The 72,089-nt window shown below is 48.3% G+C and overlaps 2 protein-coding genes and 4 non-coding genes across 6 annotated transcripts; all 6 read right to left on the reverse strand.

Annotated features, from left to right (window-relative positions):
• Window positions 1-18,187: 18,187 nt before the first annotated feature.
• On the reverse strand, window positions 18,188-19,966 carry LOC144141008 (uncharacterized). Its single transcript, XM_077672492.1, has one exon. The coding sequence runs from the start codon at window positions 19,294-19,296 to the stop codon at window positions 18,325-18,327; it is 972 nt and encodes a 323-aa protein (XP_077528618.1). The 5' UTR covers window positions 19,297-19,966; the 3' UTR covers window positions 18,188-18,324.
• Window positions 19,967-20,679: 713 nt separating this feature from the next.
• Window positions 20,680-22,229, reverse strand: LOC144141006 (uncharacterized). Its single transcript, XM_077672486.1, has 2 exons — window positions 20,750-22,229; window positions 20,680-20,690 (listed from the first exon to the last, which is right to left on the reverse strand). Exons 1-2 carry the CDS (start codon window positions 22,227-22,229, stop codon window positions 20,680-20,682), a joined length of 1,491 nt encoding a protein of 496 aa, XP_077528612.1.
• A 4,511-nt stretch (window positions 22,230-26,740) lies between these two features.
• Trnak-uuu (transfer RNA lysine (anticodon UUU)) lies at window positions 26,741-26,812 on the reverse strand. The gene has a single exon. It is a non-coding gene; the product is annotated as a tRNA-Lys (tRNA).
• Window positions 26,813-43,934: 17,122 nt separating this feature from the next.
• Window positions 43,935-44,006, reverse strand: Trnak-uuu (transfer RNA lysine (anticodon UUU)). Its single transcript has one exon. It is a non-coding gene; the product is annotated as a tRNA-Lys (tRNA).
• An 8,018-nt stretch (window positions 44,007-52,024) lies between these two features.
• Trnak-uuu (transfer RNA lysine (anticodon UUU)) lies at window positions 52,025-52,096 on the reverse strand. The gene has a single exon. It is a non-coding gene; the product is annotated as a tRNA-Lys (tRNA).
• Window positions 52,097-56,786: 4,690 nt separating this feature from the next.
• On the reverse strand, window positions 56,787-56,858 carry Trnak-uuu (transfer RNA lysine (anticodon UUU)). Its single transcript has one exon. It is a non-coding gene; the product is annotated as a tRNA-Lys (tRNA).
• Window positions 56,859-72,089: the final 15,231 nt, after the last annotated feature.

A 72,089-nucleotide genomic window follows, 5' to 3' on the forward strand; every position in this document is an offset into this window, starting at 1 on the left:
ACTCTCACTCTCACTCTCACACTCACACTCACACTCTTACTCTTACTCTCACTCACACTCTCACTCTCACTCCACTCTCACTCACGCTCTCACTCTCACTGTGACTCTCGCACTCTCACTCTTACTCTTACTCTCACTCTCACTCTCACTCACAGGCACACTCATACTCTCACTCTCATTCACACTCTCACTCCACTCACACACACTCTCACTCTCACTCAAACTCAACTCACACTCGCACTCTCACTCACACTCTCACTCTCACTCTCACTCACGCTCTCACTCTCACTCTCACTCTCACACTCACGCTCACACTCTCACTCACAATCACACTCACACTCACTCTCACTCACACTCACACTCAACTCACACTCACACTCTCACTCTCACTCTCACTCACACTCACACTCTCACTCACTCACACTCACACTCTCACTCTCACTCTACGTCACACTCACACTCTCACTCACATTCAAACTCTCACTCTCACTCTCACTCACACTCTCACTCCCACTCACAGTCTGCATGATCGGTTGGGAGGGAGAGGGTGTTTGATTTTTTTATAGTTTCTTGTTGTATTTTCATGGCCATAAGCACTTGCTGTATACCTAATTTTCGCGGCTGGGCGCGTGAGTGATAATTGACCGGTGAGGTCATAAAAAAAGGTTGTCTTAACTTTTCCTCCTGATGGATCCCCTAAGAGTGTTGGAAGGGTGATGGGAAAGCACACGGCGGCGCTGGCGTGCTGGTTGTTCGCCTGCTACTGTTAACGGCTTGGTATACTAGGCTTCACAAAGGAAGAGGTGAGAGCCGGGGGGAAATGGGGGCGGGGGCTGTCCTTTCTGTTGTTTCAAATGAATTAGCTGAATTGACTGGGCAGTGCCCCTTAAGACAGAATAATGACCACATTAGATTGGGTGAAAAGTGAAACTGATGAGGCTAAGGCGTGTAAGGTATCAAATGAAAGGTCCGGATTAACGGAATCAAGCGAGGTAAATAAAAAAATGCTTCCTGATTGTAGTCATGAGGCTGTCATAATCACTCATAGATTGGGTGAAAATTCAAAAAGACGCTTCGAGGGCATATGGGGAATCAAATTCAAGGTCTCGATGTGGGGAATCATTCGGGACGAAAATGAGTTATGAATATATCATGACGTAGTTATGTATAGTCATAGATTCGGTTAAAATTCAAGTTCATGACGCTAGGGCGTGTGGCATATCAAATTAAAGCTCTCCATTAGGGTAAACACGTGCTTCCTGATTATTATCATGACATAGTGAAAATGGGTCATAAATTAGGTTAAAATTCACAATGATACCACTGGGTGTCTGGGGCAAAAAATTGAAGGTTCCGATAAGGGAAATCAGGTGGGACAAAAATGTGGTAGGGCTACATCATGAGATAGTCATGGTTAGTCATTGATTGGTTTAATTTTAAATTGATTCTGCTAGGATGTGATGAGTATGAAATTAATGGTCTTCATGAGCGGAATCACGTGGGAGAAATACAAAAATGCTTTCTGGTTATAAACATTAGATTGTCATGGCGACTCTTATATTGGGGTAAAATTCGGAGTGGCCCCAATAGGGCGTGTAGGGTATCAAATTTACGGTCTGGACGAGGGGAATCACGTGGTACAAATACAAAAAGGCTTCGTAATTCGAATCATGAGATAGTCATTATGAGTCATAGATTGGGTTAAATTCAAGGTGAGGCCGCTGAAGCATGTGGCGCGTCAAATTGAGGTTCCAGTTAGGGGAATCACGTCGGACACCTAAATAATGCGTCCTGGTTACAGTCATAGGAGTCATGGTTATTTTCACTAGTATGAATTCCATATGACTCTGCTAGGGTGTGTGGGGTATCAAATTAAAGATCTCGTCGAGGGGGATCACGTGGGACAAATATAAAAATGCTTTCTGGTTATAATTATGAGGATATAGCAAAATGTATATAGCAAAATGTACAAACTCACACTCACTCACTCACACTCACAAACCTTACTCACACTCACACTCTCGCTTTCACTCACACTCTCACTCTCACTCGCACTCACACTCACACTCTCACTCACACTCCCACTCCCACTCACACTCACACTCACACTCTCACTCACACTCCCACTCCCACTACTACTCACACTCCCACTCACACTCTCACAATCTCACTCACACTCTCACTCACACTCTCACTCTCACTGTCACTCTCACTCAACTCACACTCACACTCTCACTCCCACTCACACTCTCACAATCTCACTCACACTCTCACTCACACGCTCACTCTCACTGTCACTCTCACTCAACTCACACTCACACTCTCACTCTCACCCTCACTCTCACTCACAATCTCACTCTCACTCAAACTCACACTGACACTCTCACTCTCACTTACACTCTCACTCACACTCACACTCACACTCTCACTCACACTCACACTCACACTCAACTCACACTCACACTCACACTCTCACACACACTCACACTCTCACTCTCACTCCACTCGCACTCACACTCACACTATCAATCTCACTCTCACTCTCACTCACACTCCACACTCAAACTCACACTCTCACTCACGCTCACACTCTCACGCTCGCTCACACTCTCACTCTCACTCTCACACTCTCACTCTCACTCTCATTCTCACTCACACTTTCACTCTCAATCTCACTCTCACACTCACACTCTCACTCTCACACTCTCACTCCCACACTCACACTCACTTTCTCAATCTCACTCTCACTCTCACTCACACTCACACTATCACACTCTCACTCTCACTGAACTCACACTCACACTCTCACTATCACTCTCACTCACACTCTCACTCTCACTCTCACACTCTCACTCAGACTCACACTCTCACTCTCACTTTCACTCTCACTCACACTCTCACTTACACTCACACTCTCACTCACCCTCAGTCACACTCACACTCTCACTCACACAATCACTCACACTCTCACTATGACTCACGCTCTCACTCTCACTCTCACACTCTCAGTCTTACTCTCACTCACACTCTCACTCTCACTCACAGGCACTCATAATCTCACTCTCACTCTCACTCACACTCTCACTCTCACTGACGCTCTCACTCTAACTCTCACTCTCACACTCACACTCTCACTCTCAATCTAACTCTCACTCACACTCACACTCATACTCTCTCACTCCACTCACACTCACACTCTAACTCTCACTCACACTCTCACTCTCACTCACACTCACACTCAACTCACACTCACAGTCTCACTCTCACTCTCACCTACGCTCTCACTCTCACTCTCACACTCACACTCTCACTCACAGGCACACTCATACTCTCACTCTCACTCACACTCTCACTCTCACTCCACTCTCACTCATGCTCTCACTCTCACTCTCACACTCTCACTCTCACTCTCACTCACAGGCACACTCATACTATCCCTCTCACTCACACTCTTACTCCACTCACACTCACACTCTCTCTCAAACTCAACTCACACTCGCACTCTCACTCACACTCTCACTCACGCTGTCACTCTCACTCTCACTCTCACTCTCACACTCACACTCACACTCTTACTCTTACTCTCACTCACACTCTCACTCTCACTCCACTCTCACTCACGCTCTCACTCTCACTCTGACTCTCGCACTCTCACTCTTACTCTTACTCTCACTCTCACTCTCACTCACAGGCACACTCATACTCTCACTCTCATTCACACTCTCACTCCACTCACACACACTCTCACTCTCACTCAAACTCAACTCACACTCGCACTCTCACTCACACTCTCACTCACGCTCTCACTCTCACTCTCACTCACGCTCTCACTCTCACTCTCACTCTCACACTCACACTCACACTCTCACTCACAGGCACACTCTCACTCCACTCACGCTCACACTCTCACTCACAATCACACTCACACTCACTCTCACTCACACTCACACTCAACTCACACTCACACTCTCACTCTCACTCTCACTCACACTCACACTCTCACTCACTCACACTCACACTCTCACTCTCACTCTACGTCACACTCACACTCTCACTCACATTCAAACTCTCACTCTCACTCTCACTCACACTCTCACTCCCACTCACAGTCTGCATGATCGGTTGGGAGGGAGAGGGTGTTTGATTTTTTTTTAGTTTCTTGTTGTATTTTCATGGCCATAAGCACTTGCTGTATACCTAATTTTCGCGGCTGGGCGCGTGAGTGATAATTGACCGGTGAGGTCATAAAAAAAGGTTGTCTTAACTTTTCCTCCTGATGGATCCCCTAAGAGTGTTGGAAGGGTGATGGGAAAGCACACGGCGGCGCTGGCGTGCTGGTTGCTCGCCTGCTACTGTTAACGGCTTGATATACTAGGCTTCACAAAGGAAGAGGTGAGAGCCGGGGGGAAATGGGGGCGGGGGCTGTCCTTTGTTTTGTTTCAAATGAATTAGCTGAATTGACTGGGCAGTGCCCCTTAAGACAGAATAATGACCACATTTGATTGGGTGAAAAGTGAAACTGATGAGGCTAAGGCGTGTAAGGTATCAAATGAAAGGTCCGGATTAACGGAATCAAGCGAGGTAAATAAAAAAATGCTTCCTGATTGTAGTCATGAGGCTGTCATAATCACTCATAGATTGGGTGAAAATTCAAAAAGACGCTTCGAGGGCATATGGGGAATCAAATTCAAGGTCTCGATGTGGGGAATCATTCGGGACGAAAATGAGTTATGAATATATCATGAAGTAGTTATGTATAGTCATAGATTCGGTTAAAATTCAAGTTCATGACGCTAGGGCGTGTGGCATATCAAATTAAAGCTCTCCATTAGGGTAAACACGTGCTTCCTGATTATTATCATGACATAGTGAAAATAGGTCATAAATTCGGTTAAAATTCACAATGATACCACTGGGTGTCTGGGGCAAAAAATTGAAGGTTCCAATACGGGAAATCAGGTGGGACAAAAATGTGGTAGGGCTATATCATGAGATTGTCATGGTTAGTCATTGATTGGTTTAATTTCAAATTGATTCCGCTAGGATGTGATGGGTATCAAATTAAAGGTCTTGATGAGCGGAATCACGTGAGAGAAATACAAAAATGCTTCCTGGTCATAAACATTAGATTGTCATGGCGAGTCTTGTATTGGGGTAAAATTCGAAGTGACCCCAATGGGGCGTGTAGGGTATCAAATTTACGGTCTTGACGAGGGGAATCAGGTGGTACAAATAAAAAAGGCTTCGTAGTTCGAATCATGAGATAGTCATTATGAGTCATAGATTGGGTTAAATTCAAGGTGAGGCCGCTGAAGCATGTGGCGCGTCAAATTGAAGGTTCCAGTTAGGGGAATCACGTCGGACACCTAAATAATGCGTCCTGGTTACAGTCATGAGAGTCATGGTTATTTTAACTGGTATGAATTCCATATGACCCTGCTAGGGTGTGTGGGGTATCAAATTAAATGTCTCGTCGAGGGAGATCACGTGGGACAAATATAAAAATTCTTTCTGGTTATAATTATGAGGATATAGCAAAATGTATATAGCAAAATATACACACTCACACTCACACTCACTCACTCACACTCAGAAACCTTACTCACACTCTCGCTCTCACTCACACTCACACTCTCACTCTCACTCACACTCACACTCTCACTCACACTCCCACTCCTACTCACTCTCACACTCACACTCTCACTCACACTCCCACTCCCACTCACACTCACACTCCCACTCACACTCTCACACTCTCACTCACACTCACGCTCTCACTCACACTCTCACTCTCACTGTCACTCTCACTCAACTCACACTCACACTCTCACTCTCACCCTCACTCTCACTCTCACCCTCAGTCACACTCACACTCTCACTCACACTCTCACTCACACTCTCACTATCACTCACGCTCTCACTCTCACACTCTCACTCTTACTCACACTCTCACTCTCACTCACAGGCACACTCATACTCTCACTCTCACTCTCCCTCACACTCTCACTCTCACTGACGCTCTCACTCTCACTCTCACACTCTCACTCTCACTCTTATTCTCACTCCCACTCACACTCATACTCTCTCTCTCACTCCACTTACACTCACACTCTCACTCACACTCTCACTCACACTCACACTCACACTCAACTCACACTCACACTCACACTCTCACTCTCACTCTCACTCACGCTCTCACTCTCACTCTCACACTCACACACTCACCCACAGGCACACCCATACTCTCACGCACACTCTCACTCTCACTCCACCCTCACTCACCCTCTCACTCTCACTCTCACACTCTCACTCTTACTCTTACTCTCATTCACACTCTCACTCTCACTCATAGGCACACTCATACTCTCACTCTCACTCAAACTCAACTCACACTCGCACTCTCACTCACACTCTCAATCACGCTGTCACTCTCACTCTCACTCTCACACCCACACTCACACTCACACTCTCACTCACAGGCACACTCATACTCTCACTCCCCTCTCCCTCACGCTCTCACTCTCACTCTCACACTCTTCCTCTTACTCTCACTCTCACTCTCACTCACACGCACACTCATACTCTCACTTTCACTCACCCTCTCACTCTCACTCCACTCACGCTCACACTCTCACTCACAATCACACTCACTCTCACTCACACTCAACTCACACTCACACTCTCACTCTCACTCTCACTCTCACTCTCACTCACACTCACACTCTCACTCACTCACAATCTCACTCTCACTCTCAGTCACACACTCTCACTCACACTCAAACTCTCACTCTCACTCACACTCTCACTCCCACTCACAGTCACACTCTCACTCTCACTCTCACTCACACTCACACTCTTACTCACACTCTCACTAACACTCTCACTCTCACACTTTCACACTCACACTCTCACACTCACTCTCAATCTCACTCTCACACTCTCACTCTCACTCTCTCACTGTCTCAATCTCTGTGAGGCCATTTGTGTTCTGAATTCATTTTGAGTTCTCAGCCCATTTTGAGTTCTGAGTCCATTTTGAGTTTTGAGTCCATTTTGAGTTTGAGTACATTTTGAGTTTGAGTCCATTTTGAGTTCTGAGTACATTTTTAGTTTGAGTCCATTTTGAGTTTGAGTCCATTTTGAGTTCTGAGTTCAATTTGAGTTTGAGTCCATTTTGAGTTCTGAGTACATTTTGAGTTTGAGTCCATTTTGAGTTTGAGTCCATTTTGAGTTCTGAGTACAATTTGAGTTTGAGTCCATTTTGAGTTCTGAGTACAATTTGAGTTTGAGTCCATTTTGAGTTCTGGGTACATTTTGAGTTTGAGTCCATTTTGAGTTCTGAGTCCGAGTGAGTTATGAGTTTTGCGCTCAATGTGAGTTTGAGTTTGAGTGAGTGCAGATGTGCTGCTCAGCATTGAGTCTGAGTTTGAGTGAGTGGTGATTCGAAAAAAAAAATTGTGAGTGACTTTGAGTGAGCCGCGCCAACTTTGCCGAGGTATGCCTATTTTATCATACACTAAAATATCTTTTACATTCCTGTTTCTCCGGTAGGTAACCCTTGATGCTTCCGGGAAAGTTTTTTTAAGTCGATTGTTACTGGCTAAAATGGGGTAGTACTCCCGCAGTATTTTGTTTACGTTTGGGAGGGCGTTTGAAAATTTAGTTATTAGGGCAGGCGGCCTGGCGCTTTTTTGTCCCTGTTTATTGAGCACGTGATACCTTTTGAGATTAGACGCACGTTGGAACGCCTGACCGAGCGAGCTTTTGGGGTAGTTTCTTTTCATATGAGTGGACTTGAGTTCGTACAGGTGCTCTACGTAGTCACTGTCATCACTGCATACTCTACTAAGCATGGTGGCTTGTCCTACAAAGATGCCTTGCTCGCAGTGCCTCGCGTGATCGCTTTATAATCTAGGTACTGCTGCCTGTCGGTAGGTTTTCTAAAAAGCGTGGTTTTATGTTTACCGCTGTCTAGAATGATGGTAGCATCCAGGAAGTTCACTTCTTTTTCAGAATACTGGCAGGAGAATTTATTAGTCAGATGCGGAGAATTGAGATGAGATATAAACGTTTGTAGAGTCGCACACCGTGTTTCCAAATCATTAGGATGTCGTGTATGTAGCGAAGGTAAACGTGAGCTTTATACGGAAAAGAGCCTAATAGGGTGGCTTCAATTCGCCCCATAAAAATATTGGCATAGGTTGGCGCGAATGGAGTACGCATGCAAAAACTTGCATAAATTTGCAAAAACTTGCAAAAAGTAAGAACAGTCAAATTCAAAATAATTTCGAGTTTAAACTAGTTTTAACAAAGTTTTGTACTCTTCTGGCGTATGTTGGTGCGGGTGCTCTGATAGAGCTATTGAAATAGCTTCGATTCCTTCGACAAAAGGGATGTTTGTATACAATGCGGCAAAGTCAAGAGTAACAAGGAGGGTTTCACTGGGTAGGGGCCCGCCCTTATTTATCTCCTGTTATGCGGAGGAAGTGGGTGGTGTCCTGAGAGCCGGTATGTCGGATAGGTAATGATTCAGAAACAGAGAGAATGCTTCGGTTTGGTTATTGTTATTCTAAACTATGGTTCTGCCAGGAATGTCGGCAGTGAACAATATTTCTGCGTGTACTTTGTGGACTTCTGGGAGGATGTAAAAACGTGAATTATAAGTCTGTGGTCGTGAATAATTATCTGTATCGCAGATCTGTGAGGCTCTGAAGTATTTTTAGGCTGTAATACTGGCTCGGATCGTTATCTTAGGGCTTCTAGTGGCAAGGGTTATTAGCTGCCTATAAGCTTCATCTTTGTATTTTCCCATAGGTAAAACAACTACGCTACCACCTTTGTTGGCTGGCTTCATGACTATGTCCGTTCTTTCTGATAGGCTATTCAGGGTAACATCCCCCGATGGAGGTAGGTTCTTGCGCTTGTTTCATGGCTTAGTTGGTGCCAATATTTCTCTTGATACTGATTTTAAGTATAGATCTAATTGTCGAGATTAATCGATATCTGGAGTCCAAGTGCTAGGATGGTGGAAGATGCGTTCGTTAATATCAGTTTGGTCCTGCTTTTCCGAAAAAAACTCGCTCATCTCATTCTCCGAGAACTTTAAGTGAGATCTTTATGTAACTTGTATTCATTCACACGGGTATTTGTGGGACAGAAAGTTAGACCTCGTTCCAGGATAGTTTTTTTGTCGGCGGTTAGTGTTTTCGAAATGTCAATAACATTACTGGGGCAGGTAGCGAGGGAGCTCGTTTTTTGTATTGGTTTATTGGCTGGAGGAAGAGGTTCTATAAAGCAATCTCTGTATCGAGGGGGAACACTACATGACCTAATACACCATAGTCCGGCTATTGAGATGCTGAATTTCTACAGTGCAGCTGTGTATCACGAGGGAAGCTGGTTACGTTGAAACTTAACCGCTTGCTTATTTCTAAGATCACTTTCCTTACGATTTATAAAAATATTGACATCTAGTTTCTCCTGCTTAGTTAGCGGAAGAGATTCCATCTGGTCGGTAAAGAGGCTGAGTTGGCTAGTAGAGTGGTCTCTAAAAATTTCTAGGAGGGAAAGCGAAGCATTTTTCTGAATACCTTGCCACCTGGAAGCTAGTTCAGGAGGGAGCTCACCAAGAAAACAAATAACTTTTAGGCGGAGCCCTTTGGGGATGTTTTTTGCTTTGCAGGTACGAGGAGTCCGTTTCCAGTGAAATCCGTACTTGGTTTGTTTACCGGCTAGTTTTCGAGGTTTGAAGAAATAGTGCGATTTAGGGGTTGGAGAATCTGGTCTACTCAAATGAAAGGTTTATTTGTTTCAACACAAGGTTGGGGTTACATCAGGCGAAAAGCAGTTTCGTACTGCTTGAGGGTGCCTGACGACCCTTGGACGACAGCATGTTCACAATAAAAAGTACTGCGTAAAATGGTCTATTTACAACCTAAAGTACTTGCTATAAAAAAGTAGCATAAAATTGTATGCTAATACATAAAAATCTGCAGTCAACCAGGAAAAAACATGTCTACAAATTATCTGTTCACAACGCGTCGTCTAAAAAGTATTCCACCAGTTGTTTCCGGGTAACACTTCCAAAATCAACACCTTTTTTTCACACGTATTAAGCAGAAAAGGTCATGAGTATGCGAGTGATTGCAGTACATAGTCAGTGCTTTGGCGTGGTACAAGCCAGTTGTCATTGCATCTAGTGCGTACATCCGTAATATTTTTGGATAACCCAGATACTGAGTGCAAAAATGATTTGAAGCTCTGGTTTGAGAACAAAAACGAATAAAGCAGATGAAACTCGTATGTTCGCGGAAGGGGTATTATCTTATAACCTGTAAACAGCGGCTTTGTCGTGTGCGCAAACGGGACATCGGCAATACTACGCAGTGCTTTCTTTTGCAAAAGGTGAATTGCGTTAAAGTGTTTATCTGTAGTCGTTCTCCAAACAAGTGTGCAGTAATTGACATGCGAAGCGAATAGGGCATGATAAATTTGCAGCTTGGCTTTTGTTGGGAAAAAATGACGACATCTAGCTAGCGCTTCCAATGCAGATGATAAAGATTTCGCTACAGACTGCACAAGGCATGTCCAGGTCATATCATTAGAAAAAGTTACCCCAAGAATGTTGTGTCTGCTGACAATTTCTATAGGGGCAGACGCAAGTGTCAGCTGCCTATTTACATTGCCTGTTTGTTCCTGGCCCTGAACTTTATAGCTTTTGTTTTCTGCGTATTTATTTTTAAACCATTTGAGTTAGACCATCTGGATAGTTTTGACAGACATTTTTCTGCCCTAGTTGCTACGTCACTTGCATGAGGCCCTGAAATAAAGAGGCTTGTGTCATCTGCATAAAGTGTAAAGTCAACACTTGAGTCAAGTAAAACAATGTTGTTGACGTAAACATTAAAAAGAAAGGGACCTAAAACACTCCCCTGTGGTACACCGGGGCATATTTTGCTCTACGATGAAAGAGTTTTCAATTGCAACACACTGCATCCGATTACAAAGGTATGATTGAAACAGAGCATGTGCAACCCCGCGAACGCCATACGCATCCAACTTATGAAGCAATATGTTTCTGTATTCTTTCTGTATTTCCTAACGAGCCCCTCATTTTCCAAACCCTATTATCGTCCGAAAGCTTAGCGAGGGCCTCGGTTCTGGCAGCCTTGATGCCAAGGTAGCATTAGAGGACTTCCCACCTGTTACCCACTTATGACCGGCTGTAGACGTTCGCGTCACGCCCCGGGGGTTGAAAAGAAGGTGCCCTTCTCCCCGTGTAGTCTGAGTGGCGCTGGCTACCACCCTCAAGCGTCAGATACAGTTGTAGTAAATATAAATACCCCAGAAAGTGAAGAAGGACACAGTCGCCCAGATAGCCGGATTGGTAAGGCATTCGAAATCTAATCGAAAGGCGTGGGTTCGGTCCCCACTGTGGGCGCGTGTTTTTCTTTCTTTCTCACGTATTTAATAATAATAATGATAATAATAATATAATAAAAAATGTAACGTCACTAACAGTAAAAAAATATTCCAACCATTCCCCTAGGCCTTCTTTGGCGTTGTAGACGGCCGGCATTTCTTTCTGTATATATATATTTATATATAAATATATTTATATATTTATATTTATATTTATTTATATATATATATATATATATTGTAGGGGTATAGTTGACCCTCCGATGGTAGGCTGAACACCGTTTATTTGCAGGAGCCGAGAAAACCCAAGTGTAGCTACAAGCGTTCAGGCGATTTCCGAACTGACGCACCGATCATCTTCTGTCGTATCTCTTCCGGTCCTACCAGCGTGCCCGCATACTGTCGCGGATAATTTTGCAACGTTCGTGTGGCACTCTTTCTTGATGTGGTGCACACCATGATACCCTGATGGCATTACAGGAGCGTATATATATATATATATATATATATATATATATATATATATATATATATATATATATATATATATATATATATATATATATATATATATATATATATATATATATATATATATATATATATATTGTGGGCACGCGACCTTAGCGCGTTCCCTTTGGTTCGGCTTAGCCACGCCGCTTGCTCCACGCGGGAACTTTCTCGGCGAGACGTCGAGGAGGGGGATATACCTCCTCGCCGAACGAGTGTCTTGTAGCCGGTGAGAGCGCAGAATGCGGGCGGTAGGGGGCGGAGTCGGAGCTCGGGAAGCGAGGCGTCAGGACGCGCCTGGTGATCTCCTTGCTTCGAGGGTCGGGCAAAAAAGGAGGGCGACAATGGCTGCCATCGGCGTCGCAGCGAGGCAAACGCGAGCGCGCTGAGGCGCCCCCGGAGATGACTGTTGTCGCGGTGAGTCGAACCTCTCGATTCCCTTAAATTGCCCGGGCGAGGAACTACATCCTCGCCGTCAACCAGCTAGCCTGCATGCTCTTTGGATGTTTATTATTCAGTAATAAATGTCAATGGGCGAAAACACTTGTCCCTTCCTTTCTTCCGGTGAGCCACTGCCCGCCGCGGCTGGCGCGGCACAGCGCGCAACCGCGGGGTGTGAGATAGCTTGCTAGCTGGGCGAAGCGAGAAGACGAAGATGTATTAGTCTCTCTCGTCGCCAGTTTTTCTATTGCGGGGAAAGTAAAGCAATCTATTTTATCCACTCTATAACCCCACAATATATATATATATATATATATATATATATATATATATATATATATATATATATATACATAAAGAAATGCCGGCAGTCTACAACGTCAAAGGCGGTATAGCCGCCTTTGGCGTTGTAGACTGCCGGCCTTTCTTTCTCTATTTCCTAACGAGCCCCTCATTTCCCAACACACACACACACACACACACACACACACACACACACACACACACACACACACACACATATATATATATATATATATATATATATATATATATATATATATATTTAGCGTGTAGAAATAAGGGGCTCCTTAGGAAATACAGACAGAAAGGCCGTCAGTCTACAATGCCAAAGAGGGCATGGGGAATGATTAGAGTGGTTTCTACCATTAGTGAGGTTACATTATTTTTTTAAAAAATACGTGACAAAGAAAGAAAAGCACGCGCACAGAGTGGGGACCAAAAGGCGTGGGTTCGGTCCCCACTCTGGTCGCGTGTTTGGCTTTCTTTCTTTCTCACGTAATTAATGAAAAAAATATTGTAATGTCAATTATGGTAAAAACTAGTCTAACCATTCCCCTATGCCCTCTCTGGCGTTGTAGACTGCCACCCTTTCTCTCTGTATATATATTCGAATCCAAACCGGCGGGAATTTTTCTCCACTTCTTTTCTGTCTTTCAAAATTCTTTACGTGTTTCAATGACCTACCAGCACCTTCCAAATGCTTTCCGAGGTTTTCGTGACTGCCAACCCTTATTTCGGTCTTAATTCAACGAGCCCCTCATTTCATAATCTGATTCGCTATATGCATAGCGAGCTCCTCTGTTCTGGCAGTCTTTGTGCCATGGGGAGCTTAAGTGGGTCTCACACTGGTCGGCCACTCTCGACATGTCGTAGACACTCGAGTCACGCTCCGGGGGGGGGGGGGTGAAACGAAGGTTTCCTTCACCCCGAGTAGACCGAGTGGCGCTTGCTAGCGCCCCCAAGTGCTGGAATCAGAAATAACATAAGAAGACGTGTTTATTGGCAGGGAATGGTAGCGTACCCTGTGATGGTATTCAGGTAGGCACTGAGACTAGCCGGAACGATGATCACGATGCAGCGAGCTATCAGACATCGTGGCGCGTTCTCTCCGAGGCCGGTGCTACCTCCTCGTCGTCGTCACAGTCCCCATTCACTACATACCCATTATTGCCAATGGCCACAGTATCAGAGCATACCCACACGGGGCATAGTGCGTCCTTCGCAGTGCCTGATAGCATAATCTAAGTGGGCAAATCTTTTGCACTACAATTACGCCCCGCGGGCATAAGAAGCCATCCTGGCGACCTAAGGGCAAGATAAAACCATTGATTCGTGGTAAGCCTTGAACGGTCAACGTGTACAGTTTCGCGACCGCAACAACGAAGGTCCGGGGACAACGTGAGTGGCTCAACTACGTAGTTCACTGGGAATGCGCGCTCGATTACACGGTAAGGGCCATGATATTCGGACACTAACTTCTGAGCAAGACCAGGAACAGCCGAGGGTATCCACAGACACCCAAGTGAACCGGCAGTGAACTCAGGGGGCAGTGTTCCATCGTCTTGACGCTGGTTCTGGCGAGATTGCTCCTAGGAAGTCAGGGCCCGGGCGAGCTGGTGGCACTCTTCGGCGTGTCGAGATGCCTGTTACACGTGGGTACATTCATATGCATCTGGTCTTTACGGCAGGATGGTGTCGAGCGGACATGACGGCTCGCGGCCGTAGAGGAGAAAAAAAGGCGAAAACCTGGTAGTTGCTTGAGTGGCGGTGTTGTACGCATAAGTTACGTACGGAAGAACTTGGTCCCAGTCGGTGTGTTCTGGCAAACATAATTTGTGGTGTGGCAAACATAATTTTCCAAGATATCGCCCAGTGTACGATGAAATCTTTCCGTGAGCCCATTGGTGTGTGGATGGTAAGAAGTAGTGGTGCGGTGGATAACGTTGCACTTTGTGAGCAGGGCGTCAATAACTTCAGTTAGAAACACACGGCCTCGGTCACTGAGCAACTCTCTAGGGCACCGTGACGAAGAATAAACCGGCGTAGGAGAAATCAGGCGACCTCGCGGGTGTTAGCGGCTGGTAGTGCAGCGGTTTCAGCGTATCTTATTAAGTTGTCTACCGCGACGATGGCCCAGCGGTTTCCAGAAGCTGTGTAGGGGAGCGGCCCATACAAATCGATTCCTACGCGGCTAAAAGGTCGTACTGGACACGGCATGGGCTGCAACGGAGCCGGCCGTTTGTTTGGTGGGGACTTACGGCGTTGCCGTGTTTCGCAGGAACGGACGAACTTGGTGACAAAAGTGTAGATTCCACGCCATTAGTACCGCATGCGGAGACGTCCCTATTTCTTCAGTACACCAGCATGACCACACTGTGCATCGGCGTGAAAACATGCCCAAATGTCTGAACGGAGATGGCGGGGAATAACGAGGAGCCACTTCCAGCCGTCTGCGTTATAATTTCAGTGCTACAGAAGCTCGTCACGAATAGCGAAGTGAGTGGCCTGTCGCCGTACAGCTCGAGGGGCGTTTGGCGAAGCGGGGTTTGTCAGACAGTCCAAAAGAGAAGGGATCCAGGGATCCTTGCGCTGCTCGCCAGGCATGTTGTCAAGTGACGGAGAGGACAGAATTCCGTCAGTGGATGACAAAAAGGCACATTTGGCGGTCACAGGAGAGCGTGAGAGCGCATCGGCGTCGGTGTGTTTGCGGCCAGATCAAATGAGCACTCGAATATCGTACTCTCGTAAGCGAAGGGCCCAGCTTCCAAGACGACCAGATGGATCCCCCAAAGAAGATAGCCAGCGTAGGGTGTGGTGGTCGGTGATTACGTCGAAGGGTCTGCCGTACAAGTAGGGACGAATTTTGCTTATGGCCCACACAATAGCCAGACTCTCCGTAACAGAGTAGTTTTCCTCCGCTCTTGTGAGTGTCCGGCTCGCATAAGCAACGACGAATTCGTCGAAGCCAGATTTCGGTTGGGCGAGCACAGCGCCCAGGCCAACACCGTTGGCGTCAGTATGAAGCTCAGTAGCGACCGACGGGTCAAAATGGCGGAAGATCGGTGGACACGTAAGCACAGAACGGAGCTTTTTAAAAGCCGCGTGACAGTCTGAAGACCAATGAGCAATGTCATTGGACCCGTTCAGAAGCTTCGTTAGAGGTGCCATTATCGACGCAAAGCTCCTCTCAGAATCGTCGGAAGTACGAGGAGAGGCCAATAAAGCTTCGGAGCTGCCTGGTGGTGGTGGGGTTAGGAAACTCGGCGACCGCACGAAGTTTGTTAGGATCAGGACTGACGCCATCTTTGTACACAACGTGACCTAAAATTGTTAGTTGGCGGGCAGCAAAGCGGCACTTCTTGAGGTTAAGCTGAAGTCCTGCATCCGTGAGGCATTTCAAGACTTGTCGGAGGCGGGTTATATGCGTGTCGAAATCGGAAAAGACGACAATATCATCAAGGTAACAGGGCAGGTTTTTCACTTAAGGCCGCGCAAAATATTGTCCATCATGTGTTTAAACGTTGCAGGCGCGTTGCAAAGGCCAAAAGGCATGACGGTAAACTAGTACAAGCTATTATGTGTTACAAAGGCCGTTTTCTGACGATCAGCATCCGCCATTGCACCTGCCAGTAGCCAGACCTTAAATGAAACGAAGAAAAGAACTCGGCTCCTTGCAAAGTGTCGAGAGCGTCGAATATTCTGGGGAGAGGGTAGACATCCTTGCGTGTTATTTTGTTGAGTCGGCGATAATCAACTCAGAAGCGAATGAATCCGTCCTACTTTGTAACGAGAACAACTGTTGACGCCCACGGGCTGTTCGAAGGCTGTATGACGCCACGTTCAAGCATGTCGTCCACATGACTGTCAATAACGCCACGTTCTTTGGCTGATACACGATACGGCCGTTGTAATGGCGGGTGAGTTCCTATGTCGATGTGATGAGTAACCGTAGATGAGCGGCCCAAGGAGGATTGCTGGCAGTGGAACGACGAGAGGAAATCTTGAAGCATGGCTAGAAGTCGGTTTCGTTCAGGCGCAGGAAGACTCTCGTCGGTTGAGCGAAGGAAAACCGAGGTATCCGGGGCTGGAGCGAAGGGGTCAAGGAGAGCAAGTGAAGCGTCCGATGAGTTATTGGGAACGTCGGTGACGAGGAGGGTTTCAATCTCTTCTACACGACCCAGGCACAGATCACGGAACAGTGTAGCTGAATAGGAATAAAGTTGCCAATAAACATAGAGCTGAACCCATGCTGCAATTCTAAAACTGCGAACGGAAGCGGGAAGCATTGTCGGAAGGGCTGACCAGCCTGTGGCGTCCGGAACTGAGTCGGACAGAACGGGTACAAGTACGACAGAGCTAGGAGGAACGTCGGTGTCTTCGGCGACAACTAGGCGAAAAGAGGCAGGGGGCTCGTCCGATGAGGCGTCTTGAACTGAAAATACCTCCAGCTGAGCACAGCCGCAATCGATGACGGCTTCGTGGGTCGACAGAAAATCCCAACCGAGAATGACGTCGTGGGAGCACAAAGTGAGCACGATAAACTCAATGATGTAAGTGATGTGTTTAATGGTGACCCGTGCTGTGCACGCAGCAGCAGGCCGGATGTGTTGTGCGCTGGAAGTGCGGAGTGTGAGATCGGACACTGGCGTCGTCACCTTGGGTAATTTGGGGCAGACCGTTTCGCTGATTACTGACACGGCAGCACCGGTATCGACAAGAGCGATTACGGCGAGTCCTTCAACAGTAACATTATTGGCATTATGGGGTAAAAATCGTGGACTTAATATTTTCGACGTGGACCCAGCTCTTGCCTCAGGAACTGCGGCGACTAGTTGCTGACGAAGTGGCGGCTCATACACCACGTAGGATGGCGACTGAAACGACTCATCGTATGAGACGGCTTGGCGGTGACAGAAACGGGCGACGTGGCGGCGACACGACACATGAAGCAGATGGGGCGGTTATCACGCGTTCGCCACACGTTGGGCGCATGAGGTGTTGGTCGGGGCGGCGACATTGACGGAAGCTGCGGGGATCGTGGGGTGCAAAGCGCTGCCTGCTGGCGAGATCGTAACAATGCTGCTGTGTAGGTTAGCGGCGGCGATATGGGAGCAGCCACAGGCCCGGATGGGCCGGCCGAAGGGAGAGCGTCGGCGACTTGTTCCCGTATCGCTTGCTGAAATGTTGAAGACAATGGGAGCGCTGATACCATAGCGGGTGCACACGATAGAAGAGGTAGTTGACGCGCGAATTCTTGGCGAATAAAATCTTGAATGTGGGGCATCAGGAAAGACTCCTCGCTGCCGACGACCAATACCGAAAGGGGCTCTCCCGGCTATGACTCTGAGCACCGCGTGAAAAGCCGCTGCGTGCGGACCTCGTCGAAGCTCTGACACCAGTTGATTACGTTCCCGACAGTCTGTGGATCTTTACTCTCTGTATTGTAAGCGACGAGCGGCTCGTAAAGGATCGAGACAACTACATGATGGCAGGAACAAGATTGAGTGGAGGGTTTATTGGCATGTCGTTATATAGGCAAGAGCGTGATAACAACCAAGAGCACTGCGCGTGTCGCGCTGTCGTGATAAAGTTTAGGCACACAGCGCATGCCCGATACATCCTCTGGGGGGAATACAGAAGCACAACAGTTCACGTTAGTTGATTAAAGTCTTGATCGTAACGAAGCCGGCTTGGTGGCTTGACTGCTCGCCCCGACCTCCTTGGCACCTGCGTTGGTCTTGGAGGGGTTGCCAGCACTGCTTGAGGGGCCCGTAAAGGGTCCGCACCATCGGCGAACGACGGCTGTTGCTGCGACGGTGCAGGCACTGTAACACCACTGGCGCTGCTCGATGAAGGTGCACTAGAGTCGACAGACGTGCTGTCGGGTGAGCCGTAGTCGTCATCGTCACTTGCGCCTGCTGCACACTGTTCGCGAGTCGCAAGGAGGTGCCGTCTGTTACGTCGAAACACACGACCATCTTCCGTTTCCACCTCGTAAGACCTCGGAGAAGTTCTTCTAGTCACAGTTCCTTTCGGTGACCATGTTGCGTTCCTAAGCCTTACTACCGACCCTTTATCTAAGGGCGATAAAGGTGTCCCGCTGCTGGACTGGCGATGCTTCTTGACCGCCGTAGACTGCACGTCGCCGAAGTCTGGTACATCAGATCTGAGACGTCTACCTTGAAGAAGTTCTCCGGGGGATCTGCCGTCCTCAAGCGGCGTAGAACGGTAGGCAAGGAGGCCTAGCCAAAAGTCGTCGCCCGAGTCTTCACTTTTCTTCAGGAGGCGCTTCACTATCTGTACACCTTTCTCTGCCAGACCATTAGACTGTGGGTAGTGCGGACTTGACGTAACATGATTGAAGTCATATTTTCTTGCGAATTCTGCAAATTCGTAGCTCGAAAACTGCGGCCCGTTGTCTGTGCACACCTCGAGAGGCACGCCGTACCTGGCGAACATGGCGCTGAGTGCCGCAATCGATGTGTTTGCAGTGGTGTCTCGTAGTTGCTGGACTTCGGGGAAGTTTGAATGCGCGTCATACGCTACGATGTACGAACTGCCCCCAAACGAAAAAATGTCCACACCAACACGGAACCATGCGCACAATGGGACTGGGCGCATAATTAATGGCTCTTTCGGTTGCTTGTATGAATACTTCCGACACGTAGAGCAACTCTGAACCATCAAGGAGATGTCGTTGCTGAGCCCAGGCCAAAAAACCAGACGCCGTGCTCTCTCTTTGCATTTCTGCAATCCTAGGTGCCCGGCATGAATTCGTCCTAGGATTTCACGTCGCATGCTTTTTGGTATGACCACTTTTGTTCCCTTTAGCAGTATTCCGTTCACGATGGAAAGCTCCGAGGAAAATGGCTTCAGCTCCCCCTGCACGCTTTCACAATTTGACAGGTTGGATATTACCGTGCTCAGGTAGCAGTCACGAGCAGTTTCGTGCACCAGCTTCTGCCGCGTAGCACCCGTGACCAAGTAGCCCAGGATTTGCACAGCGTGCACCTCCACGTCATCTGCGGCACCAGCGCGGTCGTCCAGCGTAGCCGGTGACGTCCTAGACAACATGTCAGCCAGGATGAGGTGTTTTCCTGGTACGTACTGCAATAGGAAATCGTATTTCAAAAGCCTCAAGAAGAACCTCTGAAGGCGGGGTGGCATCTCACAAATCCCTTTCGCAGCAATGGACAGGAGGGGTTTATGGTCAGTTTCAATGATGATTTTGTGACCGTACACGAATTGGTGAAACTTCTCGCAGCCGAAAGAAATGCTAAGGGCCTCTTTTTCAATCTGCGCGTAACGCTGTTCAGTTTGCGTTAGCGCACGGGATGCATAGGCCACTGGTCGCCACTCGCTACCATGGTGATACTGCAACAGGGCTGCGCCCACGCCGTCTTTTGATGCATCGCACGTTATCTTGGACTGCTTCCGGGGATCAAAAATAGCAAGCACGGGCGTGGTGCTTAGAATCTGCAAAATGGTTTTCCACTCTTTGCGGTGGTTGTCAGTCCATTCAAACACCACGCGCTGTTTGATAAGCGCACGCAAAAGCGCAGTCCGCTCAGACAAGCGTGGCACGTACTTGGCAAAGTAATTGAGCACACCGAGCATGTGCTGAACGTCGCATTTGTTTTTGGGCTCCGGCGTTTCAAGCAGGCTTTTTACAAGCTTTGGGTCTGGCGATATGCCTTCACGCCCTATTATATCGGCAAGGAACTGTATTTCCGTAACCCCAAACTTGCACTTTTTTGCGTTGAACGTTAAGCCTGCTTTTCGGCCGCCTTCAAGGTTGCCAACAGTCTCTGATCATGTTCTTCTTTGTTTGCTCCCCACACCAACACGTCATCGATGTACACATGAACACCGGGAAGGCCCTCAAATACTTGACTCATCGCTCTTTGGAAAACTTCGGGCGCGGAGGCGATGCCGAATTGCAATCGGAGGTAACGGTACCTGCCAAATGGAGTAGCAAAAGTGCATATTTTGGATGTCTGTTCGTCAAGTGCAATCTGGTGAAAGCGTGAATTCGCGTCCAAGCAACTAAACACAGTGGCCCCCGCCAATTCACCTTCCATGTCCTCACGTCTCGGAAGCTGGTAGTGCTCTCTTTTGATGTGCTCTTTAATTTTTCTCGGGTCCATGCAAATCCGAATTCTGCCGTCCTTTTTCTTGACAGTGACCAAGGGGCTTACCCAGTCCGTAGGCTCGTTTTCTTTGACGATGATATTCTCGCGCTCCAGTCTATGCAGCTCGTCCTGAAGAGGCTCCCGCAGGGACAGGGGGCCACGCCGTGCTGGTTGCACCACAGGAACAGCTGTTGGTTGCAAGACAATGCTGTACGGTTGCTTCAGGCATCCTAAAACCTGAAAGAGGTGCTTGAAGTTTTTAACCGGCACATACTCTGAAGCACCTATACTGGCCACTGTGCGCTGAAAAAGCCCCAGGGATTCACTCGCATCCAGTCCTAGTATGGCTTGACGACCATTTTTGACGACAAAGAACCGCACTGTGGTGGAAGCATTGCCGATGGTCACTTTCTGCGACATTGCTCCGAAGTGCGCTATGACGCCTCCGTTGTAGGCCCGTAGCACCGAGCTGGTAGCCGTCAGTTGCTCGGCAGCACGCAGTTTCCTGTACACTGAAAATGGGAGAAGGCTGGCCTGTGACCCGGTGTCTACTTTGAGAGACACCTTTTTGCCCGCAACCTCAGCTTCAACCATCCAGTCTTTGCTTCCTCCCTTCCGAGCGCCGACCTCAAGAATGGCGAAGTTATCATCAAAGTCGTCTTTGCTGACATCGGCAATTATAGATGTTCCTGGACAGCACACTGCAAAATGGTGAAGCAAGTGGCACACGTTGCATTTCTTTCCGTATGCCGGGCACTGCCGCGGTCTGTGGTGCCGGTCGCACTTTTTGCAGCGGTACTGAGTGTTGCTATCCCGGGCATTTTTGCCTTTTGGTACATATGCGGGCCCTGCAATAGTATCAATATTGCTGTGCGTAGCGCCCCAGACCTCGTTTCTCTGCGTCACAGATTCGGCTACCTTGCAAAATTCTTCTCCCTTCCCTAACGTTAACTGCTGTTCCCGAAGCATTTTTTCGCGCAACTTCGGGTTATTCGTGCCGAACACTATTTGGTCCCGGATCATAGAATCACGCTGGTCTCCAAAATTGCACTGCCCAGCTTGCTTCTTGAGGTCTCGAACAAATTTTTCAAACGGTTCTCCGTCTGCTTGCCTCCTCGAGCGAAACACATATCGTTCATGCACTTCGTTGCTCAACCTCGGAACAGTAGGACTCGAACTTGCTAACACGGTTGCGTAGTCTTCCTTGCATTCCTGTGCTTCAAACGTGAAGGTGTTGAACACGTCCAAGGCGTCGTCACCCGCCACGCTCAGGAGAAGCGTCGCTTTTGCCGCTTCACTCCGAGGTTGCTCTTTCGTTGTGGTCGCCACGAGAAACAGGTCAAACTTCTGTTTGAAGCGTTTCCATTGCTCGGAGAGGTTTCCGGTCAGTTGCAAGGGTGGCGGAGCCTTCAGTAATTCCATCGTTGTCGTTGCCCCGATCCCACTTCTGGCACCATGTATTGTAAGCGACGAGCGGTTTGTAAAGGATCGAGACAACTACATGATGGCAGGAACAAGAATGAGTGGAGGGTTTATTGGCATGTCGTTATATAGGCAAGAGCGTGATAACAACCAAGAGCACTGCGCGTGTCGCGCTGTCGTGATAAAGTTTAGGCACACAGCGCATGCCCGATAAACTCTCAACATCTGAAAGGCGTCGTCGTCTAGCCCCTTAATGAGATGCTTGATCTTGTCAGCCTCGCTCATAGAAGTGTCTGGCCGCTTGCACAGGCCGATTACGTCTTCTATGTAACTCGTGAATGTTTCGCCATTGTTCTGCGCCCGCTCTCGCAAAAGTTGTTCGGCGAGAAGTTTCCGGTCGGCTTGGCGGCCAAACACTTTCAGAAAATCCGTCTTGAAAGCTGACCAAGACTGCAAGTCGGCTCCATGGTTGAGGTACCACGTCTCAGCGAGTCGCTTGGAGGAGAATGGGACATTGTTCAGCTTCATTTGTCATCCCATCTTTTATGTGCGCTCACCCTTTCATACGATGACAGCTAATCCTCGACGTCCTGGTCGTCATCGCCATAAAACATGGGTGGGAATGCACCGGAACAGACGATCGGGGGTTGCGAGGGAGACGTCATTTCCCAAGGGTATTCAGTGGACAGGACGCGACGGAGACTTCTGCTTCGTAACTCCACGCTGCGGTGAGGACGGGAACCAGCGCACTCCACCAATTGAAGAGGTGTTTATTGGCAGGGAATGGTAGCGTTAGAGGTAACGGTATTCAGGTAGGCACTGAGACTAGCCGGAGCGATGATCATGATGGAGCGAGCTGTCAGACATCGTGGCGCGTTCTCTCCGAGGCCGGTGCTACCTCCTCGGCGTCTTCACAGTCCCCATTCACTACGTACCCATTATTGCCCATGGCCACCGTATCAGAGCATACCGACATAGGGTATAGCGCGTCCTTTGTAGTGCCTGATAGCATACTCTAATTGGGCAAATCTTTGGCGCTACACTTAACATAAACACTCCTGCAAGTATAGGGAAAAATAGCACCGCCGGTAGCGTAGTGGTCATTGCAATAGACGCGTATTCTGGAGATCGTGGAATCGGACCCCACCCGGCGGGAATTTTTCGTCCACTTTCTTTCTGTCTATCCAAGTGCCCTGTCTGTTTTAATGACCTACTAACACTTTCCCTTTGCATTCCAAGGTTGTCTTGACTGGCAACCCTTATTTTGTCCTAATTCAACGAGCACCTCATTTCCCATTCTGATTAGATTATTGATTGATGGATTGTAAGGTTTAACTTCCCGACGCAACGCAGGCGATGAGGCGCGTGGTAGTGGAGGGCTCCAGAATAATTTTGACCACCTGGGGATCTTGAACGTGCATCGAAATCTCGCACACACGGGCGCCCATTCTGATTCTCTATTTATATGGTTAAGAGAAAAGGTGCCTGGCTATAAGGTTAACTGTATGATAGAGAAATCTCATTGAAAAGACGTCACAGAGAAGTGACATCGAAAAGACATTCAAGACCGGCTCCCGGACGGGACGTTAGAATAAACAATGTAATGTTTTTAATGTGTCTTCTCTCGCATATATATATATATATATATATATATATATATATATATATATATATATATATATATATATATATATATATATAGCAGAACAGAAAGATACGGCACGAGGGACTGAGTAAGGACACATATCAAGGTTGCCGTCGTCATTGGCAGTGCTATTCGGCTGTTTCAGAGATATTCAATAGTGCCGAATGACGTGTGTTTGTAATGTTTTTTTAATACGGTGCTCCCGCGGTAGTCGAGGGCTGGCGCTAGTTGACCGGCCTCAGAGAACTTGTAAATATAAACCCCCCCGGTAAAAGTCGAGAGGGGAGCCGCTGCGGGGTAGCGTTATTGGTTAACGCACCGCACGCGTTATGCGGAGATGTGGGTTCGACTCCCGCTCCCGAGAAAACGGCGGATTTTTTCTCGACCTATATTTTCGCCTATTTAGCACTGTATTAAAGAAACATGACAAACACACGTCATTCGGCGCTATTAAATATCTCAGAAACAGCCGAATAGCACTGGCAATGACGACTGCAACCTTGATATATATATATATATATATATATATATATATATATATATATATATATATATATATATATATATATAAACTGGCATGCTGGCGATGGGGCCGAAGGCGTGGTAATCACAAAGTAAGAAACCTCGGGAACAGCAAGAGCGGAGGGTTTGTTTCGACTTCGAGACAAGTCTTCTACAGGAATGATGGCTTCGATCGCTTTCGGAAGAGAGCATATTTATTTTATTTATTCAAAAATACCCCTAAAGGCCCTCACTAGGAGGGTATTACATAGGGGGCAGGATACATTGAGAACGACAAAAAAAAGAATACTAGCAGCACGTTAATACGCAAACAAATAAATACAAGTGGGTGTGAGGAAAAAAAAAAGCAAGAAAGAAGGAAAAACAAACAAAAAATCTTGAAGGAACTCTATGTCGAATATGTCGACTTAGAGTTCCTTCGAATTTCGAATATGTCGAATGTGGAAAGCGGGTTTACGAATGGCCAACGATACCACACACAAACATACGTGAATAACACAAACGCGAAGCGGGAATCTTCCTTATTGGAAGTATGGACAAAAAATGAACAACGAAGAGAGAGACGGCAAGATAGTTGGAGAGAAAAAAAGGAAGAAAGGGAGATGAAAGAGCACTGAACAGGAATTCGAGTGGTGGCGGAAACGCGAAAAGCTCAACAGCGTCCGAAAGTGGGGTTGTAGAACAAAGGAGAGAAGGCAATATATCTTCCGCCGCTAGCCATCACTATGCTAACGCCCAGACGCTCGGAGGGATCGCGTTTCCGTTGATTGAAAGCGAGTGTCCCGCCATATGTTCGGAAAGTGCGAACAAGGCATTTTGGAGCCCGTTTATGGGCCCGTTCCCGGAGCTGAGACAATTAGAGGATGTTTTGTGTGTCGTGCACAAGGAAACGGTCCACCACCATTCCACCGTTCCCTCGCCGGACGGACGCCTTTCGAGAACGGGGCGCTAGGCCGAGTTTTCAGGTCTTTGTTAAGAGCTGCCACTTTGCAGTTCAGCGACAACCCGTGCGTCGTCGGTGTCTCTTCTCCGCTGAGTGGGGGATGGGAGGGAAACAGCCAAACCAGAACGCAAGCTGGTCAACGGGATGGGGGGGGGGGGGGAAACGGAGAAAATAAACCCCGATGGTTCGGTAGCCGGGCTTAGAAGACGACTGTAGGTGCAAGGGAGGGAAAAATAGAATTTGCAAGCAGTCAAAAATGTAACCAGTCCGCGGGGGCGAATAATGTTAAGAGCGGCAAAGATATGTGCGCTCGAGTAATAACGCAGACCCCAAAATTGTATTTCTTATCTTCCGGGTTATGCGCCATATCTAAACGTTTAAATCCTTCAACCAATTTTCGAACACGTGTTTTGGGGAGTTGGTAAACCGAAGTTTTTGCTGAAAGAGCACCGGCACTAAGCAACATTACTTAATTGTAAGATTGTGACGGAGATTTAGAAAAAAGTTTCCCAAGGTATAACACAATATTATAAAAGAGAGAATTAAAAAAAAGGATAGGAGTGAACACGAAGAGCGGAAAAGAAGAGAAGGAATAAAAATGAAAACAAAAACGGAAAGACATCAGCAATGTGGGAAAAAAACACTGAACAAACGCTCACGTGCATGTGATTTCGAGAATCCGGTTCCGTCTACAAACAAAGCGCCACTGACACGGTTATGTAGATGACAATGTTTTAATCGCTGCAAGTGTGCCTGGGTCCTCATTTATACCTTTTGTGATTGTATTGAATCGGTATATGAGGCATGATTCACGTTGTTCTCGTTCGCGGTTTGACCTGAACCCCATCTGTAAGAGCGTGACGCTTAGTTTATCGAAAGAATGATCTGGAAGGCTGAGGTATCTGGAGAGGGGCAGGGTCGGGCGCGTTTTGGCGTGCGCTTTGTGATTATTGAACCGGAGCCTGAGAGAGGTCCCTGTTTGCCCTATACATTGCATTCTTGGCCATTCGTAAACCCGCTTTCCACATTCGACATATCTGCTCTCTTCCGAAGCGACCGAAGGCATCATTCCTGTAGAAGACTTGTCTCGAAGTCGAAACGTTGAAATACACCCTCCGCTGTTGCTGTTACCGAGGTTTCTTACTTTGTATAAATATATGTATATATATAAATATATATATATATATATATATATATATATATATATATATATATATATATATATATATATATATATATAGTAAGGAAATGAGGGGCTCGTTGAGGAAATACAGAAACATAGGTCGGCAGTCTACAACGCCAAAGGAGGCATAGGGGTGTGGTTAGGCTCTATTTTTTAATACGGTTAATGAAGTATAATTTTTTTTAAATATAAGAAAGAAAGAAAGAAAGAAAAACACGCGCCCAGAGTGGGGACCGAACCCACGCCTTTCGATTAAATCTCGGATGCCTTACCAATTCGGCTATCTGGGCGACTGTGTTCACCTTAACTTTCTGGGCTATTTATATTTACTACAAGTGTATCTGACGCTTGAGGGTGGTAGCCAGCGCCACTCTGACTACACGGGGGGAAGGGGACCTTCTTTTCAACCCCCGTGGCGTAACTCAAACGTCTACAGCCTGTCATGAGCGGGTAACTGGCGGGAAGCCCTCCTATGCTACCCTGGCATGAAGGCTGCCACAACCGAGACCCTCGCTAGGCTTTCGCAGAATAATATAGTAAGGAAATGAGGGGCTCGTTGAGGAAATACAGAAACATAGGTCGGCCGTCTACAACGCCAAAGGAGGCATAGGGGTGTGGTTCGGCTCTATTTTTTACAATGGTTAATGAAGTTAAGATTTTTTTTAATAAAAGGTAGAAAGAAAGAAAGAAAAACACGCGCCCAGAGTGGGGACCGAACCCACGCCTTTCGATGAGATCTCGAATGCCTTACCAATTCGGCTATCTGGGCGACTGTGTTCACCTTCACTTTCTGGGCTATTTATATTTACTACAAGTGTATATGACGCTTGAGGGTGGTAGCCAGCGCCACTCTGACTACACGGGGAGAAGGGGACTTCTTTTCAACCCCCGGGGCGTGACTCAAACGTCTACAGCCTGTCATGAGCGGGTAACTGGGGGGAAGCCCTCTTATGCTACCTACGCATCAAGGCTGCCAGAACCGAGACCCTCGCTAGGCTTTCGCAGAATAATATAGTAAGGAAATGAGGGGCTCGTTGAGGAAATACAGAAACATAGGTCGGCAGTCTACAACGCCAAAGGAGGCATAGGGGCGTGTTTAGGCTCTTTTTTTATTATGGTTAATGAAGTTGAGATTTTTTTATATATAAGGAAGGAAGAAAGAAAGAAAAACACGCGCCCAGAGTGGGGACCGAACCCCCGCCTTTCGATTACATCTCGATTGCCTTACAAATTCGGCTATCTGGGCGACTGTGTTCACCTTCACTTTCTGGGCTATTTATATATACTACAAGTGTATCTGACGCTTGAGGGTGGTAGCCAGCGCCACTCTGACTACACGGGGAGAAGGGGACCTTCTTTTCAACCCCCGGGGCGTGACTCAAACGTCTACAGCCTGTCAGGAGCGGGTAACTGGCGGGAAGCCCTCTTATGCTACCTAGGCATCAAGGCTGCCAGAACCGAGACCCTCGCTAGGCTTTCGCAGAATAATATAGTAAGGAAATGAGGGGCTCGTTGAGGAAATACAGAAACATAGGTCGGCAGTCTACAACGCCGAAGGAGGCATAGGGGTGTGGTTAGGCTCTATTTTTTAATACGGTTAATGAAGTTAGATTTTTTTAAATATAAGGAAGAAAGAAAGAAAGAAAAACATGCGCCCAGAGTGGGGACCGAACCCACGCCTTTCGATTAGATCTCGAATGCCTTACCAATTCGGCTATCTGTGCGACTGTTTTCCCCTTCACTTTCTGGGCTATTTATATTAACTACAAGTGTATATGACGCATGAGGGTGGTAGCCAGCGCCACTCTGACTACACGGGGAGAAGGGGACCTTCTTTTCAACCCCCGGGGCGTGACTCAAACGTCTACAGCCTGTCATGAGCGGGTAACTGGGGGGAAGCCCTTTTATGCTACCTACGCATCAAGGCTGCCAGAACCGAGACCCTCGCTAGGCTTTCGCAGAATAATATAGTAAGGAAATGAGGGGCTCGTTGAGGAAATACAGAAACATAGGTCGGCAGTCTACAACGCCAAAGGAGGCATAGGGGCGTGTTTAGGCTCTTTTTTTATTATGGTTAATGAAGTTGAGATTTTTTTATATATAAGGAAGGAAGAAAGGAAGAAAAACAGGCGCCCAGAGTGGGGACCGAACCCAAGCCTTTCGAATACATCTCGATTGCCTTACCAATTCGGCTATCTGGGCGACTGTGTTCACCTTCACTTTCTGGGCTATTTATATATACTACAAGTGTATCTGACGCTTGAGGGTGGTAGCCAGCGCCACTCTGACTACACGGGGAGAAGGGGACCTTCTTTTCAACCCCCGGGGCGTGAATCAAACGTCTACAGCCTGTTAGGAGCGGGTAACTGGCGGGAAGCCCTCTTATGCTACCTAGGCATCAAGGCTGCCAGAACCGAGACCCTCGCTGGGCTTTCGCAGAATAATATAGTAAGGAAATGAGGGGCTCGTTGAGGAAATACAGAAACATAGGTCGGCAGTCTACAACGCCAAAGGAGGCATAGGGGTGTGGTTAGGCTCTATTTTTTAATACGGTTAATGAAGTTAGATTTTTTTAAATATAAGGAAGAAAGAAAGAAAGAAAAACATGCGCCCAGAGTGGGGACCAAACCCACGCATTTCGATAAGATCTCGAATGCCTTACCAATTCGGCTATCTGGGCGACTGTTTTCACCTTCACTTTCTGGGCTATTTATATTTACTACAAGTGTATATGACGCATGAGGGTGGTAGCCAGCGCCACTCTGACTACACGGGGAGAAGGGGACCTTCTTTTCAACCCCCGGGGCGTGACTCAAACGTCTACAGCCTGTCATGAGCGGGTAACTGGGGGGAAGCCCTTTTATGCTACCTACGCATCAAGGCTGCCAGAACCGAGACCCTCGCTAGGCTTTCGCAGAATAATATAGTAAGGAAATGAGGGGCTCGTTGAGGAAATACAGAAACATAGGTCGGCAGTCTACAACGCCGAAGGAGGCATAGGGGTGTGGTTAGGCTCTATTTTTTAATACGGTTAATGAAGTTAGATTTTTTTAAATATAAGGAAGAAAGAAAGAAAGAAAAACATGCGCCCAGAGTGGGGACCGAACCCACGCCTTTCGATTAGATCTCGAATGCCTTACCAATTCGGCTATCTGTGCGACTGTTTTCCCCTTCACTTTCTGGGCTATTTATATTAACTACAAGTGTATATGACGCATGAGGGTGGTAGCCAGCGCCACTCTGACTACACGGGGAGAAGGGGACCTTCTTTTCAACCCCCGGGGCGTGACTCAAACGTCTACAGCCTGTCATGAGCGGGTAACTGGGGGGAAGCCCTTTTATGCTACCTACGCATCAAGGCTGCCAGAACCGAGACCCTCGCTAGGCTTTCGCAGAATAATATAGTAAGGAAATGAGGGGCTCGTTGAGGAAATACAGAAACATAGGTCGGCAGTCTACAACGCCAAAGGAGGCATAGGGGCGTGTTTAGGCTCTTTTTTTATTATGGTTAATGAAGTTGAGATTTTTTTATATATAAGGAAGGAAGAAAGAAAGAAAAACACGCGCCCAGAGTGGGGACCGAACCCAAGCCTTTCGAATACATCTCGATTGCCTTACCAATTCGGCTATCTGGGCGACTGTGTTCACCTTCACTTTCTGGGCTATTTATATATACTACAAGTGTATCTGACGCTTGAGGGTGGTAGCCAGCGCCACTCTGACTACACAGGGAGAAGGGGACCTTCTTTTCAACCCCCGGGGCGTGAATCAAACGTCTACAGCCTGTTAGGAGCGGGTAACTGGCGGGAAGCCCTCTTATGCTACCTAGGCATCAAGGCTGCCAGAACCGAGACCCTCGCTGGGCTTTCGCAGAATAATATAGTAAGGAAATGAGGGGCTCGTTGAGGAAATACAGAAACATAGGTCGGCAGTCTACAACGCCAAAGGAGGCATAGGGGTGTGGTTAGGCTCTATTTTTTAATACGGTTAATGAAGTTAGATTTTTTTAAATATAAGGAAGAAAGAAAGAAAGAAAAACATGCGCCCAGAGTGGGGACCAAACCCACGCATTTCGATAAGATCTCGAATGCCTTACCAATTCGGCTATCTGGGCGACTGTTTTCACCTTCACTTTCTGGGCTATTTATATTTACTACAAGTGTATCTGACGCTTGAGGATGGTAGCCAGCGCCACTCTGACTACACGGGGAGAAGGGGACCTTCTTTTCAACCCCCGGGGCGTGACTCAAACGTCTACAGCCTGTCATGAGCGGGTAACTTGCGGGAAGCCCTCTTATGCTACCTAGGCATCAAGGCTGCCAGAACCGAGACCCTCGCTAGGCTTTCGCAGAATAATATAGTAAGAAATGACGGGCTCTTTGAGGAAATACAGAAACATAGGTCGGCAGTCAACAACGCCAAAGGAGGCATAGGGGTGTGGTTAGGCTCTATTTTTTACAATGGTTAAAGAAACTAAGATTTTTTTTAATATAAGGAAGAAAAAAAGAAAGAAAAACATGCGCCCAGAGTGGGGACCGAACCCACGCCTTTCGATTAGATCTCGAATGCCTTACGAATTCGGCTATCTGGGCGAGTGTGTTCACCTCCACTTTCTGGGCTATATATATTTACTACAATTGTATCTGACGCTTGAGGGTGGTAGCCAGCGCCACTCTGACTGCACGGGGAGAAGGGGACCTTCTTTTCAACCCCCGGGGCGTGACTCAAACGTCTACAGCCTGTCATGAGCGGGTAACTGGCGGGAAGCCCTCCTATGCTACCCTGGCATGAAGGCTGCCACAACCGAGACCCTCGCTAGGCTTTCGCAGAATAATATAGTAAGGAAATGAGGGGCTCGTTGAGGAAATACAGAAACATAGGTCGGCCGTCTACAACGCCAAAGGAGGCATAGGGGTGTGGTTCGGCTCTATTTTTTACAATGGTTAATGAAGTTAAGATTTTTTTTAATAAAAGGTAGAAAGAAAGAAAGAAAAACACGCGCCCAGAGTGGGGACCGAACCCACGCCTTTCGATGAGATCTCGAATGCCTTACCAATTCGGCTATCTGGGCGACTGTGTTCACCTTCACTTTCTGGGCTATTTATATTTACTACAAGTGTATATGACGCTTGAGGGTGGTAGCCAGCGCCACTCTGACTACACGGGGAGAAGGGGACTTCTTTTCAACCCCCGGGGCGTGACTCAAACGTCTACAGCCTGTCATGAGCGGGTAACTGGGGGGAAGCCCTCTTATGCTACCTACGCATCAAGGCTGCCAGAACCGAGACCCTCGCTAGGCTTTCGCAGAATAATATAGTAAGGAAATGAGGGGCTCGTTGAGGAAATACAGAAACATAGGTCGGCAGTCTACAACGCCAAAGGAGGTATAGGGGCGTGGTTAGGCTCTATTTTTTATTATGGTTAATGAAGTTGAGATTTTTTTATATATCAGGAAGGAAGAAAGAAAGAAAAACACGCGCCCAGAGTGGGGACCGAACCCCCGCCTTTCGATTACATCTCGATTGCCTTACCAATTCGGCTATCTGGGCGACTGTGTTCACCTTCACTTTCTGGGCTATTTATATATACTACAAGTGTATCTGACGCTTGAGGGTGGTAGCCAGCGCCACTCTGACTACACGGGGAGAAGGGGACCTTCTTTTCAACCCCCGGGGCGTGACTCAAACGTCTACAGCCTGTCAGGAGCGGGTAACTGGCGGGAAGCCCTCTTATGCTACCTAGGCATCAAGGCTGCCAGAACCGAGACCCTCGCTAGGCTTTCGCAGAATAATATAGTAAGGAAATGAGGGGCTCGTTGAGGAAATACAGAAATATAGGTCGGCAGTCTACAATGCCGAAGGAGGCATAGGGGCGTGGTTAGGCTCTATTTTTTAATACGGTTAATGAAGTTCGATTTTTTTAAATATAAGGAAGAAAGAAAGAAAGAAAAACATGCGCCCAGAGTGGGGACCGAACCCACGCCTTTCGATTAGATCTTGAATGCCTTACCAATTCGGCTATCTGGGCGACTGTTTTCACCTTCACTTTCTGGGCTATTTATATTTACTACAAGTGTATATGACGCATGAGGGTGGTAGCCAGCGCCACTCTGACTACACGGGGAGAAGGGGACCTTCTTTTCAACCCCCGGGGCGTGACTCAAACGTCTACAGCCTGTCATGAGCGGGTAACTGGGGGGAAGCCCTTTTATGCTACCTACGCATCAAGGCTGCCAGAACCGAGACCCTCGCTAGGCTTTCGCAGAATAATATAGTAAGGAAATGAGGGGCTCGTTGAGGAAATACAGAAACATAGGTCGGCAGTCTACAACGCCAAAGGAGGCATAGGGGCGTGTTTAGGCTCTTTTTTTATTATGGTTAATGAAGTTGAGATTTTTTTATATATAAGGAAGGAAGAAAGAAAGAAAAACACGCGCCCAGAGTGGGGACCGAACCCCCGCCTTTCGATTACATCTCGATTGCCTTACAAATTCGGCTATCTGGGCGACTGTGTTCACCTTCACTTTCTGGGCTATTTATATATACTACAAGTGTATCTGACGCTTGAGGGTGGTAGCCAGCGCCACTCTGACTACACGGGGAGAAGGGGACCTTCTTTTCAACCCCCGGGGCGTGACTCAAACGTCTACAGCCTGTCAGGAGCGGGTAACTGGCGGGAAGCCCTCTTATGCTACCTAGGCATCAAGGCTGCCAGAACCGAGACCCTCGCTAGGCTTTCGCAGAATAATATAGTAAGGAAATGAGGGGCTCGTTGAGGAAATACAGAAACATAGGTCGGCAGTCTACAACGCCGAAGGAGGCATAGGGGTGTGGTTAGGCTCTATTTTTTAATACGGTTAATGAAGTTAGATTTTTTTAAATATAAGGAAGAAAGAAAGAAAGAAAAACATGCGCCCAGAGTGGGGACCGAACCCACGCCTTTCGATTAGATCTCGAATGCCTTACCAATTCGGCTATCTGTGCGACTGTTTTCCCCTTCACTTTCTGGGCTATTTATATTAACTACAAGTGTATATGACGCATGAGGGTGGTAGCCAGCGCCACTCTGACTACACGGGGAGAAGGGGACCTTCTTTTCAACCCCCGGGGCGTGACTCAAACGTCTACAGCCTGTCATGAGCGGGTAACTGGGGGGAAGCCCTTTTATGCTACCTACGCATCAAGGCTGCCAGAACCGAGACCCTCGCTAGGCTTTCGCAGAATAATATAGTAAGGAAATGAGGGGCTCGTTGAGGAAATACAGAAACATAGGTCGGCAGTCTACAACGCCAAAGGAGGCATAGGGGCGTGTTTAGGCTCTTTTTTTATTATGGTTAATGAAGTTGAGATTTTTTTATATATAAGGAAGGAAGAAAGGAAGAAAAACACGCGCCCAGAGTGGGGACCGAACCCAAGCCTTTCGAATACATCTCGATTGCCTTACCAATTCGGCTATCTGGGCGACTGTGTTCACCTTCACTTTCTGGGCTATTTATATATACTACAAGTGTATCTGACGCTTGAGGGTGGTAGCCAGCGCCACTCTGACTACACGGGGAGAAGGGGACCTTCTTTTCAACCCCCGGGGCGTGAATCAAACGTCTACAGCCTGTTAGGAGCGGGTAACTGGCGGGAAGCCCTCTTATGCTACCTAGGCATCAAGGCTGCCAGAACCGAGACCCTCGCTGGGCTTTCGCAGAATAATATAGTAAGGAAATGAGGGGCTCGTTGAGGAAATACAGAAACATAGGTCGGCAGTCTACAACGCCAAAGGAGGCATAGGGGTGTGGTTAGGCTCTATTTTTTAATACGGTTAATGAAGTTAGATTTTTTTAAATATAAGGAAGAAAGAAAGAAAGAAAAACATGCGCCCAGAGTGGGGACCAAACCCACGTATTTCGATAAGATCTCGAATGCCTTACCAATTCGGCTATCTGGGCGACTGTTTTCACCTTCACTTTCTGGGCTATTTATATTTACTACAAGTGTATATGACGCATGAGGGTGGTAGCCAGCGCCACTCTGACTACACGGGGAGAAGGGGACCTTCTTTTCAACCCCCGGGGCGTGACTCAAACGTCTACAGCCTGTCATGAGCGGGTAACTGGGGGGAAGCCCTTTTATGCTACCTACGCATCAAGGCTGCCAGAACCGAGACCCTCGCTAGGCTTTCGCAGAATAATATAGTAAGGAAATGAGGGGCTCGTTGAGGAAATACAGAAACATAGGTCGGCAGTCTACAACGCCGAAGGAGGCATAGGGGTGTGGTTAGGCTCTATTTTTTAATACGGTTAATGAAGTTAGATTTTTTTAAATATAAGGAAGAAAGAAAGAAAGAAAAACATGCGCCCAGAGTGGGGACCGAACCCACGCCTTTCGATTAGATCTCGAATGCCTTACCAATTCGGCTATCTGTGCGACTGTTTTCCCCTTCACTTTCTGGGCTATTTATATTAACTACAAGTGTATATGACGCATGAGGGTGGTAGCCAGCGCCACTCTGACTACACGGGGAGAAGGGGACCTTCTTTTCAACCCCCGGGGCGTGACTCAAACGTCTACAGCCTGTCATGAGCGGGTAACTGGGGGGAAGCCCTTTTATGCTACCTACGCATCAAGGCTGCCAGAACCGAGACCCTCGCTAGGCTTTCGCAGAATAATATAGTAAGGAAATGAGGGGCTCGTTGAGGAAATACAGAAACATAGGTCGGCAGTCTACAACGCCAAAGGAGGCATAGGGGCGTGTTTAGGCTCTTTTTTTATTATGGTTAATGAAGTTGAGATTTTTTTATATATAAGGAAGGAAGAAAGAAAGAAAAACACGCGCCCAGAGTGGGGACCGAACCCAAGCCTTTCGAATACATCTCGATTGCCTTACCAATTCGGCTATCTGGGCGACTGTGTTCACCTTCACTTTCTGGGCTATTTATATATACTACAAGTGTATCTGACGCTTGAGGGTGGTAGCCAGCGCCACTCTGACTACACGGGGAGAAGGGGACCTTCTTTTCAACCCCCGGGGCGTGAATCAAACGTCTACAGCCTGTTAGGAGCGGGTAACTGGCGGGAAGCCCTCTTATGCTACCTAGGCATCAAGGCTGCCAGAACCGAGACCCTCGCTGGGCTTTCGCAGAATAATATAGTAAGGAAATGAGGGGCTCGTTGAGGAAATACAGAAACATAGGTCGGCAGTCTACAACGCCAAAGGAGGCATAGGGGTGTGGTTAGGCTCTATTTTTTAATACGGTTAATGAAGTTAGATTTTTTTAAATATAAGGAAGAAAGAAAGAAAGAAAAACATGCGCCCAGAGTGGGGACCAAACCCACGCATTTCGATAAGATCTCGAATGCCTTACCAATTCGGCTATCTGGGCGACTGTTTTCACCTTCACTTTCTGGGCTATTTATATTTACTACAAGTGTATCTGACGCTTGAGGATGGTAGCCAGCGCCACTCTGACTACACGGGGAGAAGGGGACCTTCTTTTCAACCCCCGGGGCGTGACTCAAACGTCTACAGCCTGTCATGAGCGGGTAACTTGCGGGAAGCCCTCTTATGCTACCTAGGCATCAAGGCTGCCAGAACCGAGACCCTCGCTAGGCTTTCGCAGAATAATATAGTAAGAAATGACGGGCTCTTTGAGGAAATACAGAAACATAGGTCGGCAGTCAACAACGCCAAAGGAGGCATAGGGGTGTGGTTAGGCTCTATTTTTTACAATGGTTAAAGAAACTAAGATTTTTTTTAATATAAGGAAGAAAAAAAGAAAGAAAAACATGCGCCCAGAGTGGGGACCGAACCCACGCCTTTCGATTAGATCTCGAATGCCTTACGAATTCGGCTATCTGGGCGAGTGTGTTCACCTCCACTTTCTGGGCTATATATATTTACTACAATTGTATCTGACGCTTGAGGGTGGTAGCCAGCGCCACTCTGACTGCACGGGGAGAAGGGGACCTTCTTTTCAACCCCCGGGGCGTGACTCAAACGTCTACAGCCTGTCATGAGCGGGTAACTATCGGGAAGCCCTCTTATGCTACCTAGGCATCAAGGCTGCCAGAACCGAGACCCTCGCTAGGTTTTCGCAGAATAATAAAGTAAAGAAATGAGGGGCTCGTTGAGGAAATGCAGAAACATAGGTCGGCCGTCTACAACGCCAAAGGAGGCTAATGGGTGTGGTTAGGCTCTGTTTTTTAATTCGGGTAATGAAGTTAAGATTTTTAAATATAAGGCAGAAAAAAAAAAAAAAAAGCGCCCAGATTGGGGAATGAACCCCCGCCTTTCGATTACATCTCGATTGCCTTACCAATTCGGCTATCTGGGCGACTGTGTTCACCTTCACTTTCTGGGCTATTTATATATACTACAAGTGTATCTGACGCTTGAGGGTGGTAGCCAGCGCCACTCTGACTACACGGGGAGAAGGGGACCTTCTTTTCAACCCCCGGGGCGTGACTCAAACGTCTACAGCCTGTCAGGAGCGGGTAACTGGCGGGAAGCCCTCTTATGCTACCTAGGCATCAAGGCTGCCAGAACCGAGACCCTCGCTAGGCTTTCGCAGAATAATATAGTAAGGAAATGAGGGGCTCGTTGAGGAAATACAGAAACATAGGTCGGCAGTCTACAACGCCGAAGGAGGCATAGGGGTGTGGTTAGGCTCTATTTTTTAATACGGTTAATGAAGTTAGATTTTTTTAAATATAAGGAAGAAAGAAAGAAAGAAAAACATGCGCCCAGAGTGGGGACCGAACCCACGCCTTTCGATTAGATCTCGAATGCCTTACCAATTCGGCTATCTGGGCGACTGTTTTCCCCTTCACTTTCTGGGCTATTTATATTAACTACAAGTGTATATGACGCATGAGGGTGGTAGCCAGCGCCACTCTGACTACACGGGGAGAAGGGGACCTTCTTTTCAACCCCCGGGGCGTGACTCAAACGTCTACAGCCTGTCATGAGCGGGTAACTGGGGGGAAGCCCTTTTATGCTACCTACGCATCAAGGCTGCCAGAACCGAGACCCTCGCTAGGCTTTCGCAGAATAATATAGTAAGGAAATGAGGGGCTCGTTGAGGAAATACAGAAACATAGGTCGGCAGTCTACAACGCCAAAGGAGGCATAGGGGCGTGTTTAGGCTCTTTTTTTATTATGGTTAATGAAGTTGAGATTTTTTTATATATAAGGAAGGAAGAAAGAAAGAAAAACACGCGCCCAGAGTGGGGACCGAACCCAAGCCTTTCGAATACATCTCGATTGCCTTACCAATTCGGCTATCTGGGCGACTGTGTTCACCTTCACTTTCTGGGCTATTTATATATACTACAAGTGTATCTGACGCTTGAGGGTGGTAGCCAGCGCCACTCTGACTACACGGGGAGAAGGGGACCTTCTTTTCAACCCCCGGGGCGTGAATCAAACGTCTACAGCCTGTTAGGAGCGGGTAACTGGCGGGAAGCCCTCTTATGCTACCTAGGCATCAAGGCTGCCAGAACCGAGACCCTCGCTGGGCTTTCGCAGAATAATATAGTAAGGAAATGAGGGGCTCGTTGAGGAAATACAGAAACATAGGTCGGCAGTCTACAACGCCAAAGGAGGCATAGGGGTGTGGTTAGGCTCTATTTTTTAATACGGTTAATGAAGTTAGATTTTTTTAAATATAAGGAAGAAAGAAAGAAAGAAAAACATGCGCCCAGAGTGGGGACCAAACCCACGCATTTCGATAAGATCTCGAATGCCTTACCAATTCGGCTATCTGGGCGACTGTTTTCACCTTCACTTTCTGGGCTATTTATATTTACTACAAGTGTATCTGACGCTTGAGGATGGTAGCCAGCGCCACTCTGACTACACGGGGAGAAGGGGACCTTCTTTTCAACCCCCGGGGCGTGACTCAAACGTCTACAGCCTGTCATGAGCGGGTAACTTGCGGGAAGCCCTCTTATGCTACCTAGGCATCAAGGCTGCCAGAACCGAGACCCTCGCTAGGCTTTCGCAGAATAATATAGTAAGAAATGACGGGCTCGTTGAGGAAATACAGAAACATAGGTCGGCAGTCAACAACGCCAAAGGAGGCATAGGGGTGTGGTTAGGCTCTATTTTTTACAATGGTTAAAGAAACTAAGATTTTTTTTTAATATAAGGAAGAAAAAAAGAAAGAAAAACATGCGCCCAGAGTGGGGACCGAACCCACGCCTTTCGATTAGATCTCGAATGCCTTACGAATTCGGCTATCTGGGCGACTGTGTTCACCTCCACTTTCTGGGCTATATATATTTACTACAATTGTATCTGACGCTTGAGGGTGGTAGCCAGCGCCACTCTGACTGCACGGGGAGAAGGGGACCTTCTTTTCAACCCCCGGGGCGTGACTCAAACGTCTACAGCCTGTCATGAGCGGGTAACTATCGGGAAGCCCTCTTATGCTACATAGGCATCAAGGCTGCCAGAACCGAGACCCTCGCTAGGTTTTCGCAGAATAATAAAGTAAAGAAATGAGGGGCTCGTTGAGGAAATGCAGAAACATAGGTCGGCCGTCTACAACGCCAAAGGAGGCTAATGGGTGTGGTTAGGCTCTGTTTTTTAATTCGGGTAATGAAGTTAAGATTTTTAAATATAAGGCAGAAAGAAAAAAAAACACGCGCCCAGATTGGGGAATGAACCCACGCCTTTCGATTAGATCTCGAATGCCTTACAAATTCGGCTATCTGAGCGACTGTGTTCACCTTCACTTTCTCGGCTATATAAATATACTACAAGTGTATCTGACGCTTGAGGGTGGTAGCCAGCGCCACTCTGACTACACGGGGAGAAGGGGACCTTCTTTTCAACCCCCGGGGCGTGACTCAAACGTCTACAGCCTGTCATAAGCGGGTAACTGGCGGGAAGCCCTCTTATGCTACCTAGGCATCAAGACTGCCAGAGCCGAGACCCTCGCTAGGCTGTCGCATAATAATATCGAATGAGGGGCTCGTTGAGGAAATATAGAAACATAGGTCAGCAGTCTACAACGCCAAAGGAGGCATAGGGGTGTGGTTAGGCTCTATTTTTTACTATGGTGAATGAAGTTAAGATTTTTTTTAATATAAAGAAGAAAGAAAGAAAGAAAAACACGCGCCCAGAGTGAGGACCAAACCCACGCCTTTCGGTTAGATCTCAAATGCCTTACCAATTCGGCTATCTGGGCGACTGTGTTCACCTTCAGTTTCTGGGCTATTTATATTTACTACAAGTGTATCTGACGCTTGAGGGTGGTAGCCAGCGCCACTATGACTACACGGGGCGAAGGGGACCTTCTTTTTAACCCCCGGGGCGTGACTCAAACGTCTACAGCCGGTCAGGAGCGGGTAACTGGCGGCAAGCCCTCTTATGCTACCTAGGCATCAAGGCTGCCAGAACCGAGAGCCTCGCCAGGCTTTCGCAGAATAATATAGTAAGGAAATGAGGGGCTGGTTGAGGAAATACAGAAACATTGGTCGGCAGTCTACAACGCCAAAGGAGGCATAGGGGTGGGGTTAGGCTCTATTTTTTAATACGGTAATGAAGTTAGATTTTTTTAAATATAAGAAAGAAAGAAAGAAAGAAAGAAAAACACGCGCCCAGAGTTGGGACCGAACCTACGCCTTTCGATTAAATCTCGGATGCCTTACCAATTCGGCTATCTGGGCGACTGTGTTCACCTTAACTTTCTGGGCTATTTATATTTACTACAAGTGTATCTGATGCTTGAGGGTGGTAGCCAGCGCCACTCTGACTACACGGGAGAAAGGGGACCTTCTTTTCAACCCCCGGGGCGTAACTCAAACGTCTACAGCCTGTCATGAGCGGGTAATTGGGGGGAAGCCCTCTTATGCTACCTACGCATCAAGGCTGCCAGAACCGAGACCCTCGCTAGGCTTTCGCAGAATAATATTGTAAGGAAATGAGGGGCTCGTTGAGGAAATACAGAAACATAGGTCGGCAGTCTACAACGCCAAAGGAGGCATAGGGGCGTGGTTAGGCTCTTTTTTTATTATGGTTAATGAAGTTGAGATTTTTTTATATATAAGGAAGGAAGAAAGAAAGAAAAACACGCGCCCAGAGTGGGGACCGAACCCCCGCCTTTCGATTACATCTCGATTGCCTTACCAATTCGGCTATCTGGGCGACTGTGTTCACCTTCACTTTCTGGGCTATTTATATATACTACAAGTGTATCTGACGCTTGAGGGTGGTAGCCAGCGCCACTCTGACTACACGGGGAGAAGGGGACCTTCTTTTCAACCCCCGGCGCGTGACTCAAACGTCTACAGCCTGTCAGGGGCGGGTAACTGGCGGGAAGCCCTCTTATGCTACCTAGGCATCAAGGCTGCCAGAACCGAGACCCTCGCTAGGCTTTCGCAGAATAATATAGTAAGGAAATGAGGGGCTCGTTGAGGAAATACAGAAGTATAGGTCGGCAGTCTACAACGCCGAAGGAGGCATAGGGGTGTGGTTAGGCTCTATTTTTTAATACGGTTAATGAAGTTAGATTTTTTTAAATATAAGGAAGAAAGAAAGAAAGAAAAACATGCGCCCAGAGTGGGGACCGAACCCACGCCTTTCGATTAGATCTTGAATGGCTTACCAATTCGGCTATCTGGGCGACTGTTTTCACCTTCACTTTCTGGGCTATTTATATTTACTACAAGTGTATATGACGCATGAGGGTGGTAGCCAGCGCCACTCTGACTACACGGGGAGAAGGGGACCTTCTTTTCAACCCCCGGGGCGTGACTCAAACGTCTACAGCCTGTCATGAGCGGGTAACTGGGGGGAAGCCCTTTTATGCTACCTACGCATCAAGGCTGCCAGAACCGAGACCCTCGCTAGACTTTCGCAGAATAATATAGTAAGGAAATGAGGGGCTCGTTGAGGAAATACAGAAACATAGGTCGGCAGTCTACAACGCCGAAGGAGGCATAGGGGTGTGGTTAGGCTCTATTTTTTACAATGGTTAAAGAAACTAAGATTTTTTTTAATATAAGGAAGAAAGAAAGAAAGAAAAACATGCGCCCAGAGTGGGGACCGAACCCACGCCTTTCGATTAGATCTCGAATGCCTTACGAATTCGGCTATCTGGGCGACTGTGTTCACCTCCACTTTCTGGGTTATATATATTTACTACAATTGTATCTGACGCTTGAGGGTGGTAGCCAGCGCCACTCTGACTGCACGGGGAGAAGGGGACCTTCTTTTCAACCCCCGGGGCGTGACTCAAACGTCTACAGCCTGTCATGGGCGGGTAACTATCGGGAAGCCCTCTTATGCTACCTAGGCATCAAGGCTGCCAGAACCGAGACCCTCGCTAGGCTTTCGCCGAATAATAAAGTAAAGAAATGAGGGGCTCGTTGAGGAAATGCAGAAACATAGGTCGGCCGTCTACAACGCCAAAGGAGGCTAATGGGTGTGGTTAGGCTCTGTTTTTAATACGGGTAATGAAGTTAAGATTTTTTAAATATAAGGCAGAAAGAAAAAAAAACACGCGCCCAGATTGGGGAATGAACCCACGCCTTTCGATTAGATCTCGAATGCCTTACCAATTCGGCTATCTGGGCGACTGTGTTCACCTTCACTTTCTCGGCTATATAAATATACTACAAGTGTATCTGACGCTTGAGGGTGGTAGCCAGCGCCACTCTGACTACACGGGGAGAAGGGGACCTTCTTTTCAACCCCCGGGGCGTGACTCAAACGTCTACAGCCTGTCATAAACGGGTAACTGGCGGGAAGCCCTCTTATGCTACCTAGGCATCAAGACTGCCAGAGCCGAGACCCTCGCTAGGCTGTCGCATAATAATATCGAATGAGGGGCTCGTTGAGGAAATATAGAAACATAGGTCAGCAGTCTACAACGCCAAAGGAGGCATAGGGGTGTGGTTAGGCTCTATTTTTTACTATGGTCAATGAAGTTAAGATTTTTTTTTAATATAAAGAAGAAAGAAAGAAAGAAAAACACGCGCCCAGAGTGAGGACCAAACCCACGCCTTTCGGTTAGATCTCAAATGCCTTACCAATTCGGCTATCTGGGCGACTGTGTTCACCTTCAGTTTCTGGGCTATTTATATTTACTACAAGTGTATCTGACGCTTGAGGGTGGTAGCCAGCGCCACTATGACTACACGGGGCGAAGGGGACCTTCTTTTTAACCCCCGGGGCGTGACTGAAACGTCTACAGCCGGTCAGGAGCGGGTAACTGGCGGGAAGCCCTCTTATGCTACCTAGGCATCAAGGCTGCCAGAACCGAGACCCTCGCCAGGCTTTCGCAGAATAATATAGTAAGGAAATGAGGGGCTCGTTGAGGAAATACAGAAATATAGGTCGGCAGTCTACAACGCCGAAGGAGGCATAGGGGTGTGGTTAGGCTCTATTTTTTAATACGGTTAATGAAGTTAGATTTTTTTAAATATAAGGAAGAAAGAAAGAAAGAAAAACATGCGCCCAGAGTTGGGACCGAACCCACGCCTTTCGATTATATCTTGAATGGCTTACCAATTCGGCTATCTGGGCGACTGTTTTCACCTTCACTTTCTGGGCTATTTATATTTACTACAAGTGTATATGACGCATGAGGGTGGTAGCCAGCGCCACTCTGACTACACGGGGAGAAGGGGACCTTCTTTTCAACCCCCGGGGCGTGACTCAAACGTCTACAGCCTGTCATGAGCGGGTAACTGGGGGGAAGCCCTTTTATGCTACCTACGCATCAAGGCTGCCAGAACCGAGACCCTCGCTAGGCTTTCGCAGAATAATATAGCAAGGAAATGAGGGGCTCGTTGAGGAAATACAGATACATAGGTCGGCAGTCTACAACGCCAAAGGAGGCATAGGGGCGTGGTTAGGCTCTATTTTTTATTATGGTTAATGAAGTTGAGATTTTTTTTATATTTAAGGAAGGAAGAAAGAAAGAAAAACACGCGCCCAGAGTGGGGACCGAACCCACGCCTTTCGATTAGATCTCGAATGCCTTACCAATTCGGCTATCTGGGCGACTGTGTTCACCTTAACTTTCTGGGCTATTTATATTTACTACGAGTGTATCTGAAGCTTGAGGGTGGTAGCCAGCGCCACTCTGACTACACGGGGAGAAGGGCACCTTCTTTTCATCCCCCGGGGCGTGACTCAAACGTCTACAGCCTGTCATGAGCGGGTAACTGGCGGGAAGCCCTCTTATGCTACCTAGGCATCAAGGCTGCCAGAACCGAGACCCTCGCTAGGCTTTCGCAGAATAATATAGAAAGGAAATGAGGGGCTCATTGAGGAAATACAGAAACATAGGTCGGCAGTCTACAACGCCAAAGGAGGCATAGGGGTGTGGTTAGGCTCTATTTTTTAATACGGTTAATGAAGTTAAGATTTTTTTTAAATATAAGAAAGAAAGAAAGAAAGAAAAACACGCGCCCAGAGTGGGGACCGAACCCACGCCTTTCGATTAAATCTCGGATGCCTTACCAATTCGGCTATCTGGGCGACTGTGTTCACCTTAACTTTCTGGGCTATTTATATTTACTACAAGTGTATCTGACGCTTGAGGGTGGTAGCCAGCGCCACTCTGACTACACGAGGGGAAGGGGACCTTCATTCAACCCCCGGGGCGTAACTCAAACGTCTACAGCCTGTCATGAGCGGGTAACTGGGGGGAAGCCCTCTTATGCTACCTACGCATCAAGGCTGCCAGAACTGAGACCCTCGCTAGGCTTTCGCAGAATAATATTGTAAGGAAATGAGGGGCTCGTTGAGGAAATACAGAAACATAGGTCGGCAGTCTACAACGCCAAAGGAGGCATAGGGTTGGGGTTAGGCTCTATTTTTTAATACGGTTAATGAAGTTAGATTTTTTAAATATAAGAAAGAAAGAAAGAAAGAAAAACATGCGCCCAGAGTGGGGACCGAACCCACGCCTTTCGATTAGATCTCGAATGCCTTACCAATTCGGCTATCTGGGCGACTGTGTTCACCTTCACTTTCTGGGCTATTTATATTTACTACAAGTGTATCTGTCGCTTGAGGGTGGTAGCCAGCTCCACTCTGACTACACGGAGAGAAGGGGACCTTCTTTTCAACCCCCGGGGCGTGACTCAAGCGTCTACAGCCTGTCATGAGCGGGTAACTGGCGGGAAGCCCTCTTATGCTACCTAGGCATCAAGGCTGCCAGAACCGAGACCATCGCTAGGCTTTCGCAGAATAATAAAGTAAAGAAATGAGGGGCTCGTTGAGGAAATGCAGAAACATAGGTCGGCCGTCTACAACGCCAAAGGAGGCTAATGGGTGCGGTTAGGCTCTGTTTTTTAATTCGGGTAATGAAGTTAAGATTTTTTAAATATAAGGCAGAAAGAAAAAAAAACACGCGCCCAGATTGGGGAATGAACCCACGCCTTTCGATTAGATCTCGAATGCCTTACCAATTCGGCTATCTGGGCAACTGTGTTCACCTTCACTTTCTGGGCTATATACATTTACTACAAGTGTACCTGACGCTTGAGGGTGGTAGCCAGCGCCACTCTGACTACACGGGGAGAAGGGGACCTTTTTTTCAACCACCGGGGCATGACTCAAACGTCTACAGCCTGTCATAAGCGGGTAACTGGCGGGAAGCCCTCTTATGCTACCTAGGCATCAAGACTGCCAGAGCCGAGACCCTCGCTAGGCTGTCGCATAATAATATCGAATGAGGGGCTCGTTGAGAAAATATAGAAACATAGGTCAGCAGTCTACAACGCAAAGGAGGCATAGGGGCGTGTTTAGGCTCTTTTTTTATTATGGTTAATGAAGTTGAGATTTTTTTATATATAAGGAAGGAAGAAAGAAAGAAAAACACGCGCCCAGAGTGGGGACCGAACCCCCGCCTTTCGATTACATCTCGACTAGCTTACCAATTCGGCTATCTGGGCGACTGTGTTCACCTTCACTTTCTGTGCTATTTATATATACTACAAGTGTATCTGACGCTTGAGGGTGGTAGCCAGCGCCACTCTGACTACACGGGGAGAAGGGGACCTTCTTTTCAACCCCCGGGGCGTGACTCAAACGTCTACAGCCTGTCAGGAGCGGGTAACTGGCGGGAAGCCCTCTTATGCTACCTAGGCATCAAGGCTGCCAGAACCGAGACCCTCGCTAGGCTTTCGCAGAATAATATAGTGAGGAAATGAGGGGCTCGTTGAGGAAATACAGAAACATAGGTCGGCAGTCTACAACGCCGAAGGAGGCATAGGGGTGTGGTTAGGCTCTATTTTTTACAATGGTTAAAGAAACTAAGATTTTTTTTAATATAAGGAAGAAAGAAAGAAAGAAAAACATGCGCCCAGAGTGGGGACCGAACCCACGCCTTTCGATTAGATCTCGAATGCCTTACGAATTCGGCTATCTGGGCGACTGTGTTCACCTCCACTTTCTGGGTTATATATATTTACTACAATTGTATCTGACGCTTGAGGGTGGTAGCCAGTGCCACTCTGACTGCACGGGGAGAAGGGGACCTTCTTTTCAACCCCCGGGGCGTGACTCAAACGTCTACAGCCTGTCATGAGCGGGTAACTATCGGGAAGCCCTCTTATGCTACCTAGGCATCAAGGCTGCCAGAACCGAGACCCTCGCTAGGCTTTCGCCGAATAATAAAGTAAAGAAATGAGGGGCTCGTTGAGGAAATGCAGAAACATAGGTCGGCCGTCTACAACGCCAAAGGAGGCTAATGGGTGTGGTTAGGCTCTGTTTTTTAATACGGGTAATGAAGTTAAGATTTTTTAAATATAAGGCAGAAAGAAAAAAAAACACGCGCCCAGATTGGGGAATGAACCCACGCCTTTCGATTAGATCTCGAATGCCTTACCAATTCGGCTATCTGGGCGACTGTGTTCACCTTCACTTTCTCGGCTATATAAATATACTACAAGTGTATCTGACGCTTGAGGGTGGTAGCCAGCGCCACTCTGACTACACGGGGAGAAGGGGACCTTCTTTTCAACCCCCGGGGCGTGACTCAAACGTCTACAGCCTGTCATAAGCGGGTAACTGGCGGGAAGCCCTCTTATGCTACCTAGGCATCAAGACTGCCAGAGCCGAGACCCTCGCTAGGCTGTCGCATAATAATATCGAATGAGGGGCTCGTTGAGGAAATATAGAAACATAGGTCAGCAGTCTACAACGCCAAAGGAGGCATAGGGGTGTGGTTAGGCTCTATTTTTTACTATGGTGAATGAAGTTAAGATTTTTTTTAATATAAAGAAGAAAGAAAGAAAGAAAAACACGCGCCCAGAGTGAGGACCAAACCCACGCCTTTCGGTTAGATCTCAAATGCCTTACCAATTCGGCTATCTGGGCGACTGTGTTCACCTTCAGTTTCTGGGCTATTTATATTTACTACAAGTGTATCTGACGCTTGAGGGTGGTAGCCAGCGCCACTATGACTACACGGGGCGAAGGGGACCTTCTTTTTAACCCCCGGGGCGTGACTGAAACGTCTACAGCCGGTCAGGAGCGGGTAACTGGCGGGAAGCCCTCTTATGCTACCTAGGCATCAAGGCTGCCAGAACCGAGACCCTCGCCAGGCTTTCGCAGAATAATATAGTAAGGAAATGAGGGGCTCGTTGAGGAAATACAGAAACATTGGTCGGCAGTCTACAACGCCAAAGGAGGCATAGGGGTGGGGTTAGGCTCTATTTTTTAATACGGTAATGAAGTTAGATTTTTTTAAATATAAGAAAGAAAGAAAGAAAGAAAAACACGCGCCCAGAGTGGGGACCGAACCTACGCCTTTCGATTAAATCTCGGATGCCTTACCAATTCGGCTATCTGGGCGACTGTGTTCACCTTAACTTTCTGGGCTATTTATATTTACTACAAGTGTATCTGACGCTTGAGGGTGGTAGCCAGCGCCACTCTGACTACACCAGGGGAAGGGGACCTTCTTTTCAACCCCCGGGGCGTAACTCAAACGTCTACAGCCTGTCATGAGCGGGTAACTGGGGGGAAGCCCTCTTATGCTACCTACGCATCAAGGCTGCCAGAACCGAGACCCTCGCTAGGCTTTCGCAGAATAATATAGCAAGGAAATGAGGGGCTCGTTGAGGAAATACAGATACATAGGTCGGCAGTCTACAACGCCAAAGGAGGCATAGGGGCGTGGTTAGGCTCTATTTTTTATTATGGTTAATGAAGTTGAGATTTTTTTTATATTTAAGGAAGGAAGAAAGAAAGAAAAACACGCGCCCAGAGTGGGGACCGAACCCACGCCTTTCGATTAGATCTCGAATGCCTTACCAATTCGGCTATCTGGGCGACTGTGTTCACCTTAACTTTCTGGGCTATTTATATTTACTACAAGTGTATCTGAAGCTTGAGGGTGGTAGCCAGCGCCACTCTGACTACACGGGGAGAAGGGCACCTTCTTTTCAACCCCCGGGGCGTGACTCAAACGTCTACAGCCTGTCATGAGCGGGTAACTGGCGGGAAGCCCTCTTATGCTACCTAGGCATCAAGGCTGCCAGAACCGAGACCCTCGCTAGGCTTTCGCAGAATAATATAGAAAGGAAATGAGGGGCTCATTGAGGAAATACAGAAACATAGGTCGGCAGTCTACAACGCCAAAGGAGGCATAGGGATGTGGTTAGGCTGTATTTTTTACAATGGTTAATGAAGTTAAGTTTTTTTTAATATAAGGAAGAAAGAAAGAAAGAAAAACATGCGCCCAGAGTGGGGACCGAACCCACGCCTTTCGATTAGATCTCGAATGCCTTACCAATTCGGCTATCTGGGCGACTGTGTTCACCTTCACTTTCTGGGCTATTTATATTTACTACAAGTGTATCTGTCGCTTGAGGGTGGTAGCCAGCTCCACTCTGACTACACGGAGAGAAGGGGACCTTCTTTTCAACCCCCGGGGCGTGACTCAAGCGTCTACAGCCTGTCATGAGCGGGTAACTGGCGGGAAGCCCTCTTATGCTACCTAGGCATCAAGGCTGCCAGAACCGAGACCATCGCTAGGCTTTCGCAGAATAATAAAGTAAAGAAATGAGGGGCTCGTTGAGGAAATGCAGAAACATAGGTCGGCCGTCTACAACGCCAAAGGAGGCTAATGGGTGCGGTTAGGCTCTGTTTTTTAATTCGGGTAATGAAGTTAAGATTTTTTAAATATAAGGCAGAAAGAAAAAAAAACACGCGCCCAGATTGGGGAATGAACCCACGCCTTTCGATTAGATCTCGAATGCCTTACCAATTCGGCTATCTGGGCAACTGTGTTCACCTTCACTTTCTGGGCTATATACATTTACTACAAGTGTACCTGACGCTTGAGGGTGGTAGCCAGCGCCACTCTGACTACACGGGGAGAAGGGGACCTTTTTTTCAACCACCGGGGCATGACTCAAACGTCTACAGCCTGTCATAAGCGGGTAACTGGCGGGAAGCCCTCTTATGCTACCTAGGCATCAAGACTGCCAGAGCCGAGACCCTCGCTAGGCTGTCGCATAATAATATCGAATGAGGGGCTCGTTGAGAAAATATAGAAACATAGGTCAGCAGTCTACAACGCAAAGGAGGCATAGGGGCGTGTTTAGGCTCTTTTTTTATTATGGTTAATGAAGTTGAGATTTTTTTATATATAAGGAAGGAAGAAAGAAAGAAAAACACGCGCCCAGAGTGGGGACCGAACCCCCGCCTTTCGATTACATCTCGATTGGCTTACCAATTCGGCTATCTGGGCGACTGTGTTCACCTTCACTTTCTGTGCTATTTATATATACTACAAGTGTATCTGACGCTTGAGGGTGGTAGCCAGCGCCACTCTGACTACACGGGGAGAAGGGGACCTTCTTTTCAACCCCCGGGGCGTGACTCAAACGTCTACAGCCTGTCAGGAGCGGGTAACTGGCGGGAAGCCCTCTTATGCTACCTAGGCATCAAGGCTGCCAGAACCGAGACCCTCGCTAGGCTTTCGCAGAATAATATAGTGAGGAAATGAGGGGCTCGTTGAGGAAATACAGAAACATAGGTCGGCAGTCTACAACGCCGAAGGAGGCATAGGGGTGTGGTTAGGCTCTATTTTTTACAATGGTTAAAGAAACTAAGATTTTTTTTAATATAAGGAAGAAAGAAAGAAAGAAAAACATGCGCCCAGAGTGGGGACCGAACCCACGCCTTTCGATTAGATCTCGAATGCCTTACGAATTCGGCTATCTGGGCGACTGTGTTCACCTCCACTTTCTGGGTTATATATATTTACTACAATTGTATCTGACGCTTGAGGGTGGTAGCCAGCGCCACTCTGACTGCACGGGGAGAAGGGGACCTTCTTTTCAACCCCCGGGGCGTGACTCAAACGTCTACAGCCTGTCATGAGCGGGTAACTATCGGGAAGCCCTCTTATGCTACCTAGGCATCAAGGCTGCCAGAACCGAGACCCTCGCTAGGCTTTCGCCGAATAATAAAGTAAAGAAATGAGGGGCTCGTTGAGGAAATGCAGAAACATAGGTCGGCCGTCTACAACGCCAAAGGAGGCTAATGGGTGTGGTTAGGCTCTGTTTTTTAATACGGGTAATGAAGTTAAGATTTTTTAAATATAAGGCAGAAAGAAAAAAAAACACGCGCCCAGATTGGGGAATGAACCCACGCCTTTCGATTAGATCTCGAATGCCTTACCAATTCGGCTATCTGGGCGACTGTGTTCACCTTCACTTTCTCGGCTATATAAATATACTACAAGTGTATCTGACGCTTGAGGGTGGTAGCCAGCGCCACTCTGACTACACGGGGAGAAGGGGACCTTTTTTTCAACCCCCGGGGCGTGACTCAAACGTCTACAGCCTGTCATAAGCGGGTAACTGGCGGGAAGCCCTCTTATGCTACCTAGGCATCAAGACTGCCAGAGCCGAGACCCTCGCTAGGCTGTCGCATAATAATATCGAATGAGGGGCTCGTTGAGGAAATATAGAAACATAGGTCAGCAGTCTACAACGCCAAAGGAGGCATAGGGGTGTGGTTAGGCTCTATTTTTTACTATGGTGAATGAAGTTAAGATTTTTTTTAATATAAAGAAGAAAGAAAGAAAGAAAAACACGCGCCCAGAGTGAGGACCAAACCCACGCCTTTCGGTTAGATCTCAAATGCCTTACCAATTCGGCTATCTGGGCGACTGTGTTCACCTTCAGTTTCTGGGCTATTTATATTTACTACAAGTGTATCTGACGCTTGAGGGTGGTAGCCAGCGCCACTATGACTACACGGGGCGAAGGGGACCTTCTTTTTAACCCCCGGGGCGTGACTGAAACGTCTACAGCCGGTCAGGAGCGGGTAACTGGCGGGAAGCCCTCTTATGCTACCTAGGCATCAAGGCTGCCAGAACCGAGACCCTCGCCAGGCTTTCGCAGAATAATATAGTAAGGAAATGAGGGGCTCGTTGAGGAAATACAGAAACATTGGTCGGCAGTCTACAACGCCAAAGGAGGCATAGGGGTGGGGTTAGGCTCTATTTTTTAATACGGTAATGAAGTTAGATTTTTTTAAATATAAGAAAGAAAGAAAGAAAGAAAAACACGCGCCCAGAGTGGGGACCGAACCTACGCCTTTCGATTAAATCTCGGATGCCTTACCAATTCGGCTATCTGGGCGACTGTGTTCACCTTAACTTTCTGGGCTATTTATATTTACTACAAGTGTATCTGACGCTTGAGGGTGGTAGCCAGCGCCACTCTGACTACACCAGGGGAAGGGGACCTTCTTTTCAACCCCCGGGGCGTAACTCAAACGTCTACAGCCTGTCATGAGCGGGTAACTGGGGGGAAGCCCTCTTATGCTACCTACGCATCAAGGCTGCCAGAACCGAGACCCTCGCTAGGCTTTCGCAGAATAATATAGCAAGGAAATGAGGGGCTCGTTGAGGAAATACAGATACATAGGTCGGCAGTCTACAACGCCAAAGGAGGCATAGGGGCGTGGTTAGGCTCTATTTTTTATTATGGTTAATGAAGTTGAGATTTTTTTTATATTTAAGGAAGGAAGAAAGAAAGAAAAACACGCGCCCAGAGTGGGGACCGAACCCACGCCTTTCGATTAGATCTCGAATGCCTTACCAATTCGGCTATCTGGGCGACTGTGTTCACCTTAACTTTCTGGGCTATTTATATTTACTACAAGTGTATCTGAAGCTTGAGGGTGGTAGCCAGCGCCACTCTGACTACACGGGGAGAAGGGCACCTTCTTTTCAACCCCCGGGGCGTGACTCAAACGTCTACAGCCTGTCATGAGCGGGTAACTGACGGGAAGCCCTCTTATGCTACCTAGGCATCAAGGCTGCCAGAACCGAGACCCTCGCTAGGCTTTCGCAGAATAATATAGAAAGGAAATGAGGGGCTCATTGAGGAAATACAGAAACATAGGTCGGCAGTCTACAACGCCAAAGGAGGCATAGGGGTGTGGTTAGGCTCTATTTTTTAATACGGTTAATGAAGTTAAGATTTTTTTTAAATATAAGAAAGAAAGAAAGAAAGAAAAACACGCGCCCAGAGTGGGGACCGAACCCACGCCTTTCGATTAAATCTCGGATGCCTTACCAATTCGGCTATCTGGGCGACTGTGTTCACCTTAACTTTCTGGGCTATTTATATTTACTACAAGTGTATCTGACGCTTGAGGGTGGTAGCCAGCGCCACTCTGACTACACGAGGGGAAGGGGACCTTCATTCAACCCCCGGGGCGTAACTCAAACGTCTACAGCCAGTCATGAGCGGGTAACTGGGGGGAAGCCCTCTTATGCTACCTACGCATCAAGGCTGCCAGAACCGAGACCCTCGCTAGGCTTTCGCAGAATAATATTGTAAGGAAATGAGGGGCTCGTTGAGGAAATACAGAAACATAGGTCGGCAGTCTACAACGCCAAAGGAGGCATAGGGTTAGGGTTAGGCTCTATTTTTTAATACGGTTAATGAAGTTAGATTTTTTAAATATAAGAAAGAAAGAAAGAAAGAAAAACATGCGCCCAGAGTGGGGACCGAACCCACGCCTTTCGATTAGATCTCGAATGCCTTACCAATTCGGCTATCTGGGCGACTGTGTTCACCTTCACTTTCTGGGCTATTTATATTTACTACAAGTGTATCTGTCGCTTGAGGGTGGTAGCCAGCGCCACTCTGACTACACGGGGAGAAGGGGACCTTCTTTTCAACCCCTGGGGCGTGACTCAAACGTCTACAGCCTGTCATGAGCGGGTAACTGGCGGGAAGCCCTCTTATGCTACCTAGGCATCAAGGCTGCCAGAACCGAGACCCTCGCTAGGCTTTCGCAGAATAATATAGTAAGGAAATGAGGGGCTCGTTGAGGAAATACAGAAACATAGGTCGGCAGTCTACAACGCCAAAGGAGGCATAGGGATGTGGTTAGGCTGTATTTTTTACAATGGTTAATGAAGTTAAGTTTTTTTTTAATATAAGGAAGAAAGAAAGAAAGAAAAACATGCGCCCAGAGTGGGGACCGAACCCACGCCTTTCGATTAGATCTCAATTGCCTTACCAATTCGGCTATCTGGGCGACTGTGTTCACCTTCACTTTCTGGGCTATTTATATTTACTACAAGTGTATCTGTCGCTTGAGGGTGGTAGCCAGCGCCACTCTGACTACACGGAGAGAAGGGGACCTTCTTTTCAACCCCCGGGGCGTGACTCAAGCGTCTACAGCCTGTCATGAGCGGGTAACTGGCGGGAAGCCCTCTTATGCTACCTAGGCATCAAGGCTGCCAGAACCGAGACCATCGCTAGGCTTTCGCAGAATAATAAAGTAAAGAAATGAGGGGCTCGTTGAGGAAATGCAGAAACATAGGTCGGACGTCTACAACGCCAAAGGAGGCTAATGGGTGCGGTTAGGCTCTGTTTTTTAATTCGGGTAATGAAGTTAAGATTTTTTAAATATAAGGCAGAAAGAAAAAAAACACGCGCCCAGATTGGGGAATGAACCCACGCCTTTCGATTAGATCTCGAATGCCTTACCAATTCGGCTATCTGGGCAACTGTGTTCACCTTCACTTTCTGGGCTATATACATTTACTACAAGTGTACCTGACGCTTGAGGGTGGTAGCCAGCGCCACTCTGACTACACGGGGAGAAGGGGACCTTTTTTTCAACCACCGGGGCATGACTCAAACGTCTACAGCCTGTCATAAGCGGGTAACTGGCGGGAAGCCCTCTTATGCTACCTAGGCATCAAGACTGCCAGAGCCGAGACCCTCGCTAGGCTGTCGCATAATAATATCGAATGAGGGGCTCGTTGAGAAAATATAGAAACATAGGTCAGCAGTCTACAACGCAAAGGAGGCATAGGGGCGTGTTTAGGCTCTTTTTTTATTATGGTTAATGAAGTTGAGATTTTTTTATATATAAGGAAGGAAGAAAGAAAGAAAAACACGCGCCCAGAGTGGGGACCGAACCCCCGCCTTTCGATTACATCTCGATTGGCTTACCAATTCGGCTATCTGGGCGACTGTGTTCACCTTCACTTTCTGTGCTATTTATATATACTACAAGTGTATCTGACGCTTGAGGGTGGTAGCCAGCGCCACTCTGACTACACGGGGAGAAGGGGACCTTCTTTTCAACCCCCGGGGCGTGACTCAAACGTCTACAGCCTGTCAGGAGCGGGTAACTGGCGGGAAGCCCTCTTATGCTACCTAGGCATCAAGGCTGCCAGAACCGAGACCCTCGCTAGGCTTTCGCAGAATAATATAGTAAGGAAATGAGGGGCTCGTTGAGGAAATACAGAAACATAGGTCGGCAGTCTACAACGCCGAAGGAGGCATAGGGGTGTGGTTAGGCTCTATTTTTTACAATGGTTAAAGAAACTAAGATTTTTTTTAATATAAGGAAGAAAGAAAGAAAGAAAAACATGCGCCCAGAGTGGGGACCGAACCCACGCCTTTCGATTAGATCTCGAATGCCTTACGAATTCGGCTATCTGGGCGACTGTGTTCACCTCCACTTTCTGGGTTATATATATTTACTACAATTGTATCTGACGCTTGAGGGTGGTAGCCAGCGCCACTCTGACTGCACGGGGAGAAGGGGACCTTCTTTTCAACCCCTGGGGCGTGACTCAAACGTCTACAGCCTGTCATGAGCGGGTAACTATCGGGAAGCCCTCTTATGCTACCTAGGCATCAAGGCTGCCAGAACCGAGACCCTCGCTAGGCTTTCGCCGAATAATAAAGTAAAGAAATGAGGGGCTCGTTGAGGAAATGCAGAAACATAGGTCGGCCGTCTACAACGCCAAAGGAGGCTAATGGGTGTGGTTAGGCTCTGTTTTTTAATACGGGTAATGAAGTTAAGATTTTTTAAATATAAGGCAGAAAGAAAAAAAAACACGCGCCCAGATTGGGGAATGAACCCACGCCTTTCGATTAGATCTCGAATGCCTTACCAATTCGGCTATCTGGGCGACTGTGTTCACCTTCACTTTCTCGGCTATATAAATATACTACAAGTGTATCTGACGCTTGAGGGTGGTAGCCAGCGCCACTCTGACTACACGGGGAGAAGGGGACCTTCTTTTCAACCCCCGGGGCGTGACTCAAACGTCTACAGCCTGTCATAAGCGGGTAACTGGCGGGAAGCCCTCTTATGCTACCTAGGCATCAAGACTGCCAGAGCCGAGACCCTCGCTAGGCTGTCGCATAATAATATCGAATGAGGGGCTCGTTGAGGAAATATAGAAACATAGGTCAGCAGTCTACAACGCCAAAGGAGGCATAGGGGTGTGGTTAGGCTCTATTTTTTACTATGGTGAATGAAGTTAAGATTTTTTTTAATATAAAGAAGAAAGAAAGAAAGAAAAACACGCGCCCAGAGTGAGGACCAAACCCACGCCTTTCGGTTAGATCTCAAATGCCTTACCAATTCGGCTATCTGGGCGACTGTGTTCACCTTCAGTTTCTGGGCTATTTATATTTACTACAAGTGTATCGGACGCTTGAGGGTGGTAGCCAGCGCCACTATGACTACACGGGGCGAAGGGGACCTTCTTTTTAACCCCCGGGGCGTGACTGAAACGTCTACAGCCGGTCAGGAGCGGGTAACTGGCGGGAAGCCCTCTTATGCTACCTAGGCATCAAGGCTGCCAGAACCGAGACCCTCGCCAGGCTTTCGCAGAATAATATAGTAAGGAAATGAGGGGCTCGTTGAGGAAATACAGAAACATTGGTCGGCAGTCTACAACGCCAAAGGAGGCATAGGGGTGGGGTTAGGCTCTATTTTTTAATACGGTAATGAAGTTAGATTTTTTTAAATATAAGAAAGAAAGAAAGAAAGAAAAACACGCGCCCAGAGTGGGGACCGAACCTACGCCTTTCGATTAAATCTCGGATGCCTTACCAATTCGGCTATCTGGGCGACTGTGTTCACCTTAACTTTCTGGGCTATTTATATTTACTACAAGTGTATCTGACGCTTGAGGGTGGTAGCCAGCGCCACTCTGACTACACCAGGGGAAGGGGACCTTCTTTTCAACCCCCGGGGCGTAACTCAAACGTCTACAGCCTGTCATGAGCGGGTAACTGGGGGGAAGCCCTCTTATGCTACCTACGCATCAAGGCTGCCAGAACCGAGACCCTCGCTAGGCTTTCGCAGAATAATATAGCAAGGAAATGAGGGGCTCGTTGAGGAAATACAGATACATAGGTCGGCAGTCTACAACGCCAAAGGAGGCATAGGGGCGTGGTTAGGCTCTATTTTTTATTATGGTTAATGAAGTTGAGATTTTTTTTATATTTAAGGAAGGAAGAAAGAAAGAAAAACACGCGCCCAGAGTGGGGACCGAACCCACGCCTTTCGATTAGATCTCGAATGCCTTACCAATTCGGCTATCTGGGCGACTGTGTTCACCTTAACTTTCTGGGCTATTTATATTTACTACAAGTGTATCTGAAGCTTGAGGGTGGTAGCCAGCGCCACTCTGACTACACGGGGAGAAGGGCACCTTCTTTTCAACCCCCGGGGCGTGACTCAAACGTCTACAGCCTGTCATGAGCGGGTAACTGGCGGGAAGCCCTCTTATGCTACCTAGGCATCAAGGCTGCCAGAACCGAGACCCTCGCTAGGCTTTCGCAGAATAATATAGAAAGGAAATGAGGGGCTCATTGAGGAAATACAGAAACATAGGTCGGCAGTCTACAACGCCAAAGGAGGCATAGGGGTGTGGTTAGGCTCTATTTTTTAATACGGTTAATGAAGTTAAGATTTTTTTTAAATATAAGAAAGAAAGAAAGAAAGAAATACACGCGCCCAGAGTGGGGACCGAACCCACGCCTTTCGATTAAATCTCGGATGCCTTACCAATTCGGCTATCTGGGCGACTGTGTTCACCTTAACTTTCTGGGCTATTTATATTTACTACAAGTGTATCTGACGCTTGAGGGTGGTAGCCAGCGCCACTCTGACTACACGAGGGGAAGGGGACCTTCATTCAACCCCCGGGGCGTAACTCAAACGTCTACAGCCTGTCATGAGCGGGTAACTGGGGGGAAGCCCTCTTATGCTACCTACGCATCAAGGCTGCCAGAACCGAGACCCTCGCTAGGCTTTCGCAGAATAATATTGTAAGGAAATGAGGTGCTCGTTGAGGAAATACAGAAACATAGGTCGGCAGTCTACAACGCCAAAGGAGGCATAGGGTTGGGGTTAGGCTCTATTTTTTAATACGGTTAATGAAGTTAGATTTTTTAAATATAAGAAAGAAAGAAAGAAAGAAAAACATGCGCCCAGAGTGGGGACCGAACCCACGCCTTTCGATTAGATCTCGAATGCCTTACCAATTCGGCTATCTGGGCGACTGTGTTCACCTTCACTTTCTGGGCTATTTATATTTACTACAAGTGTATCTGTCGCTTGAGGGTGGTAGCCAGCGCCACTCTGACTACACGGGGAGAAGGGGACCTTCTTTTCAACCCCTGGGGCGTGACTCAAACGTCTACAGCCTGTCATGAGCGGGTAACTGGCGGGAAGCCCTCTTATGCTACCTAGGCATCAAGGCTGCCAGAACCGAGACCCTCGCTAGGCTTTCGCAGAATAATATAGTAAGGAAATGAGGGGCTCGTTGAGGAAATACAGAAACATAGGTCGGCAGTCTACAACGCCCAAGGAGGCATAGGGATGTGGTTAGGCTGTATTTTTTACAATGGTTAATGAAGTTAAGTTTTTTTTTAATATAAGGAAGAAAGAAAGAAAGAAAAACATGCGCCCAGAGTGGGGACCGAACCCACGCCTTTCGATTAGATCTCGAATGCCTTACCAATTCGGCTATCTGGGCGACTGTGTTCACCTTCACTTTCTGGGCTATTTATATTTACTACAAGTGTATCTGTCGCTTGAGGGTGGTAGCCAGCGCCACTCTGACTACACGGAGAGAAGGGGACCTTCTTTTCAACCCCCGGGGCGTGACTCAAGCGTCTACAGCCTGTCATGAGCGGGTAACTGGCGGGAAGCCCTCTTATGCTACCTAGGCATCAAGGCTGCCAGAACCGAGACCATCGCTAGGCTTTCGCAGAATAATAAAGTAAAGAAATGAGGGGCTCGTTGAGGAAATGCAGAAACATAGGTCGGCCGTCTACAACGCCAAAGGAGGCTAATGGGTGCGGTTAGGCTCGGTTTTTTAATTCGGGTAATGAAGTTAAGATTTTTTAAATATAAGGCAGAAAGAAAAAAAAACACGCGCCCAGATTGGGGAATGAACCCACGCCTTTCGATTAGATCTCGAATGCCTTACCAGTTCGGCTATCTGGGCAACTGTGTTCACCTTCACTTTCTGGGCTATATACATTTACTACAAGTGTACCTGACGCTTGAGGGTGGTAGCCAGCGCCACTCTGACTACACGGGGAGAAGGGGACCTTTTTTTCAACCACCGGGGCATGACTCAAACGTCTACAGCCTGTCATAAGCGGGTAACTGGCGGGAAGCCCTCTTATGCTACCTAGGCATCAAGACTGCCAGAGCCGAGACCCTCGCTAGGCTGTCGCATAATAATATCGAATGAGGGGCTCGTTGAGAAAATATAGAAACATAGGTCAGCAGTCTACAACGCAAAGGAGGCATAGGGGTGTGGTTAGGCTCTATTTTTTACTATGGTTAATGAAGTTAAGATTTTTTTTAATATAAGGAAGAAAGAAAGAAAGAAAAACATGAGCCCAGAGTGTGGACCGAACTCACGCCTTTCGATTAGATCTCAAATTCCTTACCAATTCGGCTATCTGGGCGACTGTGTTCACCTTCACTTTCTGGGCTATTTTTATTTATTACAATTGTATCTGACGCTTGAGGGTGGTAGCCAGCGCAACTCTGACTGCACGGGGAGAAGGGGACCTTCTTTTCGACCCCCGGGGCGTGACTCAAACGTGTACAGCCTGTCATGAGCGGGGAACTATCAGGAAGCCCTCTTATGCTACCTAGGCATCAAGGCTGCCAGAGCCGAGACCCTCGCTAGGCTGTCGCATCATAATATAGTAAGGAAATAAGGGGCTCGTTGAAGAAATACAGAAACATAGGTCGGCAGTCTACAACGCCAAAGGAGGCATAGTGTTGGGGTTAGGCTCTATTTTTTAATACGGTAATGAAGTTAGATTTTTTAAATATAAGAAAGAAAGAAAGAAAGAAAAACATGCGCCCAGAGTGGGGACCGAACCCACGCCTTTCGATTAGATCTCGAATGCCTTACCAATTCGGCTATCTGGGCGACTGTGTTCACCTTCACTTTCTGGGCTATTTATATTTACTACAAGTGTATCTGTCACTTGAGGGTGGTAGCCAGCGCCACTCTGACTACACGGGGAGAAGGGGACCTTCTTTTCAACCCCCCGGGGCGTGACTGAAACGTCTACAGCCTGTCATGAGCGGGTAACTGGCGGGAAGCCTTCTTATGCTATCTAGGCATCAAGGCTGCCAGAACCGAGAACCGAGACCAAACCACGACCTTCAGAATACCGGTCTGGTGCGGTATTCTGGAGGTCGTGGATACGGATCCCACCTGGCGGGCATTTTTTGTCCCCATTCTTTCTTTCCAAATTCTTTATCTGTTTCAATCACCTACCACATTCACCCCTCTGCTTTCCGAGGTTTTCTTGACTGCCAACACTTATTTCTGCGTTATTTTCAACGAGCCCCTCATTTCATGTTCTGATTCGCTATAGATATATATATATATATATATATATATATATATATATATACATATAAATACATATTATATATGTGGACATATATGTATATATATATATATATATATATATATATATATAAATATATATATATATATATATATATATATATATATATATATATATATATATATATATATATATATATATATATATATATATATATATATATATATGATTATATATATACATATACATATTGTTACGGGGAAAAGGCTGTATTTGGAGGCTTGGTACAGCGAGATGCAAGCACCGGGCTAGGCGAACAACGCCGAGTGCGAGAGAGCGAGCCGTGATGATAATGACAGGGTCAAATGATGATGATCGCAGTTAGGTGCGTAGATTGTCCACCTTGTATCATGGGTCCTGCTCGCCAACAACATAACCATGCCTTGTAACATGACTCCCCGCTGGAAAAGCGTCGTCCCGACGCTAACTTGTAGTCGACGAAGGCGCACAGTATGGCTTGAGGCGGGACACATGCACAATGTTAGTAGGCGGGGTTCTCTCGGAAGGTGAAGGAAGGACGGGGGTGATCTCATATGTTACGTCCGTAACCGAGCGGAGAACGCGGTAAGGACCGGTATAAGGCGCGAGCAGTTTTTCTGAAAGTCCCACGCGACGGGATGGTGTCCAGAGAAGGACCAATGATCCCGGAGGGAAGTGTACTGGCCGGTGGCGCTGGTCATATCTGTTCTTCTGGGAGGCTTGTGAGTCGTGAAGACGGTCGCGGGCGATCTGCCTTGCAAAAGTAGCTCGGGTGATCGCATCTTGAGCGTATTCGGTGGACAAGGGGGCAGAAGAGGGCAGTAAGGTGTCCAGGGGCAATGCAGGCTCACGGCCGTAAAGAAGGTAGAAAGGGGAAAATCCCATGGTGCCGTGGCGCGAAGAATTGTAGGCGAATGTAACGTATGGAAGGGCGACGTCCCAATCGCGATGGTCCGCTGAGACGTAGGCAGACAGCATGTCCGTAAGGGTCCGGTTGAGTCTTTCGGTGAGTCCGTTTGTTTGCGGATGATATGCTGTGGAAAATTTGTGCTGTGTAGAGCATGAGCGCAGAAGGTCGTCAACAACTTTGGATAAAAAGTATCGGCCACGATCGGTGAGCAATTGACGGGGAGCTCCGTGGTGCAGAATGACGTTGGCAAGGAGAAAATCGGCAACATCGGTCGCGCAACACGTAGGCAGGGCACGGGTGATGGCAAAACGTGTGGCATAGTCCGTCGCGACGGCCACCCACTTGTTTCCAGACTTGGATAGAGGAAAAGGGCCCAGTAAGTGCAAACCTACACGGAAAAATGGCTCAAGGGGAATTTCGATCGGTTGAAGCTGACCGGTGGGGAGCGTGGTCGGTGTTTTCCGCCGTTGGCAGAGGTCGCAGGCGGTGACGTATCGTCGCACGGATTTGTATAGCCCGGGCCAAAAGAAGCGACGTCGCACACGGTCGTACGTGCGGGTTATCCCGAGATGGCCAGCCGTAGGGACATCGTGAAGCTGGTGCAAGATGGCCGCACGCAAGTGCTGAGGTATAACAAGGAGCAATTCGGGACCATCGGCGCGGAAGTTGCGATAATAGAGGGTGCCATCACGAATTGCATAGGCACGTAGAGAAGGGTCAGGTGTTGCGGATTCGAGACCGTCAAAGATTAGGTGTAATGATGCATCACGGCGCTGTTCTTCAGAAATGTTCAGGAGGTCGGAGATGGCAAAAAGGGAGACATCAGAACTTTCTCCACTCAGGTCTGGACGGTCCACAGGATGCCGTGACAGGCTGTCGGCGTCCTGGTGTAGGCGACCAGATTTGTAGAGCACGGAGAAAGTATACTCTTGAAGGCGGAGAGCCCATCGACCAAGCCTGCCCGTGGGGTCTTTCAAAGACGAAAGCCAGCAGAGAGCGTGGTGGTCTGTAATAACACTAAATGGCCTACCGTATAGGTATGGGCGGAATTTGCCGACGGCCCAGACAAGCGCAAGACACTCCCGTTCCGTGATGGAGTAATTGCGTTCGGCTGGAGACAGGAGACGGCTGGCGTAGGCGATGACGCGGTTCTGGCCGGCCTGTTGTTGTGCCAAAACAGCCCCTATACCATGGCCGCTTGCGTCAGTGCGGACTTCGGTTGGTGCCGATGGATCGAAGTGGCCCAGAACTGGTGGCGACGTAAGGAGAGCGATAAGCGTAGTGAAGGCTTCATCCTGTTTGGGGCCCCATGCGTAGGGGACGTTCTTTTTAAGAAGGTCTGTCAGAGGACGGGCAATGTCGGCGAAATTCGCAATAAAGCGACGAAAGTAGGAACAGAGGCCTACGAAGCTCCGGACATCTTTTGACGACTGTGGTTTTGGGAATTTCTGCACAGCGTGAACTTTATCGGGGTCGGGTTGAACGCCGTTGGCGTCGACAAGGTGTCCAAGAAGCTTAATTTGGCGGCGACCAAAGTGACATTTTTTTGCGTTTAACTGAAGGCCTGCACGTCGGAACACTTCCAAGACAGCCGAAAGCCTCTTGAGGTGGGTGTCGAATGTAGGGGAAAAAACAATCACATCATCGAGGTAGCATAAGCACGTCGACCACTTGAACCCATGAAGTAGCGAGTCCATCATCCTCTCAAAGGTAGCAGGCGCGTTGCAGAGGCCAAAAGGCATTACCTTAAACTGGTAGAGGCCGTCGGGTGTAACAAACGCCGTTTTTTCGCGGTCGGATTCGTCAACAGAAATTTGCCAATATCCAGACCGGAGGTCTATAGATGAAAAGTATTTGGCGCCATGCAGGCAGTCCAGTGCGTCATCAATGCGCGGCAATGGATAAACGTCCTTCTTTGTGATCTGGTTAAGGCGTCGGTAGTCAACGCAGAACCGCCAGCTGCCATCTTTCTTTTTTACTAAAACGACAGGGGAAGCCCAGGGGCTCGACGAAGGTTCGATGATGTCCTTTCGGAGCATGCTTTCGACTTCCTGCTGAATGACCAGTCGTTCAGCATGGGACACACGGTATGGACGGCTGTGGACAGGGCTGGCATCACCGGTGTTTATACGATGTTGAACAGCAGTAGTCTGACCCAAAGGACGATTATCGAAGTCGAAAATGTCTCGGTAGGTGCTCAAAAGTTGGCGTAGAGCGGCAGCTTGGTCTGTGGGAAGGTCGGAGGCAATCATGTTGGCGAAATCCTCGACAGAAGGAATTGAAGTGGTTTGGGTATCGGAATGTTGAGGTGGGTCCACGCACAAAGCTAAAACTTGGTGGTCACCTATCGGCCGCAGTGTAGCCAGAGATATACCCTTCGGTAAAAGTTGGGGGGATGATCCAAAGTTGAGGACTGGTAGGTGAACGCTGCTGTCCACAACTGTCACAACGGTGTGTGGCACAGCCACATCACGCGATAGCAACACTTCCAGAACAGGCGAAAGCACGTAGTCACCGTTAGGTACCGGAGGGCTTGACAACAAGGCAACGGAGGTTGCTGCTTGGGGCCGTAAGCGAACATCATGAGTGGAGACAATACGGCATAAAGGTTCTTCGGCGTTGAGTACATCTGAAGGCATCTGGACGGGTTCTTCAGGGGACGAATTGGGAGAAGGCAAGTGAAGGCGGAGGACACCGGTGGAGCAATCGATAAGAGCTCAATGCTCGGACAGGAAATCATGGCCTAATATAAGGTCATGAGGGCATCGCTCCAATACGGCAAATAGAACAACAGTGTCGTGGTCCCCAATGTGAATTCGGGCAGCACACATTCCGGCGACGGCAGACGTCCCTCCATCGGCGACCTGTACGACACTGGGCACCGCCGGAGTGAGAACTTTGCGCAGGCGGCGGCGGAGGTCTGAGCTCATAACTGAAATATGGGCGCCGGTGTCAATGAGAGCACTTACTGGAATACCATCGACAGTAACGTCTAGTAAATTTCGTCTGGTGGGCAAAGTTAGCAGAGGATTTGGTGGCCGGGTCATAGATGCAGCTTCACCTCCGGGAGCTGCACTGCCTAGTTTTCCGGAGAGGAGCGGTCATACCGGGTCGGCGACAGGAAGCGGCGGGGCTGCGGCGAACGGGACTGGCGGCGGTGCGGTGACGGCGAGCGATTGTTGCGGCGTGGTCGGGCGTCGTCGTCTCGGGAAGGCGTCTGAGGACGGGGAGAGAAGCGAGCAGGGCCTTCTTCCGGGTTGTTATAGGCAGGAAATCGGGGTCGGGGAGGCATAAATCGACGACTCTGGCAGTATCGCGCCACGTGGCCAACACGATGACAGTGGAAGCATATGGGTCGGTCGTCAGGCGTTCTCCAATACGCAGGGTTTCTGATCGGGTAGTTCAAAGTACGAGTATAGGGGGCTCGCCCATCACTGGTAGGTGGAAAGGGACCAGATGGGAAGTTAGCGCGGCTAATGGCGCAGACGGATTGAACGCCTAGCTTAGCAAGTTCTTCGCGCACGACCGCTTGAATTAGCGGGACGGGAGGCCTGCTGTCTTCGGCAACGTATTGGGGCAGAGCGGCGGGGGCCATGGCCTCGAGCTCTCTACGTACTATCCTTGTCAAACCTTCAGGTGGTGCCGTGGCCGTGGTCACGCCATATGAAATTGGAGGCGAACGGGTTTGGGTTTGTGGCGGAATGTCTTCGCAAGATGATGTGGCGGCAGTGTTTGGGAGCCGGGTGAACTGCGACGTAATTCGGCGACTCTTCACCTGCTCGAACCGGCGGCACTCGGTAATGATAGCCTCGACCGTAGCACAGTCTTTGCAGATGAGCAGGTGGAAAGCGTCATCGGCTATCCCTTTAAGTACATGTCCCACCTTATCGGACTCACTCATCTGGGCGTCAGCTTTTTTGCAAAGGGACAGGACGTCCTGAATGTAGGCCACGTATGACTCAGTGGAGGTCTGTGCGCGTGTGGCTAGCGCGTTCTTGGCTGCATCTTGGTGACCAGCCGGGTTGCCGAACAATTTGCGCAGCCTTTCCTTGCAGATGTCCCAGCTTGTTACCTCCGCCTCATAAGTTCGGAACCAGGTCCTGGCCGGTCCGTCCAGACTGTAATCGACGTTGGCCAGCATGATGGTTGGATCCCACCGATTATAGGCGCTGACGCGCTCGAATGAGTCGATCCAGTCCTCAACGTCCAAGTCGTCGGCTCCGGTGAACTTACGAGTTTCACGGGGTTGTTGAGAAACCACGATAAGGGGGGTGGTTGAGCCGGTGGCCCCATTGTTGGCCATGGTCGTTGGTAGTTGAGCAAGGTGACGTCCGCTGCGAAGCTCCGTTGTGCGTAAAGCGTTACCCCGCACCTCCCACCAAAATGTTACGGGGAAAAGGCTGTATTTGGAGGCTTGGTACAGCGAGATGCAAGCACCGGGCTAGGCGAACAAGGCCGAGTGCGAGAGAGCGAGCCGTGATGATAATGACAGGGTCAAATGATGATGATCGCAGTTAGGTGCGTAGATTGTCCACCTTGTATCATGGGTCCTGCTCGCCAACAACATAACCATGCCTTGTAACAATATATATGTATATCAAGAGGAAGAAGAAGAGAGGAAGAAGCAGGGTAGGGAGCGCTTCAAAAATTCGTGTAATTCATATGAAATGTGTTTTTGAACAGCTCCCTACCCTGTCACTTCATCTCTTTTTTTTTATGGATGAACTTTTATATTGCTGGGCTTTTTAGAAATGAGTTTGTCGTCATGTATAGTGCCACATTTATAGTGCCCTCAATTCCCTGTTCTCTCGCCCCAACCCGCCAATGTTGTTAACAAGGGTGCACTCCAGCCCACCTTCTGCACCTATATAAGCCTGCGCGCTCCTCCGTTGTATGTTACTCAAGATGAAGACTGGTCCTCCAGTCGAAACGTCAGTACACCACTGTTTTTGTTTTTATTCGTGCGTCTACCATTTTCTCAACTATTTCTACTTGCTCCTCCAGAAGTTTATTTAACTGCTTACATATATATATTATAATGGGGTTTATTGACAGGGCGTTATAGCGAGGTTGTATTACCGTGAAGTCAAAACTGGTCAGAGCGAGCTCTCGGCAGGTCTCAGGAGCAGTCTCGCGCACAGCACTCTCAGTGGGGCTGCCAGTCCCAGATCCAGGCACACACCCGCTTGTGGCGGATTGTCCCATATTCGAGCACATACCCGCTTTGGGGTAATTGTCCCGATACTATGCACATACCCATTTAAGGAAGTGCCCTTGCTGCTCGTAGTATCTTCATTAAAATCACCTCCCTCGGAAAAGGGAGACGCCATCCTGGCGGCTCAAGGCGATGCGACAACGACGGGGCCATAGTACGGCTTCATGCGCTGTGCGTGAACTGTTTCGCGCCCACGGCGGCGAAGATCGGTAGTGGCAGTGATTGGCTCAACGACGTAATTCACGCGGACGTTTTCTCGATAACTCAGTAGGGTTCATGGTATTTAGCTTGGAGTATTTGTTTGTGAAAGACCGGGTGTCTTCGATGGAATCCACAGCCACACGAGGGATCCGGTTGCATAGGTAGTTGCGGTGCCTGAAACGTCACGACGAGATTTTTGGCGCCCTTGTTCCGCAGCGGTGAAGGATCGAGCCAGTTGACGACACTCTTCTGCATGCCTAGCTATCTCGGAAACGGGCCTGCACTCGGAGACATCGGGACGGCAGGGCAGGATGGTGTCCAGGGAGCCGGAAGGCTAACGCCCATAGAGTAGAAAGAATGGCGAGAAGCCCGTCGTAGTCTGCGTCGCCGTATTATACGCAAACGTGACAAACGGCCGAACCAAGTTCCAATTTGAATGGTCCGAAGAGACATACATCGAAAGCATGTCGCCAAGCGTGCGGTTAAATCTTTCCGTTAACCCATTGGTTTATGGGTGATGAGCTGTAGTTTTTCTATGAACGACTTGGCACTGGGTCAGCAGGGCTAGTACAACGTCGGATAAAAAGACGCGTCCTCTGTCGCTCAAGAGCTCCTCGGGCGCGCTGTGGCGCAAAATAAACCCTTGCAGGAGGAATTCTGACACATCACGCGCCGTGACAGTGGGGAGTGCGGCTGCTTCCGCATATCGAGTTAGATGATGCACTGCAACGATCATCCAACGGTTTCCTGCGGTTGTGCTCGGGAGGGGCCCGTAGATGTCGATCCCTACGCGGTCGAAAGGGCGCGCCGGGCATGGTAGTGGCTGTAGAGGTCCGGTAGGGTGTTGCGGCGCAGACTTGCGGCGCTGGCATTCGAGACAGGAGCGGATGTACTTTGTAAGAAACGTGTACATTCCGGGCCAGTAGTAGCGTATGCGCCGCCGCTGATAGGTCTTGAGAACGCCAGCGTGGGCGCATTGCGCGTCAGCGTGGTAGGATGAGCAGATAGCGGAACGCAAATGACGCGGAAAAACTAGCAACCATTTGCGGCCGTCTGCGAAATAGTTGCGCCGATATAGGAGTTCATCACGAACGGCGCAGTGTGAAGCCTGGCTACGGAGTGCACGGGACGCCGAAACTGTGGACGGACTCGACAGGTATTGCAGTATGGACCCAATCCAGGGGTCTTTCCGCTGCTCTGCAGCCATGTCGCGGAGTTCAAGTGACGCCAGGGCGCCGTCGAGCGAGGATATGCAGGCATTTTCTGACTCCAGGGGACATCTAGAAAGGGCATCGGCGGCCGTATGCTTGCGGCCGGACCGATACACAACGCGAATGTCGTACTCCTGGAGGCGGAGAGCCCAACGGCCAAGTCGGCCGCACGGGTCTTTTAGTGACGACAGCCAATAAAACGCGTGATGGTCCGTGACAACGCTAAACGGGCGTCCATACAGGTAAGGACGGAACTTGTGAATCGCCGAAACGATCGCCAAACATTCTTTTTTGGTGACCGAGTAATTTCGCCTAGCCTTTGTGAGAGTACAGCTGCCAGAGGCAACTACCTACTCCTGTACGCCGTCTTTTCGTTGAGCCTGTACAGCGCGAAGACCGACACCACTGGCATCAGTGTGTACCTCAGTTGGTAGGAGAAGGTGGAAATAGCGTGGTATTGGGGGCGATGTAAGCAAGCGCCGTAAAGACACAAAAGCTTTCTCGCAGTCAGGCGACCAGGCGACAGGCTCTCTACCGGATCCAATGAGAAGCTTCGTCAAAGGTTCGATGATGGTGGCGAAGTTCCGGACAAAGCGGCGAAAATAGGAACATAATCGGACGAAACTTCGTAGGTATTTAATCGTGGCGGGTTTCGGAAATTGGGCGACGGCGCGAAGCTTCTCCCAGTCGGGAAGGATGCCATGTTTTGAGACAACATGACCCAAAATGGTCAGTTTGCGAGCAGAAAAGCGGCATTTCTTCAAGTTCAGCTGTAATCCAGCAGACGTGAGGCACGTCAAGACCTGTTCTAAGCGTTCAAAGTGAGTAGTAAAATCGGGCGAAAACAGGACAATGTCGTCTAAGTAACAAAGGCATGTTTTCCACTTAAGGCCCCGTAGAACACTGTCCATCATTCTCTCAAATGTTGCGGGCGCATTGCAAAGTCCGAAAGGCATGACGGTAAATTCCTAAAGTCCATTAGGTGTCCCGAAGGCAGTTTTTGAGCGATCAGATTCGGCCATGGGAACTTGCCAGTAGCCTGAACGTAGATCGTGAGACGAAAAGAATTCTGCGCCTTGCAAGCAATCAAGAGCGTCATCGATACGAGGTAGCGGGTAGACGTCTTTGCGGGAGATTTTGTTCAGACGCCTATAATCGACGCAGAACCGGATGGACCCATCTTTCTTCGTGACAAGCACGACGGGCGATGCCCAAGGGCTTGAAGAGGGTCGAATGACGTGGCGCGTGAGCATGTCAGTGACGTGTTCATCAATCACACGCCGTTCCGCCGGTGAAACACAATACGGTCGCTGCCGCAGTGAAGTGTGGGATCCGGTATTGATTTCGTGGGCAACTGTCGATGTGCGGCCCAAGGCGGTCTGATGACAGTCGAAGGATTGACGGAAGCGATCGAGAATGGCGAGGAGTTTGTCCCGTTGTGCTGGGGTGAGATTACCATTGAGGGATCGTTGAAAAACATCGGGGTCTTCCTTGGGATGAGGGCTGAGGACATTCAGAGAAAACGAGGATGTTTCCTCCTGGACGGCCATGATCAGAATGGGGTCGAGAGCTTCCACGTATCCGAGACATTCCCAAAGATATAATGTTGATGGGCAAGACGATGGATTGCTGACAAGCATAACACTAGACCCAGATTGGATGTCGAGGACAGCAGCGGGCAAAGGAAAGCATTTCCGAGATGAAAATACACTCGATGGCGTGAAAAGAACAGGGGAATCATGGGTGACGTCACAAGAAACAGCCACAAGCACGGAAGAATGGGGCTGGAGAGACGTGTCGTCCATCACGATTAACCTCACGGACACGTCAGTCGATGGTGATTCGCATGACGGAAATAGTGCGACCTCTGCACGAGCACAATCAATGATGGCGTGATGACGTGATAAGAAGTGCCAGCCGAGGATGATGTCGTGCGAACATAAAGCACAATAAACTCGATGACGTATGTGATGTCTTGTATCGCTACACGAGCGGTGCACATGGCTAGCGGTTTAACCTCTTGCGCGCTTGTGGTTCGCAGAGTAAGGTCGGAGAGTGGCGTTGTAACTTTTCGCAATGAGCGGCAGAGTCGTTGACTTAAGACGGACACAGCGGCACCAGAAGCGACGGGCCCTAATTCGGCTACACCTTCAACGGTCAGTTCAATAACATTGGCGGGTGAGAAACGAGGACTTCGGCATTTAGACGTCAGTGCAGTTCTTGCCTCGGGAACTGCAGCCGTCAGTTTCCCTCGGTGGGTGGATTCTGGCGAGGGAGCATGGGAGAAAGGGAAAGGGAATGCGGGGACGAGGAGCGGCGGCGCGGAAAGGGATGCTGTTCCGCAGGGTACGAACTCAGTGTCGGTCACGTGTCAACACGAGTGAAGTACTGCTGCGGTCCATAGTCGGGCGCTTGATACGGGGCGTCGTTAGAAAGCGATGGCCGCCGGTGGCACAACCGGGCCACATGTCCTGGAGTACAACACGCGTTGCAGATCGGGCGGTTGTCGGGAGTGCGCCAGGGATTCGGTGTTTGGGCTGGCGGCCGGTTATACGCCATCGTTCGCAGATCTGGCGTACGGTAGTAAGGCTGGAAAGCGCCTGGTTGCAGCTGTCGGACGACTGCAGCGTAACTAAGCGGTAGCGTGTCAGGAGAGGCGAGAGGTGTGGATACCGGTGGCGCACGGGGAACTGCCAGGTGTGGTTCCAGGGGTGCCGCTACGGGTTGCGCGAAGGGCACCGTCGAATGAGAAGCAAACGGTGCAGTTACAGCGTTAGTTACGGGAGCGGGCAGAGGCGGCGGTTGGACGATTGCAGGAAGTGTCTCGGCAACCTGTTGTCGAACTAGGCGGCGCACAGTCGGAGGCAGTGGACCCGCAGGCACAGGAGCACTGGGGAGCAGGGAAATCTGCCGCGTAACTTCTTCCCGCACGAACTGCTGGATGTGGGGCAAGAGGCACGAATGGTCAGGAGGCAAGGTTAAGGATGATAGCGATCCTCGGGAGAAGTCGTCATTCGGCGACGGACGCTGGCTTGTGAAAACGCGCTGCTTTCGCAGCTCGTCGTGGCTCAGGCACAAATTTGTGACTTCGCTCACAGTCTGCGGGTTCTTTCTCAGCAGCATCTGGAATGCATAGTCTTCAATGCCCTTTAGAATATGTTTGATTTTTTCACACTCGGGCATCGCAGGATTCACTCGCCTGCATAGGTCCACGACGTCCTCTATATAGCTCGTGTATGCCTCGTTCTCTTCCTGGGCTCGCTTGCGTAGGCGTTGTTCAGCTTGAAGCTTTCGCACAGCAGGTCGAGCGAATGCTGCCAGGAATCTGGCCTTGAAATCCGTCCATGTGCGCGTATCAGTTGTATTGTTACAGAACCACAACTTTGCGACTTTGTCCAGATACAAATCGACGTTGTTCAGCTTCATGGTGTCATCCCATTTATTATAAATGCTCACCCTTTCGTAGGAGGTCAGCCAGTCCTCTGCGTCGGTATCATCCTCACCAGTGAAGTGGGCGGGTTCTCGTTGGAGCAGAACACCGGAGCACATGATGGGTGCGGGCTGCGGCGACACCATTTCCTCCTGGTCGATTCCTCTGGGTACGGGAATAGGCACTCGCTTGCTGCGTAATTCCAGGTTGGGGACCCTGTAAATTGTAGGACCTCCACCAAAATATAGTGGGGTTTATTGACAGGGCGTTAGAGCGAGGTCTTACTGCCGTGAAGTCCAAACGGGTCAGAGCGAGCTCTCGGCGGGTCTCAGAGGCAGTCTCGCGCACAGCACTCTCGGTGGGGCTGCCAGTCACATATCCAGGCACATACCCGCTTGTGGCGGATTGTCCCATATTCGAGCACATACCCGCTTTGGGGAAATTGTTCCGATACTACGCACATACCCATTTAAGGAAGTGCCCTTGCTGCTCGTAGTATCTTTATTACAATATATATATATACATATATATATATATATATATATATATATATATAAATATATATATATATATATATATATAGGAAAAATGAGGGGCTCGTTGAAAATAACACAGAAATAAGGGTTGGCAGTCGAGAAAACCTCGGAAAGCAAAGGGGAGGATGTGGTAGATCATTGAAACAGATTAAGAATTTGGAAAGAAAGAAAGAAAGTGAAGAAAAAATGCCCGCCAGGTGGGATCCGAACTATTCTGGAGGTCGTGGGTTCGGATCCCACCTGGCGGGCATTTTTTCTTCACTTTCTTTCTTTCTTTCCAAATTCTTAATCTGTTTCAATGATCTACCACATCCTCCCCTTTGCTTTCCGAGGTTTTCTCGACTGCCAACCCTTATTTCTATATATATATATATATATATATGTATGTATATATATATATATATATATATATATATATATATATATATATATATATATATATATATATATGGAGTAGTAGAACTTTTGAAGATGGTAGAGAACACAAGAGAAGAAAAACTTCGAACAAGGTAAAAGCACGATTGTGGCCTACGTTTCAGCAAAGAGAACTTGCTTTCCTCAGGGCCCTGAGGAAAGCAAGTTCTCTTTGCTGAAACGTAGGCCACAATCGTGCTTTTACCTTGTTCGAAGTTTTTCTTCTCTTGTATATATATATATACATATATATATATATATATATATATATAGTATAAGTAAGGAGTCGGATACACAGCAAGAACAATAACAAACAAGGTTTACTTACGTAGCGGCAACGGGACTTGCCTTCATCAGAGTAAAGTTACTTGATTTTGCTGTCGCAAACATTTCGAACACATTTCTTATATAGGTTTGCAGAAAACTGTGAGATTGAGCGGAAAATGTTTCGCAAATTTAAAGTGTGCA

This window comes from Haemaphysalis longicornis, unplaced genomic scaffold, assembly GCF_048455015.1.
Source record: "Haemaphysalis longicornis isolate Haplotype H1 unplaced genomic scaffold, Haemaphysalis longicornis Haplotype H1 scaffold_59, whole genome shotgun sequence".
Lineage (NCBI taxonomy): Eukaryota > Metazoa > Arthropoda > Arachnida > Ixodida > Ixodidae > Haemaphysalis > Haemaphysalis longicornis.

What these genes read in the sequence shown, in the direction of transcription:
- LOC144141008 (XM_077672492.1), bottom strand. Translation starts at nt 19,296, where the DNA reads ATGCGCCCAGTCCCATTGTGCGCATGGTTCCGTGTTGGTGTGGACATT.
- LOC144141006 (XM_077672486.1), bottom strand. Translation starts at nt 22,229, where the DNA reads ATGGAATTACTGAAGGCTCCGCCACCCTTGCAACTGACCGGAAACCTC.